Source organism: Nicotiana tabacum, chromosome 14, assembly GCF_000715075.1.
Source record: "Nicotiana tabacum cultivar K326 chromosome 14, ASM71507v2, whole genome shotgun sequence".
In the NCBI taxonomy this organism is placed as follows: domain Eukaryota; kingdom Viridiplantae; phylum Streptophyta; class Magnoliopsida; order Solanales; family Solanaceae; genus Nicotiana; species Nicotiana tabacum.
This window is the reverse complement of record NC_134093.1, coordinates 111,629,837-111,701,925: the sequence shown is the minus strand read 5'-3', so window position 1 is coordinate 111,701,925 and position 72,089 is coordinate 111,629,837. Positions and strand designations below refer to the sequence as shown.

At 38.3% G+C, this 72,089-nt stretch overlaps 2 protein-coding genes across 2 annotated transcripts; both read right to left on the bottom strand.

The window, feature by feature from the left end:
• Nucleotides 1–19,620: 19,620 nt before the first annotated feature.
• Nucleotides 19,621–20,232, bottom strand: LOC107772998 (uncharacterized). The gene has a single exon (XM_016592453.1). The coding sequence runs from the start codon at nt 20,230–20,232 to the stop codon at nt 19,621–19,623; it is 612 nt and encodes a 203-aa protein (XP_016447939.1).
• A 20,149-nt stretch (nt 20,233–40,381) lies between these two features.
• Nucleotides 40,382–41,170, bottom strand: LOC142169095 (uncharacterized). The gene is made up of 2 exons (XM_075230302.1): nt 40,969–41,170; nt 40,382–40,797 (listed from the first exon to the last, which is right to left on the bottom strand). The coding sequence occupies exons 1-2, from the start codon at nt 41,168–41,170 to the stop codon at nt 40,382–40,384; spliced, it is 618 nt and encodes a 205-aa protein (XP_075086403.1).
• Between the last annotated feature and the right edge of the window lie 30,919 nt (nt 41,171–72,089).

Sequence of the window (72,089 nt, the reverse complement as noted above, 5' to 3'; positions counted from 1 at the left end):
ATGGCGACATTATTTATATGGTGTTCATGTTGATGTATTTACAAATCATAAAAGCCTGCAATATATCTTTAAGCAAAAAGAGTTGAATTTGAGACAGAGGCGATGGCTAGAGTTATTGAATGATTATGATGTTAACATTCTCTACCATCCAAGGAAAGCTAATGTAATAGCAGATGCCTTAAGTCGCCGATCTATGGGTAGCTTAGCATATGTAGAGGTTGAGAAAAGAGAATTAGCTAGAGAGATTCATCAATTGTCTTGTTTGGGGGTTCAGTTAGTAGATTCTGATGATGGTGGAGTTGTACTCTAAAACACTGCAAAACCATCTCTCATAGCTGGAGTCAAGGAAAGGCAGTACGAGGACCCAGAGTTAGTCGAGTTGAGAGAGCGAGTTCCGTAGTAGAAGAAGCCGATGTACATGGGTCGTTTGTGTGTCCCATATGTAGCAGGGCTACGAGACATGATTATGTCAGAGGCACATTATTCGTGGTACTCCATTCATCCTGGGTCAACGAAGATGTATCATGACATTAAGGATGTGTACTGTTGGAATGATATGAAGAAGAACATTGCTGTGTTTGTCGCCCAGTGTCCTAGTTACTAGCAGGTGAAGGTAGAGCACCAGAAGCCCGAAGGGCTAATGCAAACTATAAAGATCCTGACGTGGAAATGGGAGGTGATAAACATGGACTTTGTCACGGATTTGCCTCGTTCTCATCATAAGTTCGAATCTATATGAGTGATAGTCGATAGGCTAACGAAATCAGCCCATTTCCTACCAGTCAGACCTACATATACATCCGAAGATTATGCGAAGTTATATATTAAGGAGATAGTGCGGCTACACGGAGTACCAGTATCTATTATATCTGACCATGAGGCCCAGTTTACAACATATTTCTGGAGGTCATTTCAGAAAGGTCTAGGGACTCAGGTGAATCTCAGCACAACTTTTCATCCACAGACTAATGGACAAGCCGAGCGCACAATTCAAATGCTCGAGGATATGTTACGAGCATGTGTGTTAGATTTTAAAAGAAGTTGGGATGAACATCTACCTCTTATCGAGTTTGCATATAATAATAGTTGCCACTCCAGTATCCAAATGGCTCCGTATGAGGCTTTGTATGGGCGTAAGTGCAGATCTCCTATAGGGTGGTTTGATGTTGGAGAATCTGGGTTACATGGGCCAGACTTGATTAAGCATGCCGTAGAGAAGGTAAAGCTTATCCAGGAGCAAGTGTTGAAAGCCTAGAGTCGTCAGAAGTCATATTTTGACGTGAGATGATGAGACTTAGAGTTCGGGGTTGATGACTGGGTATACTTACAAGTATCGCCTATCAAGGGCGTGATGAGGTTTGGCAAGAAAGGCAAGCTTAGCCCACTGTATATTGGGCCTTATAGGACTATTCGGAGAGTGGACCAAGTAGCTTATGAGTTAGATTTTCCCTCCGAATTGGAGTCTGTCCATCCGATTTTTCACCTATCTATGCTACCGAAGTGCATTGGCGATCCTACCCTAGTGGCGCCCACTAATGATGTACAGATCACAGAGGACTTATCGTACGAGGAAGTTCCAGTTTCCATCCTAGACTGACAAATCCGTAAGCTACGAAATAAGAAGGTAGCCTCTGTGAAAGTTTTATGTAGAAGCAAGAACGTGGAGGAGATGACGTGGGAAGCGGAGGTAGAAATGAAGTCTAAATATCCCCACCTATTTCAAACTGAGGATATGGCTCGAGATGGGATACTTCAGCAAAGCTCTATTTAGGCCAGTAGGTCATCAGGTAAGCTCTTATTTTTGACTTTCGGTATTTATGATTGACGGCCGTGCGAGGCCAAGTGTTGCTATTTATAGACATTGGCCATTTGTGACATGTATAGTATGTTTTCTGGCTACGCGCAAGTTAGTTTTGGTCTATTGTACGAGGGAGACTCTAGCAAAATTTTCCATTGTCTCTAAGAGTAAACATTCGAGGACGAGTGTTCCTAAGGGGAGAATGATGTTACACCCCATATTTTCGTACGTAAAAGTGCGTCGTAAATAAACTAATGTAAGACCAAAAATAATATTATCTTTGGAAGTATATAAAGTAAGTTATAATGTTACCTCGTAAGTTACAAATATTGAAGATCATGAAAAACAAGTACAAAGAGTTTTGGAAGGTTCGGAAGCTAAGGAATTGAAAAAAATAATGTTTCGTCGCAAGTCGACAAGTTGGGAATGTTATAACCCGTACCTTTGGGATGAGACTAATGATAAGTTGGTGTTTTACCCACTTATTTCTTCTTGATACTTAGGCTTTTTTATGATTTTTTTGAGAAACTAAGGCATTTATTAAGGTTTATTGGCATATTTCAGGTATCAAGTGATTTAGAAGTGATGATGAAGAAACCAAGTGAGAACGAGTCAAAAGGAAGCTAAAATGGACAAAAGAAATCTGCCCAGTGAATTACCCTTCGCGTCGCGAAGGGTTAGACATGAACGTGAAGTATCAGGACAACAAGCCTTCGCGAACGTGAGGTGCGAAGGGTTAGACGTGAACGCGAAGCATCAGGACAACAAGCCTTCGCGAACGTGAGGTGCTATACGCGAATGCAAAGAAGGAGGAAGCCAACCTTCGCGAACGCGAAGGTATAATCGCGAACGCGGAGAAACAGGAGACAAACCTTTGCGAACGCGAAGAAGCAGTAATAAAACTTTCGCGAAAGCGAAGAAGAAACTGGGCGGAAAAAACTGGGTAGTTATGGAATTTCACGATTTTGAGCCCAAACCATTTAATAACGACCTAGCTCATTTGTAAGAGATCTTTTGCTTATTTTTCAGTCTCTTAGACTAGAGAAGACAAGTTTTAGGGCTAGGGTTCTTGCACACACACTTGGGTCTTGAAGATTTGAAGCTTTTGGTTGAGAATTTCTTACTCATTTATGCTCATTTCTTCATTTCCTTGCGTTGTATTGTATATCTAAGTGTGTAGTATTTTTTCCAAAACTTGAATCTTATTTATGGAAATATTCATATTTAAAGTGTGGATTAAATATCTTGTTGTGCTTATGTATTGAACGATTTTTATTTATTATGAAGGGAGTTATTGTTTCTTTAATTATTCTTGTTCTTTAATGTTTCCAAAGGGATTAGCTAACACTCGGACTTGCCCATTCACTTCGGATTAATTTGGGAAAAATAATTCGGGGTTGGGAAAGATTAATTAACAAGAACTTGAGGCTTTAACCCCCACTTTATAGATTCTACCTAGGGATAGGATTGAACTACTTGTAGCCGTATTCGGGTGTGCTTAATCTCTTAATTATTTTTTAGGGATAATTCAATCAGGAAGTCTTGTTAGTTTTCGAGAGAAGCTAATATAGAATTATTATCCGATGCTAATTAACATAAACTCGCTCATATTTGTAAAATTGTGAAATGCATTGGATCGTTACTTGAGTGTATTTCCCATTGTATCCATACTTGTACCCATTGATCATTTTACTTGCTTTCTAGGTTAGTTTATATTTTCGCATTTAGCTATAATATTTTCTCAACAACCATTCTAAGTGTTTGGCATTTCAGAACAAGTGATAATTCTCTTACATTCCTAATCGCATACATATTGTTCTCTGTGGGATTTGACCCCGACTCATAGTTGGGTAAATTATATTGTATGCGACCGTGTCCATTTACTTTTCAATAGTGGATTTGGACGTCATCAAAATTAGAGCCGTTGCCAGGGAACAATTTGGCGTAATTTAAGTTGTTTGAGAAGTAAGCGTAAGTGCTTTGGTCCAAACTTGTGAATATTTGTGCAATTATTTTCTTGTCTTTATTTATCTTCTTGCTTGTTTCTTGTTTATTTTATTAGTTTTTTTAAAATAAAAAATAAAAAAAATATAAATGGCATCATATAATGAAAATTGGTTGGATGGTAGTTGTTCATACTTTGATGACCCTTGTCCTTATTGTGGAGGACCACACTCGTGGTAAAATTATTTAAATTCTCCCAGGGGTGGATTGTGCGCACAATCTCAAACCCATGAGAGGAGTATTTGTGATAAGTGTGGTTGGAAAAATGGTCATTGGGATAATTGTGCTTATTTGTCCTTCCCTTCCCCAAGCCCCCGCTGTGATGATTCTACTTTTTGTGATAAAAATTATAGGGATATGTAAGTGGAAGAAATTGAGCATGGTCAAAATGGAGAGTTTAAGCTCATGTTAGAATGCCTACTTGAAGGAGGAAACAGTGAGCAAAATTCCTTGGAGGAGCTTTTGAAACATAGTCTCCAAAATGATTTGGTGCTTGAAAGGTTGAACTTACAAATGGGAGAAATGCTTGAAGCTTTAGAGGTCCAAAAAGTCTCGGAGGTGAATGATAGCCAAGAACCTTCTTTAGATGTGGAAGCCGAAAATCCTTCCTTGGCACTTAATCAAAACCAAGAAGAACTCTCAAATGCTCAAGAGGATGATGCTCATGTTGGAGGTCATTTTTGAGGAATCAATTATTGAACATCCGCCAACCGACTTCATGAGTGTTAGTGATACCAAGAAAAATATGAAATTAGAGTCAACCGGTGCAAATGAAAATATGGTTGAGATTGACTCTAGTTCGGGAGAAAAAGAGAATGTCAAAATTTGGGAAGATTTGCAATTTGAAGGCTTGGGTCGCATTCCAAGCATTTTTCAACCTTGAAATTGCATGGTGATATGGGAATTGAGCCGTGCGAATCCATATGGAAATGCAAAGAAGAAAATCAAGAGCCATACATTTTGCAATTTGCATATTCAAAAAGGCAAAATAACATTCCTCACATGAAAGCCAATAGACGCAAGGTGAAGAAATTAATGCTTGGCTTGATCATCTACTTACCACCCCCCATCGCTCATGGTCACAAACTTGATTCCAAGTTAGGTGCCCAATTCATATCGTCCAAGTAGCGAGAAAAGTGGTAAAGTTGATTCGCGTCGTGCCACGACGTTAAATGCGGTGCTTGGTGGGGGGGGCAACCCATCGTTTTCAACATTTTCGGTCGTTTTTGAAATTTTCTCTTCTAGAATAGCTTAGTATATTATTTTTGATTAATTTTATAAGTTTTAGAATTTTTGGAGTTGATTTGAGTAGGTGGGGGTGACCGGACAACCAAAACCAGTAGTTGTTGGAAATTGCATACGCAATGCTTCGCGTTCGCGATGGACCTTCGCGTTCGCGAAGGTTTATGAAAATTTAACCCTTCGCGTTCGCGAAACTTTGGCACTTTTTACTCTTTGCGTAGGCGACAAGACCTTCACAAACGCGTAAGGTCAGGTGAGTTTTAAAATTTTTAAAATACTGGAAACGAACAATTTACCCCCAGTCTGGCTCAAGAACAATTCTCACTACTCCTTAAAATCAATTCTCCATAATTTTCAAGTCCATTGCAATTCCTCCTCGTCATTTACAAGGTATGGGATTTCCTCTCTTGTCTCTTAACTCTTTCTTCTCTTTCATGGTGCAAAACAATAGAAGAACAACCATGGTTGTTTGGTTCTTAGGGTTCAAATTTGAGTATTAAATGTCAAATTTGTGTGTGGATTTTGTTGTGCTTGCTGGGTGAGGTTGGTTGAGTGTGTTTGTGTGATCGTTAGTATAAAACTTTTGGGCAAGATGTATGCTAAAGTTAATTGAAAAATGAGAAGGAAAAGAGGGCGCACACACTGTTTGACAAAATGCCCGAAAGTAAAATAGGGTTGGACGATGAGATGACCTTCGCGAATGCGATGTTGTGCTCGCGAACACGAAGGCAATCCTGTGCACAAAATCTTTTTGACTTTTGCGAACGTGATGGTCTTCTCGCGAACGCAAAGGCCTAACTACGGGCAAATTCTTTTTTGTTCTTCGCGAACGCGATTGTATACTCGTGAATGCGAAGAGCAATCACTGGCAGTCTCAAAAATGGCAAAAAATAGTAGCTTTGCACAGCTCTGCCCTGGACCTTTTTCGCCCATTGCTTTGGCCTAAATACTTTCTAATACATTGTTTTAAGTATGTATATGAGCTTTTAACATTGTTGGTCTATTTTTTAGGTACTTTGGGCATAAAATGGATCCGGTACACAATGAAATTGAGCAAGAACATGTCCTTGAAGCTGAACAAGAGGAACCCTTTGATCATGACCGGTTTCAATCTGCAACATGTGAGCGGAAATATGATGAACTCTTGTCAAAGACCATCGTCTGGGAAAGAGGCATAAACATGGAAAAGGTTGAAGCTAAAATTCCGGGCTTCTACACAAGATTGGTGGAAAGCAGGTGGATTTGTTTTGCCGAGTAACCAAATGATGCCAATCACACAGTAGTTTTGGAATTTTATGCAAATGCCTTGAGGACCGACTTCCAAGGTACCTTAGTTACTACTGTGAAGGCCGTGCAAGTTCATTTCAGCCCTGAGGTAATCAACGGAATTTATGGCCTTCCCAATGCTGATAGTGAGGTCTACATAGACAGAGCTAAAGCAGGAGGAAACCAGTGGTTAGTGAACAAATTACATGATGGGGTGACCCCGAAGTGGATGATAGTGCACAAGGGAGTTGATTCTCACGATTTCACGGTTGAGGCAAAGTTTTGGCTCTCTATTATCTGTGCAAAAGTCTTGCCTTCTACAAATGACACTGGTGTGACACCAGAGAGGGCACTGATAATTGCTGCTATCACGGATAGGTTACCTGTGAACGTGGGGGAGCACATTGTTAGAGAAATCGAGGAAGCCACCCATGGGAGGTCCAAGAGCCTATTCTTCCCATCCTTGATCACTCGATTATGCTATGATGCTGGGGTGTTAAAACACCGTTAAAACGCCCAAATGATGGGAACACTCCAGTCCGGCCCTCACACTATGCGTCACTTATCCAGTCAGATACACGGAGTAGATGCACACATTAGGCAGCTCATAGCTAGCCTTCCTACTGGCCCACCTGGGGCTAGCACATCTACTGGCACTGCTACCCCACTATCCCTGGATGGAGTGGTCCAAGAGCAAAAAGCAATAACTGGCAAGATGGAGGCCATGAATAACAGGTTGGAAAATATGAGCCGCCGGCAAGGGAAGATTGAGAAGCGGTAGAGAAAGTTCAAAGAGCACGAGAAAAAGAAAAGCAAATTTCTGTCCAAAATGATGCACAAGCTGAGTTCATTCTGTGGCTCACATGAATTAGAGGATAAAGATGATGAGGATTTGGAGCTCAAATTTCCCACCACCTCCAGCTCCGAGTGATGCAGTTTCAGGGAGCACCTCCTTCATTTTATCTTATTTTGTTTAGTTGCATTGAGGACAGTGCAACGCTTTAGGATGGGGGTGACTCATTTACATGTGATGATGTAGTTGGAGCATGATTAGTTTTTTGTGATAATTTGTGTAGATTGGTTGACGTAGTAGTTTATTAGTGATAGTTTGAAGTTTAATTCTAGCATGTTAGCATTAATTTTGCTACTTTATTTACTTGTAGTAGTATTAATTAAAATTTTTGGTTTTTTTTATGCCGCGGTTCTTTTTCAAGAAAATAATTTGTGTCGAACCGGGTGACTTCTCCCTATGATGGATGGCTTGACAACTTTCTTAAGGGATTAGTCTTGTTTAGTTTTTCTTTGTTTTTAGGTGTATATATATATATTACTAGTTTAGTAGCTAGTAGTGAATAAATTGATTATTGGGTGTGATCTTTTGTCCATAAACCAACGTGTGGCTTGTTTGGTACCAACATAATTTAAACTTTGGCATATGAAGTTTTGATCTTTAAAATGAAATATGATTAAAGTAATAATCCTTGTTATGACTTTTAGGTTCTATTTTTGGCTCTTTAATTCATTAAATAGCCTTTTAGGCTATATGTGATTTTCTTCGGGTTCATTAGTTTTAATTGGATTTTGGATTTATATGTCACTGGAGTTTGCATGTGCCATGTGTGGTGAGATTTGTTATGAGTTCTTTTGCATTATTTGTAGTCTAGAACTTTCTCAGAATGTGCTACAAGGCGAAATCCTAGACTAACTTGGTTTAAAAAATGATGTTAGGCCTTCCTTGGACCGTTATTGTGCCTTAAATTTCATACCCTTGCATATTTTCCCTAGTCAACCCCTTTTGAGCCTTTAAACTTTTTATTTGGCAACCATGTTACAAGATTTAACCCTTTGTTCTTTATTGATCTAGCTTTTGGCACCCTACCTCCCTAAGTACTTTGAAAGTGTAATTATAGGCTAAAAGCCTAAGATTGGAGTGAATGTTGGAAAAGTTGTGATGTGAAATTTGCTTAAAAGGTGAAAAGTAATATAAAAAAATAAAAAAATAATATATATATATATATATATATATATATATATATATATATATATATATATATATATATATATATATATAAAATCAGATTTTGTAAAAAAGCTAGTCTTCAAGGAGCCATGGCTGCCGTGACCTCTCCCCAGCCATTAGCTATGGGAGAGCCAATCCAAAACATTAATGAAACAATTCCTAACATTATTCCAAAACAAAATTATGCTGCGCAGCTTCACCCAAAAGAATCTACCCCAACATCGTAAAAAATCGAGTTGTTTACAGTTAAGTTCGTTCATGGAGAACCAACGATAGAATTTACCATGGAGGAAGTTAATTATTTTACAAGAGAAGAAGGATTACATCAAGCAGTTGTGATGAAGCTTTCATATGGAAAACCCGATCTAAAGGAGATTAGAAGGATTTTTCCATCGCAATTCGAGATTCAAGGTCACTGTAACACTGGACAGCTTGAGTTTCGTAATCTGTTAGTAAGGTTTGATTTATATAACGATTATGTTCAGTTCCTGTGAAGGTCGATTGGATATATTAAATCCAAAGGTAATGAATACTTCTTCAGATATTTTCCATGGACAGTAGGATTTAATCCAAAGGAGGAAACGTCTCTAGCAGTTGTGTGGATTTCCCTTCCTGGGTTGCCACCTAAATATTTTGCTAAGAGGTCTTTAATGTCTATTGCTTCAGCTGTGGGTAAATCTCTTGCTGTGGACAAGGCAACACAAGAGAGAATGAGACCTAGTGCTGCTAGGGTCAAGTTTATACTTGATCTTCTTAACAAACATCCTAAAAAGGTTAGGCTACATATTGTGGACAAAGTTTCTAGTAAATCTGTTGTGCATTACCAAGAGGTGGTGTACGACAATCTTCCAAAGTATTGCACTTATTGAAAATATCAAGGGCATGAGGAAAGAGTATGTAGAGTGATGAATGGAAAATCTGGAGAGGACGTGAAGGCAAAGGAGGCAAATAGTGATAGTAATCTGCTTGATATTGATGTGAGTAATATTGAGCAATTAGAAGGGGATACTAGAGACTTTTTGAATGCTAAAAGAGCTGGCCAAATTGTTGTGGAAATTCTATAAAAAGATACCAGCAGTGGTAAGCAGCAGGTGGTGCAGATGCAACCTAATGAAGTTCCAAAACAGTCTACTGTGAGGAGCAGAGGTGTGGTCATTGTTGAACAAAATCGTGAAGTTCGACTGGAGCAGGGGATGGCTCATAATGCAACAGGTGATCGAGTTGTGCATACAAGGCTCAAAGAAGCTGTTTTTAGTGTTCCTAGTGATACTATAGTGCAAATTGAGGCTAGACAACCTGATGGACACAAAAATGTTACAGTCATTGAAAAGGATAATGTAGCTGGTGTCGATCGAGTTTCGTATAGTGTACTGCCTGAAGCTATTGATGATATCAGTCGTAACTTTATTGCTGCTTCAGGTCGTGTGGCAGATATAGGTGACACTTCAGCTTTTAGGAAGGATCAAACTAAACTTCCAATTGAGCAGAATCCCAAGTTGGTGGACGTCCCAATTGATCGAGCTTTGACTAGGGTCGTGCAAGGATTAGAGGTATAACAACTGGTCATGAAGTTCAAGCTAATGTCCAGGATCAGATGTTGAAGTTGCAGGCTGTTGGAGATAAAAGAAAGGCTACTGCTAGGGCTTTGACTGCTAGTGGTGATGTGAGCTCAGCTGATTTGCATGGGAAACCAACTGGTGTTGTTCAAAGACAAGAGGATCTAGCTATAGCTGATCGATATGCTGGACAAAATCTCAAAGTGGTTGGTGCTGAGAATTGTTTTTTTTGTTAGAGGTGTTAGTGAATTGATTCCTGCTGCTGAACAAAATATTGAAGCTAACATTGACGCAGCTAAAATCTGCAACTAAAACTAGTTAAAAAAAGAGTGGTTGGTCAGTGGTGAATAAGACACAATCATCACCTAACAAAACAAATGTTCAAATGCGTAAAAATCTGGCTACTGGCACAGAGAAAATTAATGTTGCTAACTCTTTTGGAGTATTAGAAAATGCACCTGTGTTGGTTGATGCTGGAATGGGAGAGCAGCAGTTTGGTCAAGAAGCAACATCAAATACAGGGCAACCAAAAACACCAAGCAGTGTAATAGAACAGCAAAAATACAGGCAAAGGGAACCTAATAGTACATCAGGTTTTGGAGTTGATCGAGCAACTACTACTACCCTTCCTACAGTAGCATTTGCAGAGCAGTTTGCACCTGCTGAAAAATCAGCTGTCTTTTGTTCGACATTGAATGCTTTTTCTGCATTGAATAATGATCAACATGCCAAGTTGAAGACGGGGCGAGATGTACATATGGAGGGACAAGAACTGGAAGGTGTTAGATTTTTGCAAACTAATAATACTCCATGGGCTAAGGGACTGTTTGAACACACTCAACACCCTCCAAAAAATGTAGTTGCTGCCCCGCAAACTGAAGATCAAGATGGGCAATATTCTAAGGCAAACAACTGGGCATTGCAATTTGATCCAGTTGTGGAGGAGCTAATGGGCAATCAAGTACACAACTCTAATACTCCAACATTGCATTTCTCAAGTCCTCACGTGGAACAAATTATCAAGCATACCCATAATGCAATGATGTTGAATACTACTATGGTTAAAAAACCTTTGGTCACGTTGAACACTTCCGTGTTTGAAGTGCCATCACAGTCTTTGGAGTCTTTTAGTGAATATGGAGGTGAGACAGGGTAGTTGACGATGTCCACTGGAAACAACCACGAAATAATACAAGCAAATGTGAGGGAGATGGTTATTAAATCCAGACTTTGGACTGACCAATGTGAGGATGATAATGAAGAGGACTGGGGTGATGATATTGCTGGGGTTTCGACTGAGGATGTTGATCAAGATAGTGAAGATGAAGGGATGCTATCAGTTGGCTCGCCATCATTGCCAAAAATTGGCAGCTCTTCAATTTTAAGCTTAGGAATCAAGCTTAACGAGAAGGCACCCGTTTTTGTCCCTAAAACTAGGCAGCAACATATTGGAACAAGCACAACAGGTGCTAGTTCGATGGAAAATGCAGTAGTAAAGACGACTGGGCAGCAGCAGATTACTGCGAGCACTCCAACCGCTATTTGTGTGGATGATCAATATGCAGAAACAACATCAAGTCTTGGACAGCAGCAGCAAATTGCAAGCACTCCAGATGCAGTAATGTCAGCTCCAAATGCTGGACAACAACAACAGAATTTAAAGGTACCGGTTATTAGTTTGGAGGACAGAAAACTACTGGACGCGATGGTAAGTTCCAAACCTGTAAATTCATTAAATCCTACTGCTTTTAGCACTGGACGTGTGAGTAAGAGCAGGAACAAGATGCAAGGCCTACAACAACAACAAAACAAGGCAATTTTGGCAAACACACACGATGGAAATGCCTTGATGACACAAGATCTTGTTCAAAACATTCTAAATCCAGTGAATATGGGCAGAGATATATATGAAGAGGGTGAGGAAGATGAAATGTTGCAACAATGCTGGACAGAGGCTGCAAAAAGAGGTGATTTATCACCTATGCATAGTAGTAAAGGTAAGAAATTACATACAAAGAAGAAGAGTTGGAACGGTAAGGTAAATGAGGAAGTAAACATTAGGCGACCCCGAAGTAGTGTACATGAGCAACTAAGACATAGTGCAGAAGATCGAATCATCAATAATGTTCAATTTCAGGTGATCTCAAAGATGGCTGAAAATGGGCAAAAAAAATCGGGAAGGAACAAAAATGCTCAATTGAAAGATTGCATAATAAAACATAATGCCATGGTTGTGAAGAGGCATGAACCATTAGATATGGTTGCACAAAAATGTGTTATTCAATAACTAGAGAACAACTTACGTGTTGAAAGTTGGGAATAAGGCAAGGAAGAAGATTTGTTTGGTTATTGCCGAGCTGAGGCAACTAGATGTGGAGATTTATCTCTTACGCACAGTGGAAAAACGAATAAGGCACACATAAGAGAGAATAGTTGGGATGAAAAAGTGAATGAAGGAGTAACACTTAGGATACTCCCAATGAGAGATGCAAAGCGAAAAGGGGCAGCCTCGACCACATCTACAAAGTCCAATCGATCGAAGAAGAAATGAAGAATTTTGAAGATTTATTGAAGATAGCTGAAGAGGATTTTAAGGTGCTTCAATTTGAAGAACTCACAAGTATCATGAATGAGGGACGAGAATTCAATTTCTACCTCGTTTTATTTTATCATTTTCTAAGCATTATCATATGTAATATCATCATAGAGTGTGTTATAAACTCTATGATGATCATAGAGTATTTACTACTTTTGAGTTCTTATTTTTTACATGCTTGCTAAAAGATGAGGTTGTTCATGCCTCAATAGGAATTGTAAGGTAAGGTCTAGCTCACTATGCGTTTGCTACTAGAGGCAACACTATTGCAGCTTTTGTCCCCCTTACTTGTACTCTTCTTTTGTGGTTTTTCTTTTACTATTAATAAATTAGCTACTGGGTAGACCGCCTAGTAGTATAATTTGCTAAAAAAATAAGCAATATATATATATATATATATATATATATATATATATATATATATATATATATATATATATATATATATATATATATGCGTGTGTGAATAAAAGGGAAGAATAGGTGTGGAATGAAAAGTGAAAAAAAAGATGGAAAATGTTTTCGAAGGAAGTGTGCGTTGATTGTTGCAAATTGTAGTGTTTAGGGAGGTTTTGAGTCACTCTTCTAAATTGTGCCCCACCCTAGCTAAGAACCTACATTACAACCCTTTAAGTCCTAGTTGATTTTGAACCAAGTGTGTCTACATTAGTGGAGGAATACATGAAGGGCAAGCGTATGGCACTACTGTTATGCATTTGAATATCTTTGTGAGAGAGAAAGTTAATTCTTTCCATTTAATATCCCATATGTGTTTAAATTGCAATTTATAAGTTGAGATTCTATCTTAAGTGTGAGGGCACATGAAAATTTTGAGTTGTGAACTTAATCCAATCTCCAATTGGGAGGAATGAACAAAAGAAAATTATTTGTGATAATGAGGCAAACTTTGAAGCTTTATTGTCATGACTTGGTTGCTACTTTGATTGAAGTGGTGTCTGAGCACTTAAATTGAAATGAAATTTGTGAGAAGTTGTTGGCGATTCATATGCTTTGGATTAATTATTAGTACCTACCGAAGTCATTGGATTGTGCTTAAGTTGAACCTTTTTTTTTTTTTTACTTGAATTGATGTTTGGTATGCCATTAAGCTTAATTGATGATTTTATTGAAGGATGTTCATAGATTTTGAATTGCTTGAGGACAAGAAATAGTTTAAGTTTGGGGGTTTGATAAGTTGGTATTTTACACACTTAGCTCTTCTTGATACTTAGGCTTTTGTATTATTTTATTGAGAAACTAAGGCATTTATTGAGGTTTATTGGCATATTTCAGGTATCAAGTGATTTAGAAGTGATGGTAAAGAAACCAAGTGAAAACGAGTCACAAAGAAGCTAAAATGGACAAAAGAAATCTGCCCAGTGAATTACCCTCCGCGTCGCGAAGGGTTAGACGTGAACGTGAAGCATCAGGACAACAAGCCTTCGCTAACGCGAGGTGCTGTACGCGAATGCGAAGAAGGAGGAAGCCAACCTTCGCAAACGCGGAGAAGCAGGAGACAAACCTTCGTGAACGCGAAGGAGAATTCGTGAACGCGAAGGAGAATTCGTGAACGCGAAGAAGCAAAAATAAAACCTTCGCAAACGCGAAGTATTGTTCGCGAACGCGAAGAAGAAACTGGGCGAAAAAAACTGGGAAGTTCTGAAATTTTACGATTTTGACCCCAAACCCTTTAATACACAACCTAGCTCATTTGTAAGAGATCTTTGGCTTATTTTTCAGTCTCCTAGACTAGAGAAGACAAGTTTTGGAGCTAGGGTTCTTACACACACACTTGAGTCTTCAAGATTTGAAGCTTTTGGTTGAGAATTTCTTACTCATTTATGCTCATTTCTTTATTTTCTTGCGTTGTATTGTATATCTAAGTGTGTAGTATTTTTTCCAACACTTGAATCTTGTTTATGGAGATATTCATATTTAAAGTATGGATTAAATATGTTGTTGTGCTTATGTATTGAGCGATTTTTAGTTATTATGAAGTGAGTTATTGTTTCCTTAATTATTATTGTTCTTTAATTTTTCCAAAGGGATTAGCTAACCCTAGGACTCACCCATTCACTTCGGATTAATTTTGGAAAAAATAATTCGGGGTTGGAAAAGATTAATTAACAAGAACTTGAGGTTTTAACTCTCACTTTATAGATTCTACCTAAGGATACGATTGAACTACTTGTAGCCATATTCGGGTGTGCTTAATCTCTTAATTATTTTAGGGATAATTCAATTAGGAAGTCTTTTTAGTTTTTGAGAGAAGCTAATATAGAATTATTATCCGAGGCTAATTAACATAAACTCGCTCATATTTGTAAAATCGTGAAATATATTGGATCGTTACTTGAGTGTAATTCCCATTGTATCCATATTTGTACCCGTTGATCATTTTACTTGCCTTTTAGGTTAGTTTACATTTTCGCATTTAGCGATAATATTTTCTCAACAACCATTCTAAGTGTTTGGAATTGCTTAACAAGTGATAATTCTCTTACATTCCTAATCGCCTACAAATTATTCTCTGTGGGATTCGACCCCGACTCATAGTTGGGTAAATTATATTGCATGCGATCGTATCCATTTACTTTTTAGTAGTAGATTTGGACGTCATCAACTAGGGTTCTTAATATGATAAGGAGGTTATGTTAGGAGTTATGTTAGTCATAAGATAGTTGTGTGTTAGGTTCTGAAGTCAGGCGAGTTGTGGAACAAAAGTCGATTAAAGTCATCACAAGTTACGTTCATAAGTTTTACTGAACTTTGAGTCAAATGTAACTTCGATTTTATCCCAATATACTTAGAGTTATGGGGTTTTTACCCATCACATTGAATATATGTGAGTCTGTTTTCTAACTCATTAAACCGTTTGTCAATACAACATTGGAGTAGAGAGATATATGTGTTTTTGCGAGACTGCGCAGATTACTAGGTGACAAGTAGGTGTGTCACTTACTTGCTTAAATAAGAGGATTAAATATGCCCAACAAGGGGCTATTTCGAGTCGGCCAAAGAGACAATTTAAGGGCTTATCTCCTGAAATATAACACTTATTATATATCACAATAACCAGTCTTAAACCCCTGCAAAAACCCTCCAAACAATTGCACACAAACCCTAATTGGTTGTCTCTCCTTTTCAAGTTCTAGTTGGAGGAAAAACCTAGAGTTTGAAGAACTGAGATAAGAGCTGAGTTACTCAACAAATAAGGTAATTTTAATTCTCTCTTTCATCCATTTTGTCTTCTCGAAATGTATGGAAAGTCGTTCTATAATTGTAAGAACTCACGGGACGATGATCGGAAGCCGCGAGATCGAGTTATTCAACTTATAGTGGACTGTTTTGTGGGCTGTTTTGTGTTGCTGTTGGATTGTGTGTTTTGCTATTGTTTTAGGGAGTTTTGGAGGAGAACGGGTGTGGAGAAACACCACATAAATGCAGGGTGGTGGGCAGGTCATTCGTCGTAACATTTTCGGGCTTTTTGACACTACTACGATTATCGTTTTGTGTACGAAGAGATTGGGGTGTGTTGGGCTATTTTGTAGTATTTTGTGGTGTATATAAGGTTGGAAAATAATGTATATATACTGTTATTGTTGTGTTCTTGTGTTGTTGGTGGTATCTTGAAGTTGGAGGAAGTAAAGATTATAGGGGAGATGCTGCCCGTTTTAATATAAAATAAGCATATTATTCGTTAGGCGATAGTTGTACCTTTCATAACTTAATGATAGTATTATTATTGTTGTTGTAGAGTAAGGTACGAAGAGATGAGTTCAACGTGGTTAATGGAAAGATTGTGATAAGGTATGTTAAGGCTAAACCTTTCCTTCATTTTGGCATGATCTCGTACTTACCTGTATTTGATAATGAGAGATAAAGAGAAGTTCGTATTTCTGAATTTATTCACATTATCCTAGTCTAATAAGTTACAATATTATCCCTTAATGGAACTTTCTATTCAGTTAAATATTATCTTCTTTCAGTCAAGAGAGTAGAGGGTCTATACACACACACACGCACACGCACACACACACACACACACACACACACACACACGCACACACACATATAGTAGTACAATATTTTTACTACCATCGAGCTATAATTGGTGGGCAGGCCCCTATTGGGTAATCTCTGATCAGATGGTAAGTTATATACCGAGCCTACTGTGGCCGAGCGCCTGTGAGCGAGCCTAGAATGGCCGAAATATAGAGCCTAGTATGGCCGAGCGCCTATGAGCGAGCCTACTATGGCAGAGCAATTATATGTACCGAGCCTTATAGGGATGGACAATTATTTTACTTACTATATTGAGAGAGTTGAGTCAGTATCAGTAGGTCAGTATATCTCCAGATCATCTTTGACTCCCAGTTACCTTCTGTTATTATATTATCAGTTTAGTTTCAGCTTTCAGTTATTCTATTGCCTTATATACTCGGTACATTATTTCGTACTGACGTCCCTTTCCTGGGGACGTTGCATTTCATGCATGCAGGTTCGCTTAAACAGATTGGTAGACCTCCTCCGTAGGTGTTGTCCGTGATCAACTTGATCAGTAAGCTCCATGTCCTTTGGAGTTGTCGGGTCTAGGGTTTTGAGTATATATTGTGTATATATGTATATATATTATAGGTAGGTCGAGGACCTGTTCCGATCACAGTATATCCATCAGTAGAGGTTTGTAGACATATCCTGTCAGTCAGTGCAGTATGTTGGGCTTGTTGTCCTTGTATGTATATTTTTGTTGGTTTGCCAGCTTTGGTAGTTATGACGACCTTGTCGGCCCAACTTTATATTGATGTTTAGTCAGAGCTAGTTTCCGTTCAGTTTTGTATTTTGTTTCGCCAATTGTCTTGCAATGTGGCCCTATGGCTAAAGTATGACATTGTATGTTTAGAGTTCCTCAGTCACAAGTTGGTACGCTAGGTTAATTGAGGCACCGGGTGCTGGTCTCGTTCCCCAGGTTCAGGGCATGACATAAATAAATAGTAGGTTTACTTGTGGGCTTGCCTAACGGTGGTGTTAGGTGCCATCACGACCTATTACTTGTGGGCTTGCCTAACACACACACACACACACACACACACACACACACACACACACACACACATGTACACACACGCACACACACATACAGTAGTACAATATTTTTACCACTATCGAGCTATAATTGGTGGGCAGGCCCCTATTGGGTAACCTCTTATTAGATGGTAAGTTATATACCGAGCCTACTGTGGCCGAGCGCCTGTGAGCGAGCCTAGAATGGCCGTAATATAGAGCCTAGTATGGCCGAGCGCCTATGAACGAGCCTACTATGGCAGAGCAATTATATGTACCGAGCCTTATAGGGATGGACAACTATTTTACTTACTATATTGAGAGAGTTGAGTCAGTATCAGTAGGTCAGTATATCTCCAGATCATCTTTGACTCCCAGTTACATTCTGTTATTATATTATCAGTTTAGTTTCAACTTTCAGTTATTCTATTGCCTTATATACTCGGTACATTATTTTATACTGACGTCCCTTTCCTGGGGACGCTGCATTTCATGCATGCAGGTTCACTTAAACAGATTGGTAGGCCTCCTCCGTAGGTGTTGTCCGTGATCAACTTGATCAGTAAGCTCCATGTCCTTTGGAGTTGTCGGGTCTAGGGTTTTGAGTATATATTGTGTATATATGTATATATATTATGGGTAGGTCGAGGACCTGTTCCGATCACAGTATATCCATCAGTAGAGGTTTGTAGACATATCCTGTCAGTCAGTGCAGTATGTTGGGCTTGTTGTCCTTGTATGTATATTTTTGTTGGTTTGCCAGCTTTGGTAGTTATGACGACCTTGTCGGCCCAACTTTATATTGATGTTTAGTCAGAGCTAGTTTCCGTTCAGTTTTGTATTTTGTTTCGCCAATTGTCTTGCAATGTGGCCCTATGGCTAAAGTATGACATTGTATGTTTAGAGTTCCTCAGTCACAAGTTGGTACGCTAGGTTAATTGAGGCACCGGGTGCTGGTCTCGTTCCCCAGGTTCAGGGCGTGACATAAATAAATAGTAGGTTTACTTGTGGGCTTGCCTAACGGTGGTGTTAGGTGCCATCACGGCCTATTACGGGTTTGGATCGTGATATCGTGTGAATTGGAAGTGTTTAATGTTTTGGAATAATGCAAGACCTAAAACACAATTTACTATGTGGATGCTATTACATGGCAGACTCCTCACTACAGATAGGCTGTGACAATGGGAATGGCTGTAGAAACACAATACTATGTCATGATCATGATGAAAGAAGGGAGCATCTATTTGTCAACTGTGTGTTTACCAAGAGCTTATGGAGCAAGACCATGCAATGGATGCAGCATGGATACAGGATAACAAACACCTGGGAGCAACACCTTCAGTGGATACTTCAGAATGCAAAAGAAAAATCTCAAAGAACCAAACTATTCCGGATGGTATATGCAGAAATATTGCATGCTATTTGTATTGAGAGGAATCTGAGGATTTTTGAAAGAAGGGCTAGAGATTAGAATGCCACTGCACGTGAAATAGCCTACACTTGCAATATTAGAGCTACTACTGAAATACATAGATTAGTTCAGAGTTATATTTTTGTTTGATTTTGTAGGCTACATGGTACATAGGATGATGGATTTGTAACGAGATGGCTAGCTGTGTAAGCGATGTTATGGCTTTGTACAGTTATCCCGGTGATTAATTACCAAAACAAAAGTGCATGTGTTAATTATAAAGTTGTATAAGAATACCCTTAAAACACTATTCCCAGATACCCCCCCCCCCCCAAAAAAAAAGAAAAAAATAAAAACATTTTTACATGATGTGCTTCAAATATAATCTAAGCATATGCTAAGAGGGTGGGGTGTTACACTACTTAAATAGTACAATATTAAGAAACCTAACATATGTGTGACAACATATATTAAATGACCAAATATATTTTATTTATTAATAGAAAGCATAGGATACATGTAGTCGTACCATCATTGAAACAAAGAAAAAAAGAGAAAAAAAAAAGAAAAAAGAAAAGAAAAAGAATTAAAAGCACACATTAATCATTAGAACTTAAAAATTTCACGTTTTGGTCTCATACAGTTCCGAATATTATCTGAAAATTATTCATTTGAAGCGCTAGATGAGTTATGTGCATTATCTAGAAGTGCTTGTGATGAAGATGAAGCTCTCTTCTCTAATTGTTTTAAACGATTTTCCAATCCAAAGATAATGCCCTTTAACCAAGCTTCACATTTAGTTATATCATTTGCATTGAACTGGTCAATGCATTCCCACAAGTCTATATGTCTAGTCTTGTTCAATTGTTCAAGTAAAAACATTTGACTTTTTGCAGCCTTTTCTATTGTCTCATTCTCATTAATCCTATTGTTGGTTTGGTTTACATTATTTGGTGCATATACAACAACAAATTTTGTACTTTTGCTCAATTCTATGTTAGGATTCTTAACATGATCTAAGATTAGATTAGGCGTTGGGTGAAAAAAAGAAAATGGATTACCAGCCAGCGAAAAAAGAGCTATTCCTATATCTATGCCACATTCTCCAACCACTTTACTTGATTTTTTATATAACCCCGAGCGACGCTCGGAGAATGTAGCGTAGCGATCTTCTGGCCATTCAAGTTTTACCAAAGGAACTGTTTGACGCCCTGCAGTCTTCTTCTCTGTAGTCTTGTCCTCCTCCTCCATTGCAGTCTTCTCCTCCTCCTCCATTGCTAGAATAAAATAAAATTTATTGCTCAATTGGTATCAAGAAATGTGGCTTACAAAAAATGATAATATCATGGGTATTTATATTCGCATGTTAAGAAGTTATTCACAATAATAATTGAATTCGTGACCAAATATTAAACTAGAAAGTAAATCTTTTTCATACTGAAAATTATAGTAAAAAATTTAAATTGATTTGATAATTAGAATATGATTTGCACGTCAATAACATTAAACGAATCTGAAAATTTTAAGCTAAAGAGGTAACTAGTTTAATATACTTAATTAAATCTACCATGTAATAATTAACAATTATGAACATAAATTGATAGAACATTAGTTATTTACCAAAAACTTTCAAACCTTTACAGTAACTAAATCAAATTCTTTACTTGCACAAATAGAAACAAATTTACCATTTAACTTTAAAAGGAAAATATATGAATATAAATATGCTTATAGAAATTAGTAGCAATAGTGAAAATCAAGCATTCAACTTAATATTAACCAGATCCGAAATTTAACTTGAATTAGAAAATATTTTAATGTGCTTACCAAAGTAAATGTGAATGTGATAAAAAGAAACAAAACTTTCAGATTTTATGATTTTAAAATTTTGGAAATGCATTAACATCATTAGAAAACTTTTGACACTTAACTTGAAACGGAAAATGTCAAAATAACAAGGATCAACACAAAAATGCATACCACAATATTCTTAAATTTGTGAAAGACTTGAGGAAAATTTATTGTCTCAACAATGCAAAATATGATGAAACGTTAATACTATTTTTCCTTCATAAAAGTTATAATAAGATAGAATAAATCACATGTCAAATGAAATATCAAAGGTAAATAATAGATTGATTATATTATTAAAGTCAATTTTTTAACCAATTGAAGCATCACATTACCAATAGTATTTTATAGAGGTCAATTAATAAGCTAGTTCAAATAAAATTATTTAATTAAATAGTGAATTCAATTATTTTTGTCAGGACCCAATTTTCCTTATAGGCCATGATGGCGCCCAACGGTGAACTAGCCATGTTTTTTTTTTTTTTTTTAACAATTCCAAAGTAGTTGAGTTTTCTTTATTAAGTAATTGAGAAGTAGAAAATTTGATAAAGTAAAACGTAAACTAATAAAAGAGCAAGTACGGTGAAATAAATACTCAAAAGCCATCAAGTGTCTACTAGCATGTCCCCAAGACCCGGTGTTACAAGTATATGAGCACTAGTAGAATATACAAAATACCTATGCTACTGTCTGAAATAAGAAAAATCAGAAAGTAAATACAAAAAAGAGGTTGCGGGTGCTGCAGAACGGACATAGAAAGCAGCTCACCACTATACCTCGGGGTAACGGGGGTGCGCGATGACTGCCAGATGCACCTGCCTCAGATCCTCCACGATTAGTGCAGAACTGTAGTGTGAGTACATAAACAACATGTACCCAGTAAGTATCCAATCTAACCTTGAAGAAGTAGTGACAAGGGATTGACATTGACACTTACTATGGGCCAACAAATAAAATACAGAAGTTCTAAATAAGCATGAAATACAAGAATAATAATAATAACACAATAACCGACAATGAGTAAATGGTTCTTTAACTAATAGTCAATTTAAAGGTCTCCAATTGACACATGCTAAACTCCAAAAATTTCAGGCTAAATTATAACCTCTCAAGTCATAAAAATAATATCAAGTGTATTCAGACTCAAAGCATTATCACGTACGATTTATGCCGAGGTCGTACGGCCTGATCCAAAGTAATGTGTACACTGCCGAGAGTCGAGCGTCACGAACCATAGATGCATCTATTATAATGCTGAGGCGTTCAACCCGCTCTACAAGAAGAGAGAATATTCTATGAACATCCAATTTTAAAGCTATCACAAGACTAGTACACAAGGAAGCACAATTTCTATTAACAGTCAAGTAACTCGTCAAAACTCGAAGTAAGTAAAATTCGGTCTTTACAAATCCTTTATCAAGTTTCAATATAATTTAGGTACTTAAATTAACAAGTAGGGTGCAACAATACAAGTATTTGATGATTTGAGTCCTAAAACTACCCGGACTTAAGCATGATTAGTAGCTACGCACGGACTCTCGTCACCTCGTGCGTACGTAGCCCCCACAATTAGAAGAAAATAGTAATTTAAAACACATACGGGGATAATTTTTCTCTTACAAGGTTAGGCAAGATACTTACCTCGTCTCAAAGCTCACTTTCCGGCCCACGAATTCGCTCTAAATTCTCAACTTGGTGCCGAACAATCCGAAGCTAGCCAAATATTATATAAATTAATCAATATACACTCACAAGTTAATAATTTAGCTATTAGAGTGATTACCCAACCCAAATTGGAAGATTCCTAAAATGTATCCCCAGGCCCACGTGTCTGGATTCCAGATATTTTTGAAGATAAATGTTACCCATAACCTCACGAACTCAAATATATAATTTTTACATTATTCCATAATCATTTTCGTGGTTTAATCTCATTTTTATCAAAACCTGGGTTCTTCACAATTCCCACAAGTTTTCACAATCTTTCCATGTTTAATCTAGCTAAAACCCGCCTAATTATCTCAAAAATGGATGGGAGTTAATTACCTTAGGATATTGATGAAAATTCCCTTCCAATGAGCTCTCAAAATCTCCTAAGACTAAATGAAAATGTGAGGAAAAAGGCCCAAGTCTCGCAATAAAAGCCCCCACTGCCCCAGCGATATCCGCACCTGCGACCAAAACAGCCGCGCTTGCGGCTCCGCTTCTGCGGAAGAATCCATGCAGGTGCGGTCCTTGCCTAGGCCTATATTCGCTTCTATGGACGGGGTATCGCTTTTGCGGACCTGCTTCTGCGGACCCACTTTTGCAGAAAGAGCTGTCGCACCTGCGACCAAGGCCTTGCAGGCCTCGATTTCGCATCTGCGGCCCTTCCATCGCTGAAGCGAGACCGCTTCTGCGGAACTCCATTCGTTTCTGCGAACCACTGGCCACCTAATCCCAGGCCGCTTCTACGATCAAAAGCTCACACATAAGGCCCCAAGCCACGCAGGTGCGAACGCACTAGATCAGAAGCACCAACACTCCCCCATGCCAAAATTCCGAGTCCGTTTCCAATATGTTTTGCATCAGAGGACCCCGGGACCACGTCCAATTATACTCATACATTAAACCACATAATGCGGTCCCGATCGCATGATCAAAAACACCAAAATAATATCTAAAATTATGAATCGGACGTCAAAACGCTTGAATCAAATTATGAAGCTCAAAAACTTCTTGAAACACCTCCGCGCATCCGATTCTTATCAAATCGACTTGGAATGATGCTGATATTTGTGTGCAAGTCATAAATCACCATATAGAATTATGCCCAGGCTTGGAATCCCAACCAGACCTCGATAACACCAAATTCTACTTCAAACCAAATTTAAGGAACTTGAAAACCTTCAATGCGCCAACTTTCAATATTAAGCACCGAAACGCTCCCGGGGTCATCTGAAACCCTATCCGAACATACGCCCAAGTCGTTTACTCAAAATATTGACTCAAGTCAAACTTGGCCACCTTAGGCCACTATTAAGGAACTAAGTGTTCCGATTTCAACCAGAACCCTTCCAAACCTAAACCAATCATCCCCGCAAGTTATAAAACAGTAAAAGCACATATATGGAGTCTTGATTAGGGGAACATGTATCTTGTAAGAAAAACGGCCGGTCGGGTCATTACATTCTCCACCTCTTAAACAAACTTTCGTCCTCGAAGGTTTAGAATCATACCTGGAGTGCCGAATAAGTGCGGATATGTGCTCCTCATGTCCTCCTCAACCTCCCAAGTCGCTTCATCGACTGGTTAACCTCTCCATTGGACCTTTACCGCAAAAATCTTCTTGGACCTCAACTGGCAAACCTGCCTATCAACAATGGCAACTGGCTCCTCCTCATAACCCTGACTATCATCTAGCTGAACCGTGCTGTAATCTAACACATGCGACCTGTCGGCATGATACTTTCGGAACATAGTAATGTGGAAAAATGGATAAACTCCCGATAGACTGGGAGGCAAGGCAAGCTCATAAGCAACCTCCCCAACTCGCCTCAACACCTTAAATGGACCTATAAAACTTGGGCTCAACTAGCCCTTCTTCCCGAATCTCATGATTTCCTTCATCGGCGAGACTTTCAAGAGAACCTTCTCGCCCACCATAAAAGATAATGCACGCGCCTTCTGATCCATGTAACTCTTATGTCTGGACTGTACTTTGCAAAGTCGCTCCTGAATCAAATTCACATTCTCCAAGGCATCCTTCACCAAATTAGTACCATATAACCTAGCCTCACCAAGCTCGAACCATCCGATGCGAACGACATCGTCGACCATACAAAGCCTCAAATGTAGCCATCTCGATGCTGGACTGATAACTGTTGTTATAAGCACACTCAGCCAAAGGTAAGAATCGATCCCAATGTCCTTCAAAGTCAATCACACATGCTCTGAGCATATCCTCCAAGATCTGAACCGTCCGCTCCGACTGCCCCTTGGTCTATGGATGAAAGGCTGTGCTGAGCTCTACCCGAGTCCCGAACTCACTTTGTACTGCCCTCTAGAAATGCAAACTAAACTGAGGGACTCTATCTAATATGATGGAAACAGGCACACCATGAAATCAAACAATCTCTTGAATGTAAATCTTGTCCAATCTCTCTAAAGAATACGTAGTCACAACCGGAATGAAGTGTGCCGACTTGGTCAACCTATCGATAATTATTCAAACTGCATCAAACTTCCTCAAGGTCCGTGGCTACCCAACTACGAAGTCCATAGTGATATGCTCCCATTTTCACTCAGGTATAACCATCTACTGGAGTAGGCCACCTAGCCTCCAATGCTCACACTTAACATGCTGACAATTAAGGCACCTCGCTACATACTTAACTATGTCCTTCTTCATCCACCGCCACCAATATTGCTGCCTCAGGTTGCGATACATCTTCGTAGAACCTAGATTAATAGAATATTAAGAACTGTGTGCCTCCTCTAGAATCTTTTCCCTCAATCCATCAACATTAGGAACACATAGACGATCCTAGAGTCGCAGAACACCATCCTCACCGATAGTAACCTCCTTGGCACCACACTATAGTACCGTCTCTATGTGAACCAACAAGTGTTGTTCGTCTTACTGACGAGCCTTAATCTGGTCGAATAGTGAAGACTGAGTGACGACACATGCATAAACTCGGTTGGGCTCTGAGATATCCAACCTCACAAGTCTGTTAGCCAAGGACTAAATGTCCCAAGCCAATGGCCTCTCCTCTGCTGAAATGAATGCCAAACTACCCATACTCTCCGCCTTTCTGCTCAAGGTATCCACAACCACATTCGCCTTACCCGGATGATAAATTATGGTAATATCGTAATCTTTTAGTAGCTCAAGCCACCTGCGCTGCCTTAAGTTGAGATCCCTCTACTTGAACAAATGCTGCAAGCTGCGATGATCGGTGTAAACCTCACAGGACACCGCATAAATATAATGCCTCCATATCTTAAGAACATGAACTATCGCGACTAACTCCAAATCGTGCACCGGGTAATTCTCCACATGGGCCTTCAGCTGACGTGAAGCATATGCAAAAACTCCCCCCTCCTGCATCAATACACAACTCAGGCCAATGCGTGAAACATCGCAATACAAAATATAAATCCCCGAACCAGAAGGCAATACTAACACCAGTGTTGTAGTCAATACAGTCTTGAGCTTCTGATAGCGTGCCTCGCAATCACCGGAACACAACACCCTTCTGGGTCAATCTAGTCAATGGTGCTGCAATAGATGAGAATCCCTCCACAAATTGGCAATAATAACCTACGAACTCCAAGAATATCCCGATCTCGGTCGTTGTGGCAGGATGAGGCCAACTCCGAACTGCCTCGATATTCCTAGGATCTACCTTAATACCCCTGCCTAATACAACATGCCCCAAGAATGCCACAGAATCTAACCAGAACTTGCACTTGGAGAACATAGCATATAGCTTTGGTTCCCACAAGGTCTAAAACATCACTCTCAAGTGCTGCTCGTGCTCCTCCATACTACGTGAGTAGGTCAATATGTCATCAATGAAGACAATGATAAACGAGTCAATATATGGCCTGAACACTCGGTTCATTAAATCCATAAACGCCGTCGAGGCATTAGTCAAGCCAAAGGACATCACTAGAAACTCATAGTGGCCATATCTAGTCCAAAAAGACGTCTTCGGATCTCCGACTCACGAATCTTCAACTGATGATACTCCGATCACAAGTCGATCTTAGAGAACACCCTGGCACCCCGCAACTGGTCAAACAAATTATCAATACATGGCAACGGGTACTTGTTCTTAATGGTAACATTGTTCAATTGGCGGTAATCAATACACATTCGTATAGTCCCATATTTCTTCACGAACAACATTGGAGCACCCCAAGGCGACATACTCAGTCTGACAAACCCCTTTGCTAGCAACTCCTCAAGCTGTTCTTTCAACTCTTTTAACTTTTTGGGAGCCATGCGGTACTGTGGAATAGAGATAGGCTAGGTACCTGGAGCCAAATCAATAATCGATATCACTATCTGGTGGAATGCCTGGAAGATCAGAAGGAAACACATCGGAGAACTCCCGGACCACTGGTACTGACTCAATCACCGGAGTCTTTGCAGTCGTATCCTGAACATAAGCTAGATAAACCAAACAACCCTTCTCGACCATATGTCGAGCCTTCAGGAAAGAGATAACCTGACTAGATGCACTAACAGACAAACCCTTCCACTCCAATCTAGGAAACTTTGGCATCGCTAAGGTAACAGTCTTGGCATGGCAATCAAGGACGATGTGATATGGAGATAACCAGTCCATCCCAAAAATGACCTCAAAGTCGGTCATGTCAAGCAACAGAAGATCTGCTCGAGTCTCATAACCATATAAAGTCATGATATGTGACCTATAGATCCGATCCACAACAATAGAATCGCCCACTAGCGTGGACACATATACAAGAGTAACTAAGGACTCACAAGGAACATCGAGAAAATGAGCAAACAGAGATGAAACATATGAATACGTAGACCCTGGATCAAATAGTACCGAAACATCCCTACCGTAGACAGAAAAAACACTTTTGATCACGACGTCTGGGGCTATTGCATCTAGTCTGGCTGGAAAGGCATAGAACCTACCTAGAGCACCACCTGACTGGCCTCCACCTCTAGGACAGCCCCTACCCACCTGCCCTCCGCCTCTGGGCTATCGGACGACTGGTGTGGTAGCTGGTGCTGTAATCATAGGCTGCTGACCTTGCTGTACTGCCATGCCCCAAAGCCTGGGGCAGAACCTCCCCACATGACCAAGATCCCTGCACTAGAAGCAACCTCTCGGACCGGTGGACTACTGTCCCTGATGGCCCGAATACCCACTGGAGAAACCCTGAATAGCTGGTGGACGGTAGGAGCTTTCAGGAATGACATTGAAATAGGGCCGCACTGGAGCACCCCGAGGATGTGACGGTGCTGGATATGTGGGCCTACTAGACTGACCCCTCACAAAATGACCTCTGTCCCCAGACAGAGCACCACTAAACCTTCCAGAATATCAAAACCGCTTGTCCCTCGGCGTCTGCTCTCGGCCCCAGTGATATTCGGCTTAATGTATGCATATTTTTATGTATATTGCCTCTTATTGTGATCATGTCTTGTAGATTTTGGATGTATAATATAATGAATTGTGCTAATTTGTGGTATTTCTATGTGTAGAAATCATTTGGATGCGATTTGGAACGAAAGTGCGCGAATTGGAGTGAAAATGGGAAGAAAAAGCAAAAGTTCCCAATTGAGCACCACAGGCAGTGTGGGGCACTACCTGTGGTGCACAAAATAGAATGCCCAACAAACCTAACGCCAGGTCTAGCGCCACACGCTACCCTAGGTGCTGGTGACACATAGTTGTCTTATTTTGACCGGGATTTTGTTATTTTGACCACAATACGCCCCCAACTCATATAAACGCCAACCTAAACCTATTTTGGGGGAGAGGACGCTACTTTGAGAGAGGAACAAAAGTATGAAACACTTAGGAGCACAAATTTGATCAATTCTTCCATTCTTCTTCTAGTGTTAATTGATTTTACATTTGAAAACATTATTTTTGATGATTTATGAACATGAGTAGCTAAGAACCCTATTATTCTGGGGTCATGGGTGCTGCGTGAATGTTGACGTGTGACGTTTAAATTGACGAGTTTGATTTTATCACATTGGGTCATTTATTTAATTCTATTCTTAATTATTTTGCTGAGTAGATAACAATTAAATACTGTCTATGAATCTAGAGTTTAAATCAAAAATGGGAATTCTAGATTGCATATAGGATTAAATAGAGCAAGTTCTTGAACCCGGGTATCGGGGAACAAATTCGCAATTAGGATAGAAATATACCTAATTGTCTTGCTTTTTTGAAATACAAGAAGTGTAAATGCAATCTTGTTAGTCTTAATTCCATAGACATATAGGCATTAAGTTAGCTTGAATAGGCGAGTAATAACTCGACAAATTCTTATGAGTAATATCAACCCTGTTAATCAACAATCCAGATAAATCAATTAGTCATTTTAAGCCAAGAACGCAACAAAATTGTTAGCTAGCCTATGACCCTGGAATATCCTCGCCTATTGATTTTTATCTGAAATTTCTTAAGTGTTTTGGTTAATATCTTGTTATTTCATTGCTTGCAAGTTTCTTAGTTAGTAAATTAGTCACTTACACATTTTTTGAGAAATCTCTTGAATCGATAAGTTGTTTGAGTTTGAATCAGTCAAATGTTAATCATAAGTCTCTGTGAAAATGATACTCTACTCACTACTCTATAATTTGATGACCACGTATACTTGCGTGAATGTGTTTGGTCACAACAAGCTTTTGGCGCCATTGTCGGGAACTTAGAAATTAGCTACTTTTATGAGTTAAGCTTTTATTAGTTATTTGTTCATGTTTTAAATTTCAGTTTTCCTTGTTTGTGTTGACGGAGGCTCTTATATTGAATACGGAGGAGTGGAAGCGGAAAACACCTCCTTCCTCTTGACCTGAAATTGAACGAACACTTCACAGGCTGAGGAGGGAAGTCGAAGCTAGAACTAGAATAGAGTTGGATATCGTAGTTCAACCACAACCACTAGAGATGGCATATAATGAAGAGCGTCTGGTGATAGAAGCCGCAAGGCCCAATCTTGCTAATATGACTGAGGCTATTGTGAAACCTGATATCTTGGGTCACTTTGAACTCAAACAGTACATGGTACAGCTGATTCAGTCCACATGGAAAAATGTGGGTATGTCTCATGAAGACCCGCATTAGCACATTCAGAACTTCCTATAAATTACGGATACTTACAATTATCCTAACGTTTCCAAGGACTACGTCAGGTTTACACTATTACCCTTTTCACTGCTGGGGGAAGCCAAAGAATGGTTGCAAAAGGAGACCGCGAATTCGATCCACACTTGGGATGATCTAGCAAGAAAGTTCTTAATCAAATTTTTTCCCACTAAAAAGACAAAGTCGGTGAGGAGCCAGATTCTTGGGGTTCAACAACGGGATGGAGAGTCTCTTCATCAAGCTTAGGAATGATATAAGACGCTACTCAGAGACTGCCCACATCACTGTCATACTGATGAGGTGTTGGGTCATACTTTTGTTGATGGGTTAGACGAAACATAAATGATGAATCTTGACTCAGCTTGTGGGGGTAGTTGCATGGCGAGCCCATATAGTGAAATCCAACTCCTGCTAAACAACTTCACTGCTTATGATAATAATTGGCAAGGAGATGTGGAGTCACGAAGAGCACTTAAACAGAAAGAAACTAGTGTAATTAAGCTTGATGACTTCTCAGCCGTGAGAGCAGATATAGCAAAATTGGCAAATCAGATGAATAGTATGAAAATGCACCAAACACAACAGATGCAACATGTACAACAAATGTCTACTTCCTGCGAATTATGTGCTGGCAGTCACACGAATGACATGTGCCATACGAATCCTGAATCTATTTATTATGTGGGGCAACAGAGTAGAGGTCCGATAAATCAACATTCATAATATGGGAACACTTACAACCCAAATTGGATGAATCACCCTAACTTCTCCTGGGGTGGAAATCAGACGACTCAGAATCATTATAGGCCCCAAGGAAATTTAATCAACAACGTAAGCCAGCAAGTAGAAGAGAGTACTAATGACTTGTTGAAGAAGTTGTTGCTTGACAATCAACAACTGAGTACCGATTTCAGAAATCTTGAGAGACAAATGGGACAATTAGCATCAAATCAAAATACTTGGCCTATAGGCACTTTTCCCAAGAGAAGAACCCTCAAGTTAGTGCAATCACACTCAGAAATGGGAGGGAATTGAAGAAACACCAAATAAGAGAAGGGATAAGCCTATACTTGAGGGGGAGTTGATTCCTAAGGCAACACACGATTCAAAGAAAGATGATGAAAATTCAGAGCCAGTGAATGTTGAAAGGCCACCACTACCTTCCCCCAAAGATTACCAAAAAAGAATGATTATCGCATGTTCAACAAATTTCTTTCTATGTTAAGATTGGTGGATTATACTTCATGAAATTCCAAAATATGCTAAGTACATCAAAGATATAGTGGCTCACAAGAGGAGATTGATTGGATTCGAGACAATTACACTTACTAAGGAGCGCACTTCGAGGGTCCAAAACAAGCTCCCTCAAAAGTTAAGGACCCTGGTAGCTTCACCATCCCTGTGCGGATTGGTAATATTGATGTAGGCCGCGCTCTTTATGATTTGGGGGCAAGCATATATCTGATGCTCTTGACCTTGTTCAAGCAGTTGGGTCTGGGAGCTCCAAGACCAACCACTGTGATGTTGCAACTAGCTGATAGATCCATAGCCTACCCTGAAGGAGTGATTGAAGATGTGTTGCTACAAAGTGGGAAATTTATCTTCCCAACAGACTTCATTATTCTAGATTATAAGGCTGATGAACAAGTTCCAATCATATTGGGATGACCTCTCTTGGCTACATATGATGCAATTATTAAAGTGAGAGAGGGAAAAATGATTCTGAGGGTGGACAATGAGGAAGCTTTTTTAATGTCTACAAGGCAATCCAACTTCTTCGCCATTATGAGGAACTCTCTATGATATCTATTGTGGAGGTGGATGAGCAACTTATCGACACGAGTGTATATATAGACGATTCTCTAGAGAAAGAACTTATGTTGTTCGACAGCTTGGATATTGATGACGAGGTTGAGGAGATGATGTATATACTAGATGCATCGTGTGCCTACATACATGGATTGAATCCTTTTGAGCCCCCTAAATAGGCCAAGTGGGCCTCCTCCAAAGCCGTTGGTTGAAGAAGCTCCAAAATTGGAACTTAAACCCTTGACCCTTCATATTCAATATACGTATTTGGGTGGTTCTGACTCTCCACCAGTTATTGCTTCCTCTGACTTGTCTAGATGGTAGAAAGAAAAGCTGTTAAGAGTGATGTGTGGCGCAAGAGAGCAATTGGGTGGACGATGTCTGAGATTAGAGGCATTAGTCCATCCTTTTTCATTCCTCATAGAGGAAGGGCACAATCCAAGTGTAGAGCAACAATGCCACCTAAATCCAATCATGAAAGAGGTAGTAAGAAAAGAAGTAATTAAGTGGCTTGATGCAGGTATTGTATTTCCAATCTCTGATAGCAAATGGGTAAGCCACGTCCAATGTGTACCTAAGAAGGGGGGAGGGAGGATGACTATAGTGGTTATTGAAAATAATGAGTTTATTTCCACAAGAATTGTGACTGGGTGGAGAATTTGCATAGATTATAGAAAATTAAACAATGCCACCCGCAAGGACCACTTTCCCCTCCCCTTTATTGACCAAATGCTTGATAGATTAGCTGGACAGGAATACTACTGTTTCCTAGATGGCTATTCGGGGTATAATCAGATTGTTATATCCCCAGAGGACCAAGAGAAGACTACATTTACGTGTCCTTATGGTACGTATGCATTTAAAAGAATGCCATCTGGTCTCTGTAATGCACCTGCGAATTCTCAAAGGTGTATGATGGCTATTTTTAATGACATAGTTGAAAGATTTGTAGAAGTGTTCATGGATGATTTCTCTGTGTTTGGGTTTTCTTTTGATAAATTTTTAATGAACCTTTATAAAGTGCTTGCTAGGTGTGAAGAAACAAACTTGGTGCTAAACTGAGAAAAGTGCCATTTCATGGTACGAGAAGGTATAGTCTTGGGGCACAAGATGTCCAAAAATGGTTTGCAGGTGGACAAAGAAAAGATGGAGATGATTGAAAAATTTCCCCCACCGACATCCGTCAAGGGCATTCACAGTTTCTTGGGCCATACAGGTTTTTATCGTCGTTTCATTAAAGAATTTTCAAAATTTTCTTCTCCTTTTTGCAGGCATCTTGAGAAAGATATCCCCTTCAAATTTGATGATGCTTGTCTGAAAAAATTTGAGGAGCTAAAGAAAAAATTGGTGACTGCGCCAATTATCATTACCCCGGACTGGGCGCAACCATTTTAGTTGATGTACGATGCGAGTGACGTCGCAATAGGAGCTATTTTGGGGAAAAAGAGGGATAAAAGTTTTCAATACATTTACTAAGCGAGCAAAACTCTGAATCCAACCCAGATGAACTACACTGTCACTAAAAGGGAGTTGCTTGCAATTGTGTGGGCGTTTCACAAGTTCAGAACTTATCTAGTGGGAACCAAAATCATCGTCTCCAGGGATCACTAAGCTATAAGGTATCTGTTTGAAAAGAGAGATGCCAAGCCGAGGCTGATTTGTTGGGTCCTCCTTTTGCAAGAATTTGACTTGGAGATCCGAGATCGAAAAGAACAGAGAATCAAGTGGCTGATCACTTGTCCAGATTAGAAAATCGGAACCATGTGGATGAGGGTGGTTCGATTAAGGAAATATTTATCAGTTATTGGTAATGACCTCATGTGAAGCAATGTGGTAGGCAGACTACGTGAATTTTATTGCAAGTGGGGTGATGCCACTAGAATTGACACCTGATAATAGAAGAATATTTCTACATAATGTGAGGCTCTACTTATGGGATGAGCCACTCCTATATAAGCAGTGCGCCGATCCGAATGCCAAGTGGAATAGAGCTAAAGGCGAATACACTTTGATTTCAGCAAGACTACCAAAGTGTGGCAGAATTTTGTGCAAGCCTGACTCATTCCAGTTGAACACAACAACAAATGCACTCGAGCTCGAGTGTGTGTGGTATTCTTTTTTATGACTGGGAGACCCATAAATATGGGTGAGACCATACTCGGGGAGATGTCCTGCACCTGCTTTGGGCAAAGGATCAAAAGGTTCTTCTTTGGAAACCTCCTGACGTAGTACATGCTATCCCGTGAGGTACTGGAGTACCCTGGCTATGATGAGGTAGTAGAGGAACCAAAGGCATTGCTAGACATTACATCCTTACTGGAGTCCACATCAAAGCTAAGCCAATCTGCGAGGACTGAGAGGGACGAAAACTTCAACAAGTATCTTTATAGTTCCCTCAATGTGATAATGAGCAAGCTAGGGGTGTCAGATGAGGAGCGTATGCATCTGAGAAATGATCTATCCAGTTCTTCCAAAGATATGTTGAGAATTGCACTGGGCAGTCTCATTCACTTCTCTAAGGATGAGAACACTCAGGATGAGATTGGTGATGAAGTCACGGGGCCCATGGCTTTGGTACCCTTAGGAAAGGATGATGATAATGAGACCAGAGTTACGACTGATGGCCATTCTGAGGAGGTGGACTCCGACTAGCAGAGAGTTCTTTCTTTCCACTACTTTGTTTTGAATTTCTTATACTTCCTGACTTGTAATTTTATACAATTTTTATTTATTGTTATTTTTAGCTTCGTTTAGAACTTACATAGTCTAATTAGCTAGAAAAAAGAAAAAACAAATTAGAAAAAGCATGGACTTTTCCCGATGATGGACCTGCTGGACAATTTTCTTGAGGGATTAACGTGTGATTAAACAAATACCAAAAAGATTTTCTTTTGTTCTTTTTAGGATATTTAGGTAGTATCCTTGGTTTTTCTTTGGATGCCGATTCTTTTCCAAGGGTGTAGCTCGAACCGAGTGTTTTGTTTTTTATATTTTTTTAAGGAGTAGGATAGGGAGAAGACTGAGGTGCTCTGAGGTACCTGTTGACATGTTGGGTGTTGGAACATTAAACTATGGCATGCGCTCTGTCTTCCTGAATATTTAATTTGAATTGTAATGCCCAAGTAAATTAAGTAGCCTACTCTGTGATGTTTCTTTCTCAGTTGGTTGACTTGTATGCCACCTAGTGCATCATTGCTTAAATATTATCAACTCACTATGCTTGCTTGACTTGAGATTCGAACAAAACCATCTTGATTGAGTCAAGTGTAATGTGTATGTAAGGATTGGTGATATTCTGTGCTATCCTAAATAGTCTAGGAGCCCCATGTGTTAATCGAAGTGAAAGCATTAAGTTGTGCTAGTCTAGGAGATGACGTAGGCGTTTCTTGCTTGATCATAGATGTGCTTGTCACTTAAAAATAAATTTTCCATTGCTAGCCCCTTTGAGCCTATAGACCTTTTCTTTGGCACCCACATTACAAGTTGTATCCCTATTTTGTTCTTAATTTGAGATTGTTGAACCTTTACCTCCAAAGGTACATAATCGCTAAAAGAAGTAAGGTGCGGGATTGGGGAGTAAGTTTTGAGTGGAACCATGGAAGGGCTCTTTAGGTGCACTAATATTGTGAAAAACAAAAGGTCACTAGCCGATGAAACTTAATGTATGGAGCGTATGGAGAAAAGAAAGAGGAAAAATGGGGAGAAAAAGAAAAAATATTGCAAGAACGAAGAAAAATAATAATAGTTCAAATATTGTAGAAAACACACACACCTCCTAATCCTTCTAATTCATGCTAGTGGAAATATAGAGGTGCCTAATTGAAAAGAGGGCTATGTTATATATGGTGTATGACAAGTGAATTGGTTGAGAAGAAGATGTGCTCGATTTGTGAGTGTAGTGTATTAAATTGCTTGGGATGGTTAGTCACTATTCCTAAATGTATCCTACCCATACCTCAACCTACATTACAACCTTATAGTCCTAATTAATCCTAGATTTGGCTAGCTTAGATTAGTAGAGATGTACACTACGTGCATGTTTATGGTACGACCACGTGATGCACATGAATGCTTTATGAGAGTGAGTGAATTTTGTTCAATATTGTGATGTACTTAATTTATGTTCAATGGCATATTTGAACGTATGGGCTACTTCTGTATTCACTCTTTTTCTTGTGGTGAGGGCACTTGGTCTCATGAAGGATTGGTGATGTTGTACTCTTCTTTTGTTGGGTGAGTGTGTGAGTTAAGGATGCTTAGTGGTAACGAGTCGTCTCTTGAGGTAGGGTGTTTGTGGAGAGATTGTTTGAGTTGGTTGAATCGCATTGTGTATACTTGGTAGAGTCTAACAATGGGAAGAATGTAAAATTTGTGTGTTCATGCTTGATTGTCGGTATCGACCATAGTCAAAAGGTAGAGTATGTGATTGAGTTCAATGTGAATTGCTCTTTCATAGTGAGAGCTACGTTTTGGGGTGTTAATATAGTTCCATTGCTCGAGGAAGATCAAGAGTCTAAGTGTAGGGTGTTGATATTCGGCTTAACGTATGCATATTTTTATGTATATTGCCCCGCATTGTGCTCATGACTTTTAGATTTCAGATGTATAATATAATGATTTGAACTAATTTGTGGTATTTTTATATGTAGGAATCATTTGGATGCGATTAGGGATGAAAGTGCGCGAATTGGAGCGCAAATGGGAAGAAACGACAACAGTGCCCAGTTGAGAGCCACAGGTAGCGTGGGATGCTACCTGTGGTGCACAAAACAGAATGCCCAACAAACCCAGCGCCAGTGCTAGCGCCCCACACTACCCTGGGCACTAGTAATGCAGAGTTGTCCTACTTTGACTGGGACTCTGTTATTTTGACCCCAAGATACCCCCAACTCATATAAAAACCAACCTAAACCTATTTTGGGGAGAGGACGCTACTTTGAGAGAGGAACAAAAGTACAAAACACTCGGGAGCATGGATTTGATCAATTCTTCCATTGATCGGTCCAGTGGATTGCTAACCTGAAGTCTATCCCTGATGGCCCGAATACCCACTGGAGGAACCCTAAATAGTTGGTGGACTATAGGAGCTCTCTTGAATGGCGATGAAATAGAGATGCACCGGAGTATCCCGAGGAGGCGGCGATACTGGATATGTGGGCCTGCTTGACTGACCCCTAACAAACTGACCTTTCCCCCCAGACGGAGGACCACTGAACCTTCTAGAATATCGATACCGCTCGTCCCTCGGAGTCTACTCTCGTCCATGCTGACGAACACCCTCGATCCTCCGAGCTATCTCCACAACCAGCTCGCAAGAAGTCCATATCTCAACCTCTCAGGCCATAGTGGCCTGGATTCCAAAGTGCAAACCCGAAACAAACCTCTGCACTCTCTATGCATCGGTGGGGGGTATCCTAAGTGCATGGCGAAACAACTCAGAGAATCTCGTCTCATAGTCGGTCACCGACATCTGACCCTGCTGTAGCTACTCTAATTGAAATCGCAACTCTTCCCTCTAAGAGGGTGGAATATATCTATCCAGAAAGAGGCGTGTAAACCGATGCCAAGTCAAGGGAGGAGAACCTACTAGCCTACCGAGAAGATAGGACTTCCACCATCTACGGGCTCTACCCTCTAGCTGAAAGGAGGTAACGTCCACCCTGTGGGACTCAATATCCTCATGTTGTGCAGTCTGTCCCTGCAATGATCAATAAAATCCTGGGGATCCTCATGTCGCTCACATCCTAAGACAGGAGGATGTAGCATGGTCACCTATCCAATAGCTTCTGTGGCTCGCCGGCCGTAGCTGGTTTGGGCTCAGGTATAGCTTTTATAACTGGCTGAGCTCCGCCCATGGGTAGTGCGCCCGGGGTATGATATACGGAAGCTACATGCCTTGGAGCCTGAACAGTAGGGTTCTTTGCTCCCCCTATCGCCTGAGATGTGGCTGGGTCTGCTGGAAATAAACTAGCCTTAGTCATAAAATCCATGACCCGCAACATACAAACCATGACTTCTTGGAATCCTGGTGCGGGCATGAAATTTACTGGGGCTGGCTCCAATGCAGGAACCTCGCCCTACTCCTCAATAATGGCATCCTCCACTAGATCCACTGGTGGCACAACTGGAGCAACTCTAGGACGACCTCGTTCTCTACCACGAGATGGAGCCCTCCCTCTGCCTCGGCCTCTAGCAATAGGGGGATCAGCTCCTCCTAGGTGGGGTACATCTACCATGTGCGTTCTCACCATCTGTGAGAGAATAAGAGAAATATACTTAGCACAATATCAACTGCACGATAGGAGATGAAGAAAGAGTAGTTTCCTAACACCCTATAGCCTCTCAAAGATAAGTACGGACGTCTCCGCACCGATCAACAAGACTCTATTAGGCCTGCTCATACTTGTGAGACCTACATGAACCTAGTGCTTTGACACCATGTTGTCATGACCTAATTTCCCTTATAGGTCGTGATGGCACCCAACGTCACCGTTAGGCAAGCCAACAGTGAACTAGACATGTATTTATTCTTTTTAATAATTCCAAAGTAGTTGATTTTTATTTATTAAGTAAATGAAAAGTGGAAAATTTAATAAAGTAAAGCGTAAACTAATAAAAGAGAAAGTACGGTGAAATAAATACTCAAAAGCCATCAAGTGTCTACTATCATGTCCCCAAGACCCGGAGTCACAAGTGTATGAGCACTAGTAGAATATACAAAACACCTATGCTACTATCTGAAATAAAATAAACAGAAACAACAACAACAACAATAACATACCCAATATTATCCTACACTATGGGGCCTGGGGAGGGTAGTGTGTACGCAAACCTTACCCCTACCTTGTGAGGGTAGAGAGGCTGTTTCTAATAGACCCTCTCTCAGGAAAGCAGAGTACCACACTAATGAAAAAATACACAAGAAGGGACAATACCAAAAAGCCATATAAAAGCATAATAGAAACAACAAGACAGTAAGGTGATCAACAATGAAAGAAAACAATAGCTAGTCATAAAAACCTACTACCAATAGAAAGCGAGACTGCATGCCAATACTACTGTTATGAACACTCTAGACTACCTACTCTACTACCCTAATTCTCGACCTCCATACCTTCCAATCAAGGGTCATGTCCTCGGTCAGCTGAAGTTGCGCCATGTCTTGCCTAATCACCTCTCCCCACCTCTTCTTTGGCCTACCTCTACCTCTCCGTAGCCCCTCAAATGTCAACCTCTCACACCTCCTCATCGAGGTGTCTGTGCTCCTCCTCTTCACATGACCAAACCACCTAAGCCATGCTTCCCGCATCTTGTGATAAAAAGGTGCCACACCCACCTTGTCATAAATAACCGCATTCTGATCCTATCTAACCTGGTGTGCCTGCACATCCCTATCAACATCCTCATCTCTGTTACCTTCATCTTATGGACATGCGCAATCTTGAATGACCAACACTCAGCTCCATACAATATCGTAGGTCTGACCACCACTCTGTAGAACTTACCCTTAAGATTCAGTGGCACCTTCTTATCACACAAAACACCAGAAGCCCGTCTCCATTTCATCCATCCCGCCGCAATACGATGTGTGACGTCTTCATCACTCTCCCCATCCCCTTGAATAATTGACCCAAGGTACTTAAAACTCCCTCTCCTAGGGATGACCTGCGATTCCAGCCATACCTCCCCTTCCCCTCCTTAAGTATCGCCACTAAACTTACACTCCAAGTATTTTATCTTGGTCCTTCTCAACTTGAAATATTTATATTCTAGGTTTTACCTCCAAACCTCTAATTGCGCATTCACACCATATCTCATCTCGTCAATCAATAGAATATCATCTGCAAATAGCATGCACCTCGGCACCTCCCCTTGGATGTGGCGCGTCAGTATGTCCATCACCAGAGCAAACAAAAAAGGGCTGAGTGCCGACCCCTGATGCAACCCCATCATAACATGTCCTTAATCAACCTAACGTAGGCAACATGTACACCTCTAGCCTCCAAACATCTCTACAAAACCTCCCTCGGAACTTTATCGTACGCCTTTTCTAAGTCGATGAACACCATATATGTCCTTCTTTCCTCCCTATACTACTTCATCAATCTCCTAACAAGGTGGATAGCTTCTGTAGTCAAACGCCTCGGCATAAACCCAAACTGGTTCTCGGAAATATACACACTCCTCCTCACCCTTAGCTCTACCACTCACTCCCAGACTTTCATAGTATGGCTAAGCAGCTTGATACTCCGATAGTTATTGCAATTTTGGATATCACCCTTGTTCTTGTATACAGGAACCATCGTGCTCCACCTCCACTCTTCAGGCATCTTTTGCGTTCTAAAAATAACATTAGGTAACTTAGTGAGCCACTCCAAGCCTGCCTTGCCCGCACTCTTCCAAAAATCCATCAAGATTTCATCCGGCCCGGTCGCTTTGCCCCTGATCAGCTTATACATATCCCCCTCAACTTCATCCACTCTAATCCGCCTACAATACCCAAAGTCATAACGACTCTCGGAGAGTTTCAAATCACCCAGTACAATGCTCTTGTCCCCCTTCTCGTTCATGAGACTATGAAAGTAGGTCTGTCATCTCCGACGTATAAGCTCCTCATCCAACAAAACTCTACCTTCTTCATCCGTGATGCATTTCACTTGGTCCAAGTCACGTGCCTTTCTATCTCGTGCCTTGGCTGACCTGAACAACCTCTTATCCCCACCTTGGACCTCGAGTTCCTCATACAAATGACTAAAAGCTGCAGTCTTGGCTGCCTAACTGCTAGCTTTGCCTCTTTCCTAGCCAGCTTATAAAGCTCCCTATTCGCCCTCTTGTCCTCCTTATCTACACTTTCCACTAGCTTCATATACGCCTGCTTTCTTGATTTTCACGTTTCCTTGAACCTCTCCATTCCATCACCAACCTCCCTTGTGACCACCAGAGTAACCCTTTGAGACCCCTAATACCTCTCTCGCGACTTCCCTAATGTACTGCGCAGTCGTGGTCCACATAGCGCTTGCGTCCCCACTACTCCTCCACGCCCCGATAGTCACCAGCTTGAACCCTAACTCATGCACTTTAGCTTCCGTCAAGGCTCCCCATTTTATCCTATGTTGGCTATACATCTCCCTCTTCCTCCTCCTCTTCGTGATCTCAAGGTCCATGACCAGGAGCCTATGAAGGGTCGAAAGGTTCTCAATTGGGATGACCTTGCAATCCGTGCAAAGACCTCTATCGGACTTCCTGCAGAGTAAATAATCAATCTGAGTCTCGGCCACCGAACTCCAAAATATGACCAAGTGCTCCCTCTTCTTCGGGAAACTCGAGTTCCCTATCACCAAATCAAATGCTCTAGCAAAGTCTAGCACAGACGTTCCTACTCCATTTCTATCTCCAAAACTAAAGCCACCATACCATGCACATCATAATACTCCCCCCGACGTTGCTTCAATATGGCTGTTGAAATCTCCTCCAATGAAAAGCCTCTCAGTATGCAGGATACCACATACCATCTCATCCAAATCCTCCCAGAAACGCCTCTTGACTTCCTCATCCAAGCCTGCTTGTGGTGCGTATGCACTGATTATGTTCAAAGTAAAACCTCCAACAACTAGCTTAATAATCATCAACCTGTCATTCACCCTCCTAACCTCCACCACTAGTTCATGGAGGTCCTTATCAACCAATATACCTACCTCGTTCATGCCCCCCACCCTCTTAGAATACCAAAGTTTGAAACTGCCTACATCTCGCGCCTTATCTCCTACCCACCTAGTCTCTTGTGCACAAGCTAAATTAATTTTCCTTTTCTCGAGAGTCTTCACTAACTCTACAGATTTTCCAGTCAAAGTTCCTATGTTCCAAGACCCCACTCTCAGCCTAGTAGCTCCCTTAGCCCTCTTACCCCCCGTGCCCCCTCCCCCACGCTGACACCTCAGAGGACAAGGCCTTACCCTACCATTGTTCACCAAAGCCACTATAATCTAAGAGTCACTACGCAAGCACTATCCCGTAAACAAGCGACAAAAATAAAATGAATTACCAATTGCACTCCGCAAAGATGTACGATCCACACTTAATCCTAATCCCCACTATATCGGTTTAAGTTATCATCCTCTGTCATCACCTCATTATGCTTTTATATCTTCTTTGTCCACTGTTTCTATCCCTAAGTCTACAGGTGAGGCACTATCTCATCCAGGATGGCGACATGCTATGATTGACGAGATGTCTGCTTTACATGCCAGTGCCACTTGGGAGCTTGTTCCTTTTCCTGCAGGTAAGTCTACTGTTGGTTGTCGTTGGGTTTATGTAGCCAAAGTCATCCCGGATGGCCAGGTTGATCGGCTTAAGGCTCGTCTTGTTTCAAAAGGATATACTCAGATTTTGGGCTTGACTATAGTGATACTTTCTCTCCCGTGGCTAAAGTAGCATTTGTTCGTCTCTTTTTGTCCATGGATGTTGTACGTCATTGGCCTCTTTATCAGTTAGACATTAAGAATACTTTTCTCCACGATGATCTTGAGAAAGAAGTTTATATGGAGAAACCACCTGGTTTTGTTGCTCAAGGGGAGTTTAATGGTTGTGTGTGCAGATTGCGCAGGTCACTATATGGTTTGAAAGAGTCTCCTCGAGCTTGGTTTGGTAAGTTCAGCACAATTATTCAGGAGTTCGGCATGATTCGTAGTGAGGCTGATCACTCTGTATTTTATCGGCATTCTGCTCCTAATTTGTGTATTTATCTAGTGGTTTATGTTGATGATATTGTTATAACTGGTAATGATCAGGATGGTATTACTAATCTGAAGCAACATCTCTATCAGCACTTCCAGACTAAGGATCTGGACAGATTGAAGTATTTTCTAGGTATTGAGGTCGCGCAGTCTAGCTCAAGTATTGTTATTTCACAGCGAAAGTATGCCTTAGACATTCTTGAGGAGACTAGAATGATGGGTTGCAGACCTATTGACTCTCCTATGGATCCGAACTCTAATCTTTTGCCTGGACAGGGGGAGCCTCTTAGAGACCCTATGAGATATAGGAGGTTGGTTGGCAAATTGAATTACCTTACAGTGACTAGACCTGACATTTCTTTTCCGGTGAGTGTTGTAAGTCAGTTTATGGATTCTCCCTGTGATAGTCACTGGGATGCAGTTGTTCGCATTCTTCGGTATATAAAGTCAGCTCCAGGAAAAGGATTACTATTCGAGGATCGAGGCCACGAGCAGATTGTTGGGTACACAGATGCTGATTGGGTAGGATCACCTTTTGATAAACGTTCTACATATGGATATTGTATTCTAGTAGGAAGTAATTTGGTCTCGTGGAAGAGCAAGAAACAGAATGTAGTTGCTCGATCTAGCGCCGAAGCCGAATATCGGGCCATGGCTATGGCGATGTGTGATTTAGTTTGGGTCAAGCAGTTGCTCAAGGAGTTAAAGTTCAGAGAAATCAGCAAGATGGAACTAGTGTGTGATAACCAAGCTGCTCTTCATATTGCGTCAAATCCGGTATTCCATGAGAGGACTAAACACATTGAGATCGACTGTCACTTTGTCAGAGAAAAAATACTTTCAGGATATATTGTTACAAAGTTTGTAAAGTCGAATGATCAACTAGCAGATATTTTCACTAAGTCTCTTTCTGGTTCTCGTATTAGTTACATGTGTAACAAGCTCAGTATATATGATGTGTATGCACCGGCTTGAGGGGGAGTATTAGTTTACAGATATGTATAGTGTAGTCCTGTCCCACATTGGAAGAGGAGTAATATCTCCTTATAGTGTATAGCTATAAATAGGGACCTATTTTATTGAATTGTATTTATCATCCAATATCAATAATATATTTTCTCCCATGTCTTCTCACACGATAAGGGTGGCTATTGATATTGTCAGGGCAGAGGGATAAGGAGGGCTATTATAGGAGTGATAAGGGTGGTTATATGAGAGATAAGGGTGGCTATTGTCAGGGATGATATGTGATGATGTGAAGTTATTGTGTTGGTGATTTTTATGTGATGATGTAGGGTTATTGCGTTGGTAATTTTCATGTGATGTTATGATTTTCCTTATGTTTATTTTTATATCTTGTGCAACTTGTCTTGTTGTTTCGGTAAACTTGATAATAGTCTGATCTATGTTGAAATTGGGAGTCTGTGGCTATTGCCAGGCGGATTATGTTATATGGGATCGGGTCGCACGCCACAACATGTATGATTAATGTTATATGGGATCGGGTTGCACGCCGCAACAGATATGAAATGTGGGCACGAGGTGCCGGGAAAAATATGATGATGATATTGGCACATGAGTTGTCCGTACGATTGTGATAGAGATATTGGCACGAGGTGCCGTGGAAATATGAAAGTAGGTTGAGACCCGTATTTTATGATTATGAAATGAGGTATCACAGGGTGACTTTTATTTGATAGAATTATATTCGAAAAATATTTATTTGAAAGAATTATATTCAAAAAATATTTATTTGGAAGAATTATATTTGAAAGATATTTATTCGAAAGAATTATATTGGAAAGATATTTATTTGAAGGAAGTATATTCGAAATATATTTATTGGAAATGATTATATTCTAAATATTTTTATTTGAAAAACTTATAGGTGAAAGATATATATTTTGAAGGACTTGATTATTGGTTGTACTTGTGTTCATTACCTGTTTAAACAATAGTTTTATGGAGTTTTTGCTGCCTTGTTGTTTACATCACTAGTTGATTATTATTGCTATCACTGCTATTTGTTTTTCTATTATTTTGTATACTATATTGCACAGGTTATTAGACTAGTGAGTGTCTTGACTGTACCTCGTCACTACTCCACCGAGGTTAGTCTTGATACTTACTGGGTACCGACTGTGGTGTACTCATACTACACTTCTGCACATTTTTGTGCAGAGCCAGGTATTGGAGATATCGGACTCGGATAGAGTTAAAGTATGATTGTAAGGATTCAAGGTAGAGTTGCTTCGTCGTCGCAGTCCCTTGAAGTCTTTCCATTTTATTGTACTGTTAATTATTAATCAAACAGTAATAAGTATTCGATCCTTGAGATAATTTCATGTATTTAGTTAGAGTTCGTGACTCAGTATTACTTGTCTTGGGAGGTTGTTTGTAATTATTTCCGTTGTTAGTTTTTATTTAAAAAATGGCTTGGATTGTAATTATAATCGGCTTACTTAGTCTTAGAGACTAAGTACTATCACGACGCCTATGGTGGAATTTTGGGTCGTGACACTAAACCCTAGCATAATCATAATCAATATAATTGAAAGAATTAAAATTAACTAACCCTAGAATAATCATAATCTTCTAACATAGATAATGCTAGCATAAACATAATCAATAGGAGTAAACCCTAAATTTAATGAAATATTAACTAAACCCTAATTTATACAATTGAAAGAATTAAAATTACTAAATTAAAAACTATAGATAACTAACCTTCAAATAGAAGAGAGGGTATTTGATTTTGGGTGATAATAGCATTGGGTGGCGTCGGCGGAGCTATGGTGACGGAGGAAGCAGTGGTGGAAGCACAAGAGTGGCGCCAGCGGCCGGAACAGTGGCGGGGAAAGGGAGGAAGACGATGAGGGGCTTTGATTTTGGGTGAGAAGGGAGATAGGAGTTGATTTTGGGTGGGGTTTTAAGTGAAATCGCGACTGGTGAGAAGAATAAGAGAGATGGAAGAGAGATAGAGAAAAGAGAGAAACTGGGAAGAAGCCCGTCACTAGCAGATCTAAATTGAAAATTTCCTACCGACACCGGTCGGTACTTTTAAGCGACCATTCGATCGTTTGACCACGACATATCCGACCGAAATCGATCGGTAATATAATTTTAAATTTTAAAAAAATATTTATTTAAAAAACCAACCGAAGTCGATCGGTTTTAGCCAAGTGATCAAAATTACTTTTTATATAGGTACTATTTGATATTTAATTAATTTTTCAATTGATATAACATCCTAAATTGTAATATTATATATACGTATATATTTATGTATTTAATAAGTTTTCTATAGGCATTCTATATATATATATATATATATATATACATATATATATATATATATATATATATATATATATATATATATATATATATATATATATATATATATATATATATATCCTAATCGTGTGATTTGACCGAGTATATGTTGTTGTTGCTACAATTTAAGTTTTAATATAGCACTACATCTTATATCACTATACATTTTGTTTTCAAATGTGCTGGATGCCGATACTTAGATTTGATTGCTCACACATTAAAATTCAATATTTAATTTTCTAAGGCCGTCAATATGCCCGAGCATCTTCTTAGTTAAAATCAAGAATGATACATGTTCTAGGTTAAATAAAGTGATAAAAACATATCCTACTTTAATCGAATACAATTGAATTTCTAATTGATCAACTAATCAAGTATCCGAGCAAAGTACTTGGATATTTTTATTCTCGATCATCCAAGCATGCCATACACTAGAGCATCCTAGTGTAAATGACTTAGAGTATGTAAGTGTATGTAAGCCACTCACATAATGTAGTGTAAAACACGTTTGGATGTTTTATTCTCGATCACCTTATTAGTACTTTGCTCGGATACTTGATCAATTGAAAATTTAATTATATTCGGTTCACCTAGGATATACTTTTTTTATCACTTTATTTAGCCTAGAACGATAGAACCTGCATCATTCTTGATTTTAACTGGCAAGACGCTCGGGTATACTGACGGCCTTAGAGAATTAAATGTTGAGTTTTAATGTAGGAGTGATCGATTCTAAGTGTAAATGACTTAGAGTATGTAAGTATATGTAAGGCACTCACATAATGTAGTGTAAAACGCGCTTGGATGTTTTACTCTCGATCACCTTATTAGTACTTTGCTCATATACTTGACCAATGGATCAATTGAAAATTTAATTTTAACCTATGATATGTTTTTTATCACTTTATTTAACCTAGAACCTGCATCATTCTTGATTTTAACTGGCAAGACACTCTGGCATACTAACGGTCTTAGTAAATTAAATATTGAGTTTAATGTGGAGCGATCGAGTCTAAGTATCGGCATCTAACACTCTATAACACATTTAAAAATAAAATGTATAGTGCTGCTATAAGATGTAGTGCTATATTAAAACATAAGTTGTAACAATAAAATATTCTCTCTCTCTCACACACACATATATATATATATACACACACACTAGGCACAGATAACCCGTACCGGTACGGGCCCAATATGGGAAAAATTGTAACTATTGTTTTTTGTTCACTTTGTTCTGATATAAAATTATAGGCAGTAAAAATTGATACACGTAAGCTAGTATCAAATCAGAGAGATAACATCACATGCTAATTGCTAGATACTATTTTCATGTAAATTGGATATATCCACTCATGGATATTGTAAGAATTGACAAATAATACACTCTTTACATTCACGATACTATCACACACATTACAAACGGTGATGCGTTTCTCTTGCTGTGTTTAATCTTCTTCTTAGCCTTAATTTTTGTTAGCAGTTTTTACAAGAAATACCTGTACAGTTATGAAGTAATGATCAATTGTCAGTGCTCATATCACAAACAAAGAAGAGGAAAAAAAAAACGATAGACATCTGCCAAACTGATGGGCGAACAGTGAAGAACAACAAAGACCAGAATTTTGCTTCCAAAAAATCTTCGAGTATAAATACAAGTACTGTATAAATCATTTCACATATCACAATTGACAATTAATGCTTTATCTACAAGCTAGAGGTTCAGAATTAGCACAAACTGATATGTATTCATTCCTTTAAAAATACATTTTCCAATCAACAAACTCAATCATGTGACGAAAAAAGTTCATAATGCTTTGATCTCTCATATGCTTCTAATATGACATGTCTGCTTTAAAATTAGTTTCATATAAGGTAAGATTCTCAAAATGACCGTTATTTACTACTGTTAACCTAGCACTAAAAGAATAACAGTAAATACTTGCCTACTAATGAAAATGTCAAAGCTTTGCTTCTGAGAGTGTAAATATGATACATAGAGGTGCTTTTAACTACCACACTTTTGTTAAAAATAGCTTAAACCTTCTAGATATAATGTCAATTAGTGTATCATGATGTTAATTGAAACTTCTCTGTCCTCCTAGTCAAAGAAAGCATGGCACATGAAGGATACATAGGAAAACCCAAGCAATTTATAATAGCTTGACTATTACATTTATTATGATGCATCATATATGTAGCCTGAGAAAATTATTCTTTTTAAGGAAGCATTTTTTTTTAAAAGATTGAAAGAGTAAGAGACATGTTTCAATACCTTTTTTGTTGACTTCATTTCCTGCAACTTCGATAATTTCTGTTAGGATCGGAAATCCGGGTAATGCGGAATATAGCCAAACAACGGCATAATGACAATAACAAAGACAATTGAAGTTGATAACAACGACAATTAAAGTAGATAAAGAAGACACAAATTTAACGTGGTTCTGTCAAAGTGACCTACGTCCACAAGCGGAGAGGAGTAATTTACTATAAGAATAAGAGTACAAAAGAGAGTACAAAATTAGAGTAAACACTCTAATTAATCCCAAATACCCTAAGAGAATAACCTCACAAGATCACTCCAAAGAAAGGGTTCACACAAGTGCTTCCCAACACTTAACTCTTATACAAAACACTCTTAATAAAGGAAGAAAGGAAAAAACAAGAAATGAAGACTCAAGTCTTGTTGGTGTGTCTAAAATGAACTAATGGCCTTCCCTTTTATAGGCAAAAAAGTCTTGACCTCTTAGGTGTAAAAGAAGAGATACAACTTGTGCAAATGATGTCCAACACACAATGCAATATTTTTGGGTCCCAAAGAATATTGCCAACAAAATCTATACTTTGCAAAGATGCGTATGCTTATGTGAGATGAACTCCATTTGACAAAATAATGGCCATATTATAAATCTCCACCTTGGCCTAATTTTGGATGATATAGTAAATTTGCTCCACCTTCTCCGCAAAAGCCCCAATGGGCATATGTCAAAATATAATTCCATTAAAATCAGACAAATTGTCTGATACCGAAACTGTAGTAGGGCCTATAACAGTGGATCCCAATAAAGTATACAACGAACCAGATCTGTGTGCTTTCATGATCAAACGAGCACCTTGAAAAAATTTCAGAACTCCACCTTCACCAGTGAATTTGCACCCAAGGGATTCTAAAGTGCCTAGAGATATAAGATTTTTCTTCAACTCAGGAACATATCTAACATCGGTGAGAGTTCTCACCACATCATCATGCATTCTGACCCAAATTATACCTTTGCCAATAACGTTACAAGTAACATTGTTACCCAATTGGACAACTCCACCTGCAACTGAATCATATGTAGAAAACAAGTCCCTTCTAGGACACATATGATATGAACAACCGGAATCTAAAATCCACTTATTGTCTAATCTGAAACTAGTTTCAGTTGCTAAAAATATAGTTCCCTCAATCTCATCAGTTGCTACACTAGCTTCGGCGGTGTCAGTATTTTTGTGCTCATTTTTTCTTTCTTTGTGCTTTTCTTTATTTTTCAATTTATAGCATTCAGAGATATTGTGACCTTTCTTAAGACAATAGCGACACTCTAAATTATTGTATCTGGAATTGGAGTCGGATTTGCCCCTAACAAACAAGCCAACTTCCGCTTGAGTTCCACTAGCTTCCCCAGTAATATCACTATCTATCTGTTCTTTTGATTTTAAGATAGATTTAGTATCTTTATAAGAGATATTATCCTTTGCATAAAGCATAGTATCTCTTATCTGCTTAAAAGATGGGGGTAGAGAACAAAGCAGTAACACGGCTTGATCCTCATCTTTAATTTCAGCATCTATATTACTCAAATCCATAAGAATGGAATCAAAGGTGTCAAGATGAGAGAGAATAGAGGTACCTTCACCCATACGAATTGTATAAAGCTTCTGCTTCAGGTAAAGTCTATTTTCTACCGTCCTCTTCATATATAAGGTTTTTAATTTTTTCCATATGCCTTTAGCTGTGGTTTCTATAGAAACTTCACGTAAAACCTCATTTGAGAGATTTAAAATGATACATGCTTTTGCCTTTTTGTCTATGATGGCAAACTCCTCGTCCGTCATTTTATCCGGCTTCTTCTCCTTTCCTTGCAATGCCAAGTCTAAGCCATCCTGAATTAGGATAGCTTCCATCTTTAATTGCCGCATTCCGAAGTTTGCACTTCGGTCAAATTTCTCAATATAGGTCTTTGTTAGAGTCATTTTGGCTATTGAAACTAACCCGGTTAGATCCGGCTCTGATACCAATTTGTTAGGATCGGGAACCCGGGTAGTGCGGAATATAGCCAAACAACGGTATAATGACAATAACAAAGACAATTGAAGTTGATAATAACGACAATTAAAGTAGATAAAGAAGACACAAATTTAACGTGGTTCGGTCAAAGTGACCTACGTCTACAAGCGGAGAGGAGCAATTTACTATAAGAAAAAGAGTACAAAAGAGAGTACAAAATTAGAGTAAACACTCTAATTAATCCCAAATACCCTGAGAGAATAACCTCACAAGATCACTCCAAAGAAAGGGTTCACACAAGTGCTTCCCAACACTTAACTCTCATACAAAACACTCTTAATAAAGGAAGAAAGGAAGAAACAAGAAATGAAGACTCAAGTCTTGTTGGTGTGTCTAAAATGAACAAATGACCTTCCCTTTTATAGGCAAAAAAGTCTTGACCTCTTAGGTGTAAAAGAAGAGATACAACTTGTACAAATGATGTCCAACACACAATGCAATATTTTTGGGTCCCAAAGAATATTGCCAACAAAGTCTACACTTTGCAAAGATGCTTATGCTTATGTGAGATGACTCTATTTGATAAAATAATGGTCATATTACAATTTCATTTTTACCATGGATCTCCTGTCAAACTTTGTGTTATATTGAAAATCAACTGATGCAAACTGGTCAAAAGACACAAGAAGAGAGCAGCCAGAAATGTTACTTTAAGAGGTCTACATTCGAATCAGTATTCTCAACTATCCACAGGTGCTTCAAGATCTTCTGAAGGGAAAGTCTCTTTGAGAAGTTGTCCGCAAGAACTGGACAAGCAAATGTAATATCGTTATGCGTTCTTCTTCACCAAATTGATGCATACATACCTTCTAATAAGCGTACTTTGTTTTTTTCACCTCTAATAAGCTTACCTGACTAATGAGATTCTTAGCTTCAGAGACATCATGTATTATCTATAAACAACAAACAATAGACTTCCGCTTCCCCTAGTGATTGTGTCGGAAATTCATGAAAATTTAGCAAATGAGACACAATTATATATATATATAAAAAGACTATAGCTCATGAATTGTGCTCTGTTAGTGTAAGAAATCGAGCTGTGAGAAAAGATTTCACAGAAGAAACCCTAGAAAATAGAAGGAGAGAAGAGAGAATTTATTTCGTCAAAATTCAGAAGATACAAAATGAATCTGTCTTTCTAGAGTGTTCTTCTACTATATATACATGAGCCATTATTAAAGAATACATAGACTAAAGTGTAAGAAATAAAAATTATATTAAAAGCTAAGTGGGTTGCCGGTATCAGCTATGATTGGGCCTGAAATGGACTCCCGTTAACATAGTTATCAATGATTTTCCATTTGATAAAGCCGACAGATTCTTTTACCTCGCAACACTGAACATAAGAAGGCAAAAAAAAAACCTTTAATAGAAAGGAAAAAAACTAGATACGACCAATGCAAAATCTTTCCATGAAACAGTTTAAATAATTCGCCGTGTATATCCTTATTCTGTGACAACAAATACGAATTTGACTAGAGATGATTTATTAGTCCTGTGTTAGTTGTTGTTCTTCGTATCATTTTACATGGTAACCATGAAGCAGAATTTATCTATTTTCCAGAATTGCTACTGACAATAGGAAGCACATAATCACAATATAATGTCAGCCTTCTAAAGTTTTTTATGGGGGAATTGTACTATGGCCTATATTATTGCTCTTTCTTGATCACTGCAGTTGACCATCCATCTCATGAATTTAAGGATGTCTTTATGGGACTCTGGCCCTCCACATGCTCTACTCTGAAACAAATATCTAATGACAAGTTATTATCATCATCTCTTGTTTTGTTTCAGGATGTGAAATCATGACCTTTTCTTAGCAAAGTAAACTTCTCTTTCTCCAACTGCAAGTGTCATTGTTGAGCTCTGCGAGGGACTGTCATTCAACTTTGTAATGCTGGTGATCAGACTTGATTTTGTTTGTAAACAACTGAATGCCCCATTTGTATTGCTTGTAGTTCTCTAATATAACTACTATTATTTACTTATAAAAGATTAAGTTCGTATTTGACATGCTTAAGTTTTTCTATTCTTCCCTTTTCCTTTGGACTTCCATTTTTTGAAGTTGAATGAAGGGGTCATTAGTTGTTAATCCATCTCCATTACAGTGTTATTATGACTTGTTTTCCTTCTGCGATTGTTAGATCAATCTGTTAATAAGTTTTGGTGGAAAATGACCATAGCTGCACTCAATAATGGAGTAGGCTTCATTTTTTTTTTTAATATTAAGACGTCTCAATCTGATTATATATCTGAATGTGAAGTTGTGTATTAAGATTAAGACATCTGAATCTGAATACACATCTGAATATTAAGATGTGTATTAAGATCTGAATACTAAATAATTAAGACTATTTGTTTTTTCAAAATCTGAATATATAAAATTTATCTTTATTTAAAAATTAATAAACATAAAATTTAAATAAAATACTAATTACTCTAATGATGGTGGTTCTAGGTAGTAGCTAGTGGTGATTGGTAGCGATAGCGATTATGATTGAGGATGGTGGTGGTGGATGGTGATAGTTAATACTGATGGGTAGTGTTTATGGTTGTGATTGAGGAAGGTGATGATAGGCGGTGGTAGTTTATAATGGTGGATAGTGCTGGCTATGGTTATTGATGGTGATGGAGTGGTTGGTTGTGGTAGTTGAGGTGAGTGAGTATGTTGTTATGGTTGAAGATGATTGTGGTAGGGGTGGTGGGTGGTGATAGGGGTGGCGGCTATGGTTGAGGATGGTGGTGGTGGTGGTGGTAGTAGTTGATAATGGTAGGCGGTGGCGGCAGTAAGCAATGAATGTGGATGATAGCATTTTAATGAAATTAAGTCTTTGCTATAGATCGATCTTAATCATACAGACCTATTCAGACCCATTAAGTGATTGTGAAATAAAAAAACAAACACACTTAATGATTAAGATCTAAATGGTTAAGATTCAGACTTTAAGAATAAATGCACTTAATTTTTGAGATCAGATTCAGACTATAATTAAGTGCAAACAAATGAAGCCAGGACCTTTTCTGCTTTTTGGTTAATGACATCTTAAGCCATAGATATATTGGTTATTTTGTGGGAAAGACTACATACAACTCTTATGTGGTTGATGAATTGATTATGTTTCTATACATGATTAAGTTAATCAAGAGGCTCAAACTTATAAATCTATAAATTAACTTTAATTTTCGTAGGAACTCAAGTCTACCATATTTAAAGTAAGTATTATTCCTAGGTTTCTAGGATATTAGCATTGTAAATGTTTCTTCCCGTAAGAGATGGAATTACTTCGAAAGTTTATAAGATTTTTATTTCACTAATTACTACTATTTCAGATACGTTGTGGTACGAGTTATATGTCCGGAGTGATATATTGCTGTGTAAGAAATCGTTCAACTGGACAAAGAAAGACGATCTTGTTACAAGAAAATGGCCTTAGAGGTAATCAGCTTGATCAAAGAAAATGTGTGTACCTCTTGCATAGAAATATCAAAGCAAACATGTGTACCTCTTGCATGGAAGCACAAAGAATTGAATATGATATCGTTGGCCCAGACGAGGACACACAGGCACCGCTTTTTGTCACAACCTAAAATTCTCACTTTTGGATTGTGATGGCGCCTAACATTTCACTTGCTAGGCAAGCCAACGTTAGAATAATATTATGCATTTTTAAAATAATTTTTAAAATTTATTAATAACAGTGAACAATTGCGGAAGTAACGTCTGAAACATAATGAATAATCCATAAAAATAACGGTGTCAAAATATCATCCCAGAATTTGTGTCACAAGTGCACGAGCTTCTAGAATTATACAAATAAAGGGATGAATAAAATAAAGCTATCTGAAAATAAACACACATCTAAAGTAAGATAGACAGGGACTTCAGAACTGCGGACGCCATGCAGTTATACCTCAAGTCTCCTCTGAGTAGCTGAAATCCGAGCAAGTCTATGGTACGCCGCTGGGACCAACTCCAAAATCTGTACAAGAAGTGCAGAGTATAGTATCCGTAAAACCGACCTCATATACTGGTAGGTGCTGAACCTAACCTCGATGAAATAATGACGAGGCTAAAGCGGGTCACTTACATTACCTGTACGCAATATTAGTAACAACAACAATAATAGAAATAAATCAGGTAACTCATATATAATAATTGAAACCAACTCAGCAGTCATAACCAATTATCATTTCCATCAATTCTGTTGCAGCGTGCAACCCGCTCTCACAATATATTCACATTCGGCTTCTGTTGCGGCGTGTAACTCGCTCCTCCAATATATTTATTTTAATCAAGTCTGTTGCGTCGTGCAACCCGATCCCCCAATATATATATATATATATATATATATATATATATATATATATATATATATATATATGTATGTCGACTATTAAATAAGTCTGTTGCGGCGTGCAACCCGATCCTCCAATATGGACTTTTAATAAGTCTGTTGCGGCATGCAACCCGATCCTCCAATATATTCATTATAATTAATTATGTTGCAGCGTGCAACCCGATCCTCCAATATATTCATTATAATCAATCATGTTGCGGCGTGCAACCCGCTCCTCCAACATATTCATTTGCCAATTCTTATAGAAAAAATTTCCCCAATAAATATAACAATTAATATAAAATTATAAGACAATAAGCATACAATAATTATGATTTAATTAAGAAACAAACAAAGGCAAATAGCAAATTATTATGGAAATCATAGAGAAAATATACAGTTTAATATTTAATATACTAAATATCAAATAACAATTAAGGGACATAATTCAAATAGCATGTAACAATTAATGCAGGAATTTAAGAATTAATATTTAACAAAGAATAGGAGAGAAATAATTATTATAACAATTAATTCATGCTTTAAAATAATTTATAATTTTTTTCAAGTAAGCAGGCAAACAATTAATTTGACGACGTATAGACACTCGTCACCTCGCTTATACGTCGTTCACATACAATTCACATAACAAATAATATAAGGGTTCTATTTCCTCAAGTCAAGGTTAACCACGACACTTACCTCGCTTTGAAAAATTCAATCAATTACTCGACCACAACTTTTCCTTTTAAATTTGTCTCCAAAGCTTCAAATCTATTCACAAACAATTCGATATACTCAATACGAATCATAGGAATTAATTCCATATGAATTTATAAATTTTTCGGAAAAAAATCTAAAATTTATTAAAATATTCGGCAGTGGGACCCACGTCTCAAATCCTGGCAAAACTCGCTAAATACGAACACCCGTTCCGATACGAGTTCAACCATATAAAAATTATCCAATTCCGATATCAAATGGACCTTCAAATCTAAATTTCTTGTTTTTGGAAGATTTTAGAAAAAACTGATTTTTCTTCCATAAATTTATGGATTCATGATATAAACGAGTATGAAATCATGAAATATAATCAATATAGGATAAGGAACACTTACCCCAATATTTTCCGTGAAAATCGCCTAAATATTCGCCTTAACCGGGCTCAAAATGACCAAAATGAGTAAACATATCGGACTCTTCGATATATACATTGCTCAGGCATTTCCGCACCTGCAGTGCTTGGGCTCGCACATGCGAGCTCACATCTGCGAGAAAAATATCGCATCTGCGAAATGGGGCTGCCAGGCGAGGCCTTGCACCTACGGAGAAAAAATGCGCACCTGCGCTGCCTTCGCTTCTGCGATCATTTGGTCCGCTTCTGCGGACGCGCGGGTGCGTGCAAGTTTCCGCACCAGCGGACTTTTTTCCAGCCACGCCCGGGCGCATCTGCGATCGAAGGCTCGCTTCTGCGAGCTCGCACCTGCGAGAAAAATCCGCAGGTGCGATTACAGCAGAAGGAAAAATATAGATTTTGCTTAAGTCTAGTTCTTGATCCAATTTCAATCTATATCACTCTCGGGGTACTCGGGACCCCGTACGAATATACCAACAAGTCCAATAACATAATATGGACTTACTCGATGTCTCGTATCACGTCAAACAACGCTGAAATTACAATTCACACCCCGATTCAAACTTTGAGTTTTAAACTTTTCAATTTGCAAATCTCGTGCCAAAATATATTAAATAAATCCGGAATAACTTTAAATTTGACACACAAGTCATAAATGACATAATAGAACTGTTCAAATTTCCAGAATCGGATTTCGGCTCCGATATCAAAAGTCAACTCTGTGGTCAAACTTGGAAATCTTTAGCCTTTAAATTGCTAGCTTCGTTAAATGGTCATAACTTGAGCTAGGGAGCTCCACATTAAATTTCGGGCATAAGCCCAAATTTCAAATCACGATACGGATCTACCGAAACTGTCAAAACACTGATCCGGGTCCGTTTGCTAAAAATATTGACCAAAGTCAACTCAGATGAGTTTTAAAGCTCTATTTCACATTTTTAATCCATTTTTTCACATAAAAACTTTTTGAAAAATTGTACGGACTGCGCACGCAAGTCGAGGAATGATAAATGATATTTTTTTGAGGTCTTAGAAAATAGAATTACTTATTAAATTTAAAGATGACTTTTTGGGTCATCACACTTTTCTTTCTCACCTCCCTTTTTTTCCTCTTTATAAATGTGTAAACATGGGGGAAATGCAGGTAGCAAAAACAATTTTCTTTATTGCTTTTAATTGTTCTATACTGGATATGAATTTCTCATAAACTAATTTGATCAATTTAATTTTCCTCTATTCACTACTCATAGGTCCCTCAAGTTGTTGGAAATGAAACTGATTTGGCAAAATATAGAAATGAGAAACGAAAATGAAAATAGAGCGAGAGAGAGAGAGAGAGAGAGAGAGAGAGAGAGAGAGAGAGAGAGAGAGAGAGAGAATAGTACACTGCTGATACTTCTAACTTTTATTATAGAGTTTGTATTTTTAATTATATTTTCTCCTGTCATGTGAGCATGTTAACAGGATCCCATCTCCAGGCCCAATCATAGCTGATACTCGGCAACCCACTTAGCTTTTAATATAATTTTGATTTCTTACACTTTAGTCCATGTATTCTTCAATAATGGCTCATGTGTGTGTGTATATATATATATATATATATATATATATATATATATATATATATATATAGTAGGAGAATACTCTAGAAAGACACAAATTCATTTTGTATCTTCTGAAGTTTGACAAAATAAATTCTCTCTTCTCTCTATCTATTTTTTAGGGTTTCTTCTGTGAAATCTTTTCTCATAGCTCGATTTCTTACACTAACATTGTATCAGAGCTAGGAATCGATGATCCTTGTTCTCCTCTTCCGACCGATGGTACCCTCATCGATTTCCATGGAGATTTTCTGTTTCGTCGATCTCCATCTGTCTTCGCGTTTTGATGTGGAGATTTGGGCTACAGTGGTTTCTAGCTATGCATTGCAACTATTTGGACTTTTCACGGTGATTTTTTGGTGTTTTCCTTTGAAGTTCTCCGGTACTCGTTCAGTCTCGTTGATTTCAGCAGATAATTATGTTTCAAGGCCTTACCTTCTTTAGGTTGCAAAGAAGGACGGTAACATTCTCCTCCTTAATCCTGCTGCATATTGGTGAAAATCAAGTATTTTTTACAATTCTAGGGTTTAATCATGGGAAGTCCAGATGTTAGTTCTTCTTCTGTGTTAGATGGTTTTGACGACTTTACCATACATCCATCTCACCCGTTCTATGTACATCCATCTGATAGTCCTGGTGCACACTTAGTATCTCCACCTTTCGATGGGAATGGTTTTGTTATTTGGTGCAAAAATATCCTTACTGCTCTGTCTACTAAGAACAAACTAGGGCTCATAACTGGAAAAATTACTAAACCTCAACTTGACTCTCCTTATTACTCCTTCTGGGAAAGATGCAACGACATGGTAATTGCATGGATAACAAATTCATTATCTAAAGACATAGCAAACAGTGTAATGGGGTTTGATACTGCTAAAGACATTTGGGATGATATAAATGAAAGATTTGAGACATCAAATGGTTCAAAATATATTCAAATACAAAGGGAAATCAGTGTTTCTTCCCAAGGTCCTTTAGATATTGCCACTTACTTTACAAAATTGAGAGGTCTTTGGGATGAACTTAGAACTACCTATGTAGGACCGGTGTGTACTTGTGGAACCTTACCAAAATTCATTGAACAACAGAAAATATACCAATTCCTTAGTGATTTAAACGAGTCCTACTCCACCTGCAAGAGTAATATTTTGATGATGGCATCCCTTCCATCCCTAAGCAAAGCCTATTCTATGATACAATATGATAAAAAATAAAAGGAGACTTCAGCCCCTATCTCTAGCTTCTTAAATGAGTCAGCCTCAGTCAATGCTTCTAGCAGCCCTGTTCAGCCACCTGCTGGATCCTTTACTCAAAGGTTCCAATTTGAACAAAAGAGAGGCTCAGGTTCTTCCTCTCAATTATCTTGCAAATACTGTAAAAAGACCGGTCATACTATTGAGAAGTGTTACAAACTTCATGGGTTTTTCCCTGACTTCAAGTTCACCAAAGGCAAAAGGTCTGATGCTTGTGTGCAATTTGAAGGTCCTTTTCATCATCAAGCTCACACTGATGGACAGTATTCTGAGACCACTGGTCATGGTTTCAGCAAGGAGCAATATGACCATCTCATGACCCTTTTCCAACAGCTGAATCATCCTCCTACCATACATCCTGAAACTCCTGGTTCAGAGAACATTGGTTTTGCTTACTTTGCAGGTGTGTTCAATCATCCTGAAGTACATTCTGCTGCTTTTCATGCATGTGTAGTTTCAAACTTAGGTTCAAATCCTTGGATTCTAGATTCAGGTGCTACCAACCACATGACTCCACACAAACATCTTTTAATCAACTTAACGCCACTCACTACACTTTTCTTAATAACTCTACCTAATGGATATAAAGTGAAAGTCATATCTACTGGGTCTATACAACTTAGGCCAGATATGATTTTACATAATGTTCTGTTAGTTCCTTCTTTCCATTTCAATCTCATATCTATTCACAAACTCCTTATTCAATTCAGATGCATTGCAACTCTTACTATTTCTGCCTGCATTTTATAGGGCCCTTCTCTGAGAAGACCACTAGAAATTGGTAAAGCTACCAATGGGTTGTACTTCTTGCATCCTACTATGACTTCATCTACTATGTATGTTGTTTCTTTTCCTATTGTTGTTTCTAATCATGTTCAATGCAATAACTCTAGTGCATCTTGTAATGTTCAGACTACTCCTACAAGTGTATCTTTTACCCATTGTACTAGTACTTCTTCTGATATTAATAAAAATTATGTGATTTGGCATCAAAGGTTGGGACATGTTCCTTTTAATAGAATGAAATCTATCTCCTTTTTATCTGGTAAAATTTCAGCTAAACAAATAATTTTTGTGATGTATGCCCAATGGCAAGACAACAGAGATTGTCATTCTCTGACAGCTCTATTCATTCCTCTACTCCCTTCCAGCTTGTTCATATTGACATTTGGGGTCCATATAATACTCATACCTATAATGGGTTCAGGTATTTTTTTGACCTTGGTGGATGACTTCTCCAGAATCACTTGGACTCATCTATTGTCATGCAAGAGCAATGCCCTTTCTGTGCTTAAGGCTTATCATGCAATGGTGAAAGTTCATTTTAACTCAACTGTTCAATCTTTTAGGTCTGATAATGCTTATGAGCTAGGCTCTAGCTCTGAAGCCCGACATTTCTTTTCTGCCAATTGCATTCTCTATCAAACTAGTATCCCTCACACTCCTTAGCAAAATGTAGTGGTTGAAAGAAAATACAAACACCTATTGGAAGTGTCTAGGGCTCTTTTGTATCAATCCAAACTTCCCCTCAAGTATTGGGGTGACTTTGTTCTCACAGTCACTTATTGATCAATAGATTACCATCCATTGTCCTTCATAACATTTCCCCTTTTGAAAAACTACATGGCTATCCCCCTTTCTTTGATCATTTGAGGTCTTTTGGGTGACTCTGCTATGCTACTAACCCCAAGCATGACAGGGATAAATTCAAACCTAGAGCCATCTCTTGTGTGTTTCTGGGATACCCTTGTGGGAAGAAGGGTTATAAGCTTCTTAATCTTTCTACTCATTCTATGTTCTTCTATAGGGATGTGTTTTTCCATGAACACATTTTTCCTTACCATCTTCCCCCCTCCTCTCCTTTCCCTTCTCCTCCCACTGATTTTGTTGATTCTGATGTTCTACCTGTTGCTCCTCCTCCTCCTGCACCTTGTGCCTCTTCTCCCCTGATTTCTCATACCAATACTAATGCATCTACCTCTCCTTCTCCTCCCCCTTCCTCTTCTGGTTTTACTCCCCCTTCCACTTATGGTCCCCCTCCCCTCCTCCTCCTCTTCTTCCCGATCTCAGGAGATCATGCAGAGTTGTTAACCCACCAACTTACCTATTAGATTTTGTTTGCTCCTCTGTTCTCCCATCTTCTTCTCCAACTGTCTCCCTGCATCACAAGGTTTCTACCTATGATTTGCACATGCTTGAGCCTCAATATTACCAGTAGGCTGCATCTAATCCTGCTTGGCAAAAGGCCATGCTACAGGAATTCCAAGCTCTTGAGGCAAATCATACATCGGACATTGTCCCTCTGCCTTCTCATAAGAAAGCTATTCCCTGCTAGTGGGTCTATAAGATTAAGAAGAGGTATGATGGCTCCATTGAGACATACAAGGCCAGACTTGTTATTAGGGGTGACATTCAGAAGGAGGGCATTGATTATACAAAGACTTTCTCCCCAGTTGTTAAGCTCACTACTGTTAAGTGCCTTCTTTCTTTGGCTGTCAAGAGACATTGGACTGTATTTCAGCTTGATGTCAATAATGCTTTCCTTCATGGGGATATCCATGAGGAAGTGTACATGAGGATCACCCCTGGTCTTCATATCTCTTCCCCATCTCCTTCTACTTCCTCTCCTTTGGTTTGCAAAATCAGGAAGTCCTTATATGGCCTTAAGTAGGCTTCCATGCAGTGGTTTTCTAAACTATCTGATGCCTTGCCCTTCAAAGGCTACACTGCCACAAGAATGATTACTCCTTGTTCACCAAGTCTTCTGGTGCTTTTTTGGTCATCTTTGTGGTCTATGTTAATGACATTCTTCTTGCTGGTTTTGATATTGCTGAAATGACTACTTTAAAACAGTTTTTGGATGATCAATTTAAGATCAAAGATCTTGGTTTGGTTCATTATTTTTTGGGCCTCGAAGTTTCCTCCCATTCGATGGTTATGTTTTGCATCAACACAAGTATATTTCAGATTTGTTGGAGGAATTCAAGTGTTCTCATCTTTCTCCTCTTTCCACCCCTTTGGACCCTTCTATTAAGTTGATTGTTGACATGGATGACCCTCTCCCAGACCCCAGTCTATACAGAAGATTAGTTGGCAAGCTGAACTTCTTGCAACATACTCGGCCTGATATTGCTTATTTTGTTCAGCATTTGAGTCAATTTTTACAGACTCCCAGGGTTCCTCATATGTTGGATGCCCTGCATGTCTTGAGATATCTTATGTCTGCACTAGCTCAGGGGATTCTGTTGTCCAATGCATCTAATCTATCTCTTGTTGCTTTTTTTGATTCTGACTGGGCCACTTGTGCTTTCTCAAGGAGGTCTGTCACTGAATTTTTTATTACTTTTGGTGGCTGCCCCATTTCTTGAAAGAGCAGGAAACAACCTACTATTTCCCTTTCCTTTGCTGAAGCAGAGTATATGGCCTTGAGAAAAGTCGTGGCTGAAGTTTCTTGGCTTGTTCGACTTCTTGGTGATCTTAGGCTCTCTATTGCTGAACCTGTACCTGTATTTTCTGACAGCCAGGCTGCCTTACATATTGCGAAGAACCCCGTGTTTCATGAGCGTACAAAGCACATCGAAGTATGCAAACATGCTAGTAAAAAATTAATTTCTTTGCATAACATATTAGTTGAGATGTCAAAGCAGTAACTACAAATTTTAGTGATTTCACCAAATAAAATAAATCCAACCAAAAAAGTTCTAATTTGATTGCTATATCCACCTTTCAATAAAAGGCATAGAAGAGTGCTCCAATTTATTCCTCTTCCACATGTTTCATCACCTTTCTTTCATTTTTTGGTCGGATCTAGGCATGGATTAATAGAGCTGAAATTTTTCAGTAGGGTTTACCTAAAAATGGCTGAGAAAACTCCAGCACTATAAACTTCAAATTATTTACCAATATATCAAGAAGCGAACCCCTAAGATTATTCACTAATAAGCAAACAGACAGAAGATCACCATTTATCGGAACCAAAATTGTTGGGATCGTCAAATCCATGCGCTGGTGAATTCGTGCTAGCAAGAAAAATCGAGGAAAGCATTTAGGGATGCTAGATAAAGACGTTGAAGAGAAGATGGACTCATGGCGATTAAGAAATGAACCTTGAGCATGGCGATTAAGAAATGAACCTTTCTCTTCTAATATAGATTATTATTCATAAATGGTTGACCATTTTTGACCACTAATACCGACCGAAATTGGTCGGTAATTTCTATCATTTTTTTAAAAAAGTATTTTTGTTATTGAAAAAAATAATTGACACTGGGCGAAAAAAATAAATTAAGAATTCTGACATCGGTCGATATTCTCGAACTTTTTAAATTAAACTTTTTTCGCTACATATATGCAAGTCTAACCAGTTTTTGGTCAAAGATTTACAATATTCCGACCGACATGGGTCGGAATTTTTAAATGTTCAAATAAAGCAATATTTCAATATTTGTGGGACCACATTTACCGACTGATGGTGGTTGGTATATTTATTTAAAATTTATTATTTGACTTTTGCGACCAATTTACTTCGTTTTCGACTGATTTCGGTCGGTTTTTGCTTCCGATCGATTTCGATCGGAATGCCATGGACGATTTTTAGCCAATTTCTAGTAGTGTCTAGTCCAGTGAAAAACTTCCCTTTTCAACATTTATTGTAGTGTCTATATATACTAGTATTATGATTTTTGGAAGGGGACTAGCTAATGGGTTAACCGGCTAATTAGCATCCCTTATGGATGGACCCGATCTAATAGTAATTTTCCAAAAATACGTGTATGTGATTATTGTATATGCTTAAATACTTATATGTGAACCTAATACTAATAATTATTGTATATTAACATGCGGTTGGTGTAGAAAACCATAAACTTCAAATTTTGAACTCGCCTATGCTTAGTTCTACATTTTTCTATTGATGAATGAATTAGCGACCTTCTAATTTATTTAGATCGTAAGAATTAGTTAGGAGACTTGTGAGTTTCTCCTTGGTGAAGCGGATCGTCTATATCAACCACGACTTAAATTATTAGTCATTAGAATCCTCACAAGACGAATGAAATCCCTTCGATGAATGCATAGAATACCTAACCCTAGCCGTCTCCAGTCTAATGAAAGCTTCCATTTTCAACATCCATGGTGGTAGAGACGGACCCACCTTATAGCAAGGGGTTCAATTAAACCCGTTTCGTCGAAAAAAATAATTATTTTCACTTGTTAACTTCATCAGAAAATCATGAAAGCAGATAATATTATAAGACATTAACCCACTTGACACAAATGGAAGTTGTAGAGCAGTGGCAAAGATCGTTCATAATGAGGTGGAGGTCGCAAGTTCGTTCAATGGCAAACTCATATTTATTCCACATTGTATTTTATTATGTTCCAGTTCATTATTTTATGTCTATTCATATTAAACTTTATCTTACTTCAAGAAAAAAAAAACCTTTCCATTAAGTAAATTTTGGTTCTCTCTTTCACAATTTCTGCTAAAGTATGAGAGTGCTTTGTTGAGATTATTTGTAGTGTTTTAATTTAATGTAGTTTAGTTTATATATGTTGAATTTATTATACTGAAAATTTTAGTTTGGTGTACAATTTCTTTTACTTTAAACGTCTGTATCAATTAGTTTAGTTCATAACTCTCTCTTTTACTTTTTTTTGTTTGTAAATACTTATTATGCTAAACTTTTTAAGAGTTATAAGATTTTTAAGTTGGTTAAATATTTTTTTGTTAAAATTAATAAATTTATAAATTTGTTGAAGTAAAATTTGTTATAATATATAGATAAAATTCTAAAAATTAAAAGTAAATAATTTGTTTTTACAAAAATTTCCAACTTTGATTAAAAAAAAGGGTGTCAATGACAATTTTGAGGTCGCATGATGACTAAAATTGAGTAGCGAGCAAATTCTATTTATAGGTGTCGATTATACAAGTGGTTACTATGCTCTTTGACTGAACCCACTTGTATAAAATCGTGGGTCCGCCACTGCATAGTGGTGTTTATTGTTCATATAGGCTAGTACTAGGGCTTTAGGAGGAGGACTAGCTAATAGGTTAACCGGCTAATTAGGATCTCCTATGGATGGACCCGATCCAATAGTAATTTTCCAAAAATATATGTATGTGATTTTTGTATATCTATAAATATTTATGTATGAACCTATTATTATTGTATATTAACATGCGGTTGCTTGTTGTAGGAACCTATAAATTTCAAATTCTGAATCTGCCTATGCTTAGTTCTATATTTTTCTATTAATGAATGAACGAGTGACCTTCCAATTTCTCTGTATGTATAATGATTCAACTTTGTTCTAACATTTCGACCAATGTAATTTCTTTGATTGATTGATCAAACCAATGTCTAAAAATACTTATGTAATAAATTCTTTAATTTTTAATCCAGAGTCATCCCAAGCAGCAGGGGCGGAGGTAGTGTATGAATAACGAGTTCGGACGAACTCAGTAATTTTTGGTTAGACCATATTTTGTATTAGAAAATGCACTAAATATATATATAAATATTTAACTAAATGAGTTATGAGTTCGGTGGCAGGTTCGGAACCCATAAACTTCAAATTCTGGCTCCGCCTCTGATCTCAAGAGGATACACAGACCACGTCTCACATGAAAACTGAGAAAAATATTGGAGAGAAGAACGATATTCTGATAAGGGAGAATGGTGATTAGCAATGTGAAGGTATAGCTTATTTTGTTGTCTTTTACAATTTGATGATAAAGTAAACTTCTGAGTTATTCATTTACAAAGTGTTTGCTCATCTTGATATATGCTTGAAATGATCCCATTCTATATAACTTGTCATGAGAGCTTCATATTTATATCATTTTTTTATAACCAAGAAATCCTCGAGGGCTATATTGGCTCATGGTTAAAAGCTCGTCGCATAATGGGCACAACACCTCTTCTCTTCCCCACTTAACAACTTGTTTGGATAGTTGATACCATTTGTATTGTATCGTATCGTTACTTTAAATTCAATATTTATTTTGATTGATGCTTAAAATTTATTGTATCGTATCATTAAATTCATCGTTACGTAACGAAAAAAAGTGTCACTTTATTGAACAATCGATTTGATGTGGTCGCGCTGTTATTGTTTTTATCTCTCATCTTTCCCTTTCTTATTACTAAATAATGGTACTATTTTATCCTTTATCCTACCTTTATATATATAATTCTACCTCTTACCCAACTTTTTCGTTATAATATTGTAAGCTTATTTTTAATATTGCTGATAGGTGACATCGTGAAACGATATTCACCAAGCTTTTCTATGTGACAAGGTTTGAATCTATGATATGTGTCTAACCCATATATCATGTGTTGCGCTTATACCATTAGATCAAAGCTTAGGTGCTATATATATATATATATATATATATATATATATATATCATTTTTTACATTAATATGTTACTTGACATCCTTAATTTGTCAATTTGTTTAATTTGAAGAATCTGCTTCCAGCTATGTAACATGATGTCAATAACTATTACTCCGTTGGTCCTAAAAGGATGATACTTTCGTATTTCGAGTAAACGAGTTACTCTTTGACCGTGACTTTTTTACATGTCTTTTAAATATTTTAAATTGTTAATTATTGTGACTTATAATACTTTTTATTTTATGTGATTTCCAAATAAGTTAATTTTATTTCAAAAAACTTTAAGATTCTATGTCCAAACTTGCAGTTAAAATCAACAAGTTTGACTCTGAAAATCCTAAAAGTATCATCTTTTTGTGAGGGAGGGAGTAAATTGTAGTACTAATTTTGTTTCATATATTAATTATCTGAATATACTAATCCTTTGTAATGCTTGTTTGTGGAAATCAGAGACATTGATAGAGGAAATGGCGTCAATGACTCTTAAGAATCCTAAGAAAGATTCAGCTACGACTTCTGAATTAAGTCAGGGAAAAGTGATGGAAAAGATTGATGATGATTAGAAATCGAGTGGAATTGAAAATAATGTAGAGAATACAAATACAATCGATGTTTCTGATTCTGATTCTGATTTTTCGTGTTACGTCTGAGATATTGATGATAAATTGCATGAATTTATTCGTTTGAATTGTGAGCTAGAGTCTATGAAAGCTAAAGCTGAAGGGAGAAAGGAATCTGACATTGATGATTGCTAGTGCCGCCAATATTACTATATTTGTAAATAATAATTCTGTAAAATATAAGTTATCGTAATGAAACAGTAATTAATTCGAGCCCATTGAATTCACAGTGTTTCTTTAAGGAATTTAATCCCCTCCTAGTACCCAAGATTATGGATTATTTCCTCCCAGGATAGAACGAATCACACACTGGTGTAGCGGTACTTCAAACCCCAGTGTTTCAGCGAACACAAAGTTCGGTAGCAAATCACACTTACAGTTGCTTTGTTTGAAGTTAAAACAATGCAGAACAAAGGAGTAGAAACTCAGAAAATCGTATGGAAATGCTGAGAGGAAGGAGTGCAATGTATAGCCAAAGTTGAGCGTTTTCGTTTTCAGTTTTTGTGTTGTGTGTCTTTCTTCAACAGCTGCTGCACATATTTATAGCAGTCAGCTTTGAAGATGAACGACCCTCCACCCTCCATGGTGGAACATGCACTAGCTTGTTTGTGGAGCAAGCACTTGGCCATGGTGGGAGAGCATTAGGCGGCTGCTATTGCAGCTAGTGGTCAATACACGGATTGGAACATATCCGTTACAAATGCGGATAATCTTACGTTAATATTTACTATTAACAAATAAATTTAGTCCAAAAAATAATCAATCAATCATTTGACCAAATCTGAATCCGAATCCGAATCCGAAGCCGAAGCCGAAGCCTAAGCCGTAGCCGTAGCCGAAGCCGAAGCCGAGCCGAGCCGAGCGACGACGACGACGGCGCGAGGCTTGCTTTCTTCTTAACTCTTTTAAGAGCTACAAGAAGAGCAATTATATATATACCCACCAAAAATCTTTTCCTCTTCCAATATGGGACAATGTCTCATTGTCAAGAGGGGGAAACTTAAAATTTTACTCAAAAATTTTATTTTTCCTCCATTTTTCATTCACCCTTATTTTAAAACTATTTCATCTTAAATAACAAAAACCTCAACAATCCCCCACATGAATGGGGAATGGCTATATCACAGAAGTATGCATGGAAAAACTGTGTGATTTGCAAGCAAGGATTAATCGCATCTGGATAAGTAGGTTTCCCTTTGAACTTTCCGTAGTGAACTTATGTCGGATATACTCGGTCAATCGGTAGATTTGATATCTTTGAACCGTCGAACTTTGGTGTATACCTAGACAACCATAAGTCACACAACCGACCCTTAACCGTTTTTGGCTCTCATTGTTGTGTTCGTTTCAGCCATGAACACCGCCTGGTTTCATAAGTGCGTAGAGAACTGGCCTTACAAAGTTCTCCTTGAAGCGGCTAACACTTCACACTTACATAGGTGATTCCTAAACGTGTCATCCTGTAGATACACTATTTGATATACCCTGTATCAAATTTAGAAATCATTAAAAAGCCTTAATGCTTTATCCTTGGTACTGAACATTGTCTCATCATGAGAACGGACTAAAATTTTATTTGACAATGTTGAACCGTCATTAATGACTTTGTTTGATCTCCTTGAACCTAGATCTTGGGATCTCCAGTCTTCTAGGTAGAGTTACCGCCACAATGACTTGTTCTCGGCCATAGCCCCATTCCCCTTGATGATTTCTCAACTACTTCTCTAGTTAGGCCTTTTGTAAGTGGATCCGACACATTATCACTTGACTTTACATAGTCAATCGTGATAATTCCTCTAGAGAGTAATTGCCTAACGGTTTTATGTCTTCGTCGTATATGACGAGATTTACCGTTATACATAACGCTCCCAGCCCTTCCAATTGCCGCTTGACTATCACAATGTATGCATATTGGTGCCAGTTTGGGCCAAAATGGAATGACTTCCAAGAAATTCCGGAGCCATTCAGCTTCTTCACCGGTTTTATCTAAGGCTATGAATTCAGCCTCCATTGTAGAGCGGGCAATACATGTTTGTTTGGACGACTTCCAAGATACCGCTCCTCCACCAATAGTGAATACATATCCACTCGTGGACTTAGAATCAGTTGAACCGGTGATTCAATTTGCATCACAGTATCCCTCAATCACCGCAGGGAATTTACTGTAGTGCAAGTCAAAGTTCTGGGTATGTTCTAAATATCCCAAAACTCGTTTCATTGCCATCCAATGAGATTGGCCTGGATTGCTCGTATATCGACTCAGTTTACTTATAGCAAAAGCTATATCTGGTCGTGTACAATTCATGATATACATTAAGCATCCCAATACACGAGCATAATTCAATTGTGATATGCTTTGGCCTTTATTCTTTGCTAATGCAAGATTCACGTCAATTGGAGTCTTTGCAACTTTAAAGCTCAAGTGCTTGAATTTTTCAAGTACTGTCTTAATATAATAAGATTGTGATAATGCCAGACCTTGAGGAGTCTTATGGATCTTAATTCCCAGAATTAAATCAGCAACTCCCAAGTCTTTCATATCAAACTTACTATTGAGCATACGCTTAGTAGCATTTATGTTGGCAATGTCATTACTCATTATCAGCATATCATCCACATATAGGCAAACAATGACTATGTGATTTGGAATATTTTTAATGTACACACATTTATCACATTCATTTATCTTAAAACCATTTGACAACATTGTTTGGTCAAATTTCGCATGCCACTGTTTGGGTGCTTGTTTTAGTCCGTAAAAAGACTTAACAAGTCTACATACCTTCTTTTCTTTACCTGGAACCGCAAACCCTTCAGGTTGTTCCATGTAAATTTCTTCCTCCAACTCTCCATTTAAGAAGGTCGTTTTAACATCCATTTGATGAATTTTAAGACCATACACTGCAGCTAATGCTACTAACATCCGTATGGACGTAATTCTTGTAACTGGAGAGTATGTATCAAAGTAGTCTAGACCTTCTCGTTGTCTATACCCTTTGACTATGAGTCTTGCCTTGAATTTATCAATAGTGCCATCATCTTTGATTTTTCTCTTAAAAATCCATTTAGAACCCAAAGGTTTATTTCCAGGAGGAAGATCAACCAATTCCCATGTATGGTTGTTCAATATGGATTCTATTTCACTATTGACTGCCTCTTTCCAAAATAATGATTCGGAAGAAGTCATAACTTCTTTAAATGTTTGAGGCTCAATCTCCAATAAGAAAGTCATAAAATCTGGTCCAAATGAAATAGAAGTTCTTTGACGTTACTACTTCTTGGATCCTCCTGATTACATGTACTTTCTTTTGTTTCTTCCCGAGGTCGTTTAGATCCTTCACCAAATGACTCACATTCCTTTTTATACGGATATATATTTTCAAAGAACTCGGTATTATCTGATTCTATAACCGTATTATTATGAATGTCGGGATTTTTTGATTTATGAACCAAAAATCGATATGCTTTACTATTTGTCGCATATCCTATGAAAACACAATCAACGGTTTTCGGTCCTATCTTTACCCTTTTGGGTTTAGGAACTTGCACTTTTGCCAAACACCCCCACACTTTAAAATAATTCAAGTTGGGCTTCCTTCCTTTCCATTTTTCATATGGAATGGATTGTGTTTTGTTATGGGGCACTCGATTTAATATTCGATTAGCCGTAAGAATAGCTTCCCCCCATAAGTTCTGTGACAAACCAGAACTTATCAATAACGCGTTCATCATCTCCTTTAATGTGTGATTCTTTCTTTCTGCAATCCCATTAGATTGGGGCGTGTAAGGGGCTGTTGTTTGATAAATAATTTCATATTCTAAACATATTTCTTCAAAAGGAGATTCATATTCACCACTCCTATCACTTCTTATCATTTTTACTTTCTTGTTAAGTTGCATTTCAACTTCATTTTTGTATTGCCTGAATGCGTCTATTGCTTCATCTTTACTATTCAGTAAGTAAACATAGCAATATCGAGTACCGTCATCAATAAAAGTTATGAAATACTTCTTTTCACCGCGAGATGGTATTGACTTCATGTCACAAATATCTGTATGAATTAAGTCTAGGATTTGAATTCCTTTCAACTGACTTATAAGGATGTTTAACATACTTAGATTCCACACATGTTTGACATTTTGATTTTTCGCATTCAAACTTAGGCAGTACTTCCAAGTTAATCATTTTCCGCAAGGTTTTATAATTGACATGACCCAAACGTACATGCCATAAATCATTTGACTCAAGTAAGTAAGAAGAAGCTGAAATATTATTATTGTTTTTCACAACCATTACATTTAGATTGAAAAGGCCCTCGGTGAGGTAACCTTTTCCTATAAATATTTCATTCTTACTTATGACAACCTTGTTGGACACAAAAATGCACTTAAAACCATGCTTAACAAGAAGTCCAGTAGAGACTAAATTCTTTCTCATTTCGGGAACATGAAGGACATTGTTCAAAGTCATGACCTTGCCAGAAGTCATTTTCAGAAATATCTTCCCATATCCTTCAACTTTTGTTGTTGAAGCATTTCCCATATAAACTGTCTCTCCGGGTCCAGCAGGAGCATGAGTAGCAAAAGCTTCTCTAACTGCACAAACATGGCGAGTGGCTCCTGAATCAAACCACCACAGTTTAGGATTTTCCACCAAGTTACATTCAGAAAGCATGGCACACAAGTTATCAACATCATCATGCTTTACTACCATGTTTGCTTGACCCCTTTTCTTGTCTTTCTTCGGAGCACGACACTCCATAGATTTGTGTCCCATTTTTCCACAGTTGTAGCAGTTTCCACTGAACCGCTTCTTGCTTGGGTTGTATTTCGGACCAGAAGCCTTCTTCCTCTTTTTGTTATCTTCAACAATATTTGCTCCCATTATTGTTGAATTTCCACGGCCTCTCCTTTCAGTAGCTTTATTGTCCTCTTCGATTCTCAACCGAACAATGAGATCTTCAAGGGACATTTTCTTTCGTTTGTGTTTCAAATAATTTTTGAAGTCCTTCCACAACAGAGGCAACTTCTCAATCATTGCTGCTACTTGGAATGCTTCATTGATGACAAGACCTTCAGCAAGTAGATCATGAATAATCACTTGCAATTCCTGGACTTGGGTAATAACAGACTTGCTATCTACCATTTTGTAGTCCAAAAATTTTGCGGCAATGAATTTCTTCATCCCGGCATCTTCAGTTTTATATTTCTTTTCAAGCACATTCCACAATTCTTTTGATGTCTCCACGCCACTGTATACATTATACAGATTATCATCCAGTCCGCTAAGAATATAATTCTTGCATAAAAAATCAGAATGCTTCCACGCTTCAATCACGATAAAGCGTTCATTCTTTGGAGTTTTATCTGGCAGATCAGGAACATCTTCTGTGATGAACTTCTGTAGACATAACGTAGTTAAGTAGAAGAATATCTTCTGCTGCCAGCGCTTGAAATCAATCCCGGAAAATTTTTCGGGTTTTTCTGCCGATGCCAACGCCGGTATTCGGCTTGTCGAAGGGTTGGCAGTCACCGTCGGAACAGTTTGGTTTTTGCTTTTAGTCGTCATTTTTTTTTCTGTAAAAGAATGACACAAACAAACGTTTAATAAACATTTTCAAACTGGAGTAAAAATTACGTAGATTTTAATCTCCAACAAAATGCCACGAAGGCTTTACTCTCCAAAACGAGAGTACACAAAACCACAAAGGTTTTAGTTTGCAGAATAATAAGAATAACACAAATACAGAAATAAATATTAAATTCCTTAAGATTGCTAGTCCCGCCAATATTGCTGTATTTATAAATAATAATTCTGTAAAATATAAGTTATCATAATGAAACAGTAATTAATTCGAGCCCACTGAA

Excerpts from the sequence above, each read along its gene's own strand:
- LOC107772998 (XM_016592453.1), bottom strand. The coding sequence starts at position 20,232 with ATGGAGGAGGAGGAGAAGACTGCAATGGAGGAGGAGGACAAGACTACA.
- LOC142169095 (XM_075230302.1), bottom strand. The coding sequence starts at position 41,170 with ATGAACGAGGTAGGTATATTGGTTGATAAGGACCTCCATGAACTAGTG. Across the intron at positions 40,798-40,968 it reads TTTGGATGAGATGGTATGTG|GGAACTCGAGTTTCCCGAAG; the intron begins GTATCCTGCATA and ends ATTTGGTGATAG.